Source organism: Neolamprologus brichardi, chromosome 12, assembly GCF_056152115.1.
Source record: "Neolamprologus brichardi isolate AB-2024 chromosome 12, ASM5615211v1, whole genome shotgun sequence".
Classification (NCBI taxonomy): Eukaryota; Metazoa; Chordata; class Actinopteri; order Cichliformes; family Cichlidae; genus Neolamprologus; species Neolamprologus brichardi.
Genome location: NC_142115.1, coordinates 18,499,645 through 18,570,536, shown reverse-complemented (window position 1 = coordinate 18,570,536; position 70,892 = coordinate 18,499,645). Strand labels below are relative to the sequence as shown.

Here is a 70,892-nt window from a genome sequence, read left to right as displayed (position 1 = left end):
TTGGATTTATTTATTTATTTTTGGTTTGTTTTTTGCGATGTAACACAAAACATGAAGCTGACATAACTAGACATCTTTTACTTTGAGTTAATTACTTTCAGTTTATGGGGCCCTCAAAAATCTTGACTGCAACATTTTTCTTCCTGGTATTTTTTTTTCTTTTCTTTTTTTTTTTTCTTTTTTTTTTTTTTAGGTTTTGCCAGTGTTTCCAGATTAATTTTGACTATTTAGACAGTTGACAATTTCTGGTAAGAGGTGTCATTAACACTAATTTACCTAGCACGTGTTTCTCCAGGAAAAGTTGATACCTTTCCTTTTGTATTATTTCTTAACCTACTGTGAATATTATAGCGATGTTAGTGACAATAACAAAGAAGAATTTTTTAATGTTCTTTGTGGAACTTCCCCTAAATTTAAACAATCAAAATATGTGAAAAGATGTCTCCTAAGCCTTGGTAATCCCCCCCAAAAGGCCCTTTTGTCATCTCTCTGAAAAACGGGGTCTATTGTTAAGGTTACTTCTCATCACTTCTGCTTAGGATTTCAAAGGGTTAAACATGGCATGTAATGGGCGTCAAGTGGAAGATTTACTGTAGGTGTGGTAAAATATATCATGTGATGCAGCCAGCATGTGGCAGTCACACCTACAATAAAAAAAATAAAATAAAGTAAACAAGGTGGTATTTTTTTGCTGCCCCAATATGTGGTTGTGAAGAGAGCATGCTGGTTATCCAGAGAGTGTGTGCTTTGACTGTCTCGAATCAGTCATAATGTAATCTCATGTTAAACCCCGTCGAGTTTCCATAGCTGAAAATCTTTTAGTGGCACTGCTTTGGGCGGGTGTATGATACAAGAAAAACTGGTCTCACAACATTTGCATACTTGAAAGCAGATATAACCGGCAGAGAGTGGCTGCGCTGGGCACAACTGGCCTGAGTTTTCTCTTGGTTTTTGCAACAGATTTTTGTTTTTCCCCCCCACTTTTTGTCATCCATTGAAAATGGCCATTAAAAAATTCTCAATCGAATACGATGCCATCAACGGCAAAAACACCTTCACGAATGGAGATGTCATTAATGGAAGAATTATTGTGGAGGTGTCTGGTGAAACCAAAATCCAATCGCTGATTTTTAGTGGACAAGGAAGAGCGAAGGTATGCTGGAGTGAGCATTACGGACAAGATCAAACCCACGTTTACTGGGCTACTGAGAAATATTATGACATCAAACAACATATCTTGAGAGAATCAAGACACGATGGTGATGTATTGAATTAACACAGTTGCTAACATGTGATACGTTGTTCCTTGTTTAACAGACTGTTCAAAACAACACCTACTTCTTTTCCAGGCACTGATGTCATTGGAAAAGGAAGACATGTGTATCCTTTTTCGTTCAGGATTCCTGATGGGTACCTCTTCTTTTCTTAATCAGAGGTTTAGATTTCCACTATGCTTCTTTGTGGGTCATTTGAATGTTTTTGTATTGTATTTTACAGAATACTGCCATCAACCTATAAAGGAGCCCATGGCAAAATTGTTCATAAGGTGAAAGCAGAGCTGAAACAATCAATGAAGATTACAAAGAAAACCAAGGTCCACTTCACTTTTGTGTCCAAGGCACACATGGGTATTCCTGGACTTCTGGTAAGAAATCATTAATCCTAAAAAAGCAATAATTAAATTTCATAATTGATAGTGTTCAGGCAGAAGATATCATTACCTTTAAGCACATTTATAATGTGGGCGTCTGCTTTTTAGGAACCTCAGTATACTTGTAAGGATAAATCCGTTTTGGGCTCTGGAAAGGTTTCAGTAGATGTCCATACCACTCAGATGGGATACATGCAAGGTAATTATCTTTACTTGGCTTACTGCCTTTCAGTATTTCTGCCCTCTCCCTTATTTTTATTTTTTATTTTTTGGAAAGTGACTATAAGTTTAAGTCAAGAGCTTTTTACTCCTTAGACTCCTTCCCTAAGGAAGCATCATTTAAAAATACTGCTTTATATCATCCCAGCTACTTAAAGTGCTTGTAAACAGGAAACCAGTGTGCATAATTCAGTGAGAGGTGTTTCTGTGGAACTGATCCTTTGATTATTGAAAGGAACTTAAAGCTGATTGAGTACTAAGCTAAAAGTTTTAGCTTGTTCTGTTTTGTTTTTATGAGTACGAACCGAGCTGTATGTAACTATATGATGCTGACGTGCTGTTTTTGGCAACATCTTTGGGGGGTACATTTGGCAAGCTAAATTATCAACCACTGTACACTAGACTTACAAGGAAGGTAAAGACAAAAAGTTGAAAAGTCTAATAATCATTTAAGATAGAAAAAAGGTTGCATTTGATGCCTTTTGTGCCAGGAACATTAAGTCATGTAAGAATAAAGCTCTCCAGACTCTTTTGCGCCTTATTTTGTGTCATATGTGTAAGCGCCAGACGTCTGCTTTATATTTTTATTTACGATTGAGTTCATGTTTGTTTTATAATTCATAGATTCATTACACAAGTCATCTTTTCAGGATTAATAAACGTGAGTATATGTGTTTACATAAAGTAATTTTAAGTCACTGTTTTGGGATTGGAACCTAAAAGGGGGTACCTCTCACTTTAAGTATGTAAGTGCAATAGTAGCATAAAACCCTGTGTGAGAGGGAAGGGGAGGAGCATGGACAGAGAGGTTAGGAGTCTCACGGTTTTCTGACCGTGTGCACAGGTAGTTCTGGAAAACTGCTATTTTTTGGAATTTTCATGCTTATTTAGGAAAGAGTTCATTGTTACATCTTCAGTTTGTAATAAATAAACAGTCTTCAAATAATAATGCAACTGGAAGCATTTCTTTTGGAAACCAGGAACACGCGTCAGCCATAGACTCCCCTTTTTTGAACTTGGTTTATTGGAAATTACCCTACAATATGCATTTGGAGGAAAATGGCATAATGGCTGTGTTACACTGAGATGGATTTTGTTTTATGTAGTTTCATGTTGTTGCTTTGTTGGGAGGATGGATCTTGATGGTATATGCCCAGATAAGTTGGCCTCTGGATCACCCGACTTTAGCCAACTGCATAAAAGCATCCTGAACTCCTGTAGAGAGATATAATGTAGATGTCAGGAAATGTCTTTCTGTGCTTGGCAGTGATTTATACAGGATAACTTTCTATACTTTACAGGCGAAGCTCTCGTGGTCACAGTTGAAATCAACAACAACTCGAGTCGCACAGTGAAGCCCAAATTCATACTGTATCAGAAACACAGTTTCTTCGCTCAGGGCCACAGGACAGTTTACACACACGACATCCTTAAGGATAAGGCCGAGGCTGTTGAAGCATCTTCTGGCAGAAAAACCGTGACCAAGGTGATCACCATCCCTAGAGACCTACCCACCTCCATCTTGAACAGCCACATCATCAACCTGGAGTACATGCTGAAGGTAAACAACTTGTAGAGCTGTCCTTTTGCTTGTGTACTTGAGTACTGTTTAAGTAATATAACTAATGGTAGGAAGCTTGTCTTTGTTTCTGTATATGCCATTTAAAAGGTTTTGTTTGGGCTGTTAGTTGGTTAGTGGCACCTCTTTTCTGTCACAGGTGACTGTAACAAATCATTTTTATGGAAAACTGTTAAATTGCTTTTCTCTTTCCTCATTTTAACATTCACAAAAGGAAATAAAATAAAGGATGTAAGTACTCAGAGGAACTAATGGAAAAAAACAAAGAATGAGAAGTTTGGATTAAAGCATGAGACCTCTAGTGACAAAACAGGGCAACAACAAAGCCCTGCTGAAATAAATAATTCCTAAACAAAGTCTTAAACAATTCTGTTTGTGTGTTATTTTGTTTGCACAGGTCCAACTGAATATCAAATGTTCTATTGATCCAAAGCTCAAACTTCCTATAGTTATCATGCCTGCGGTTGTGAAACAACCACATCCTTCTGCTGGCATTGGATTTGACACTTTTAGGAACCCAGAAAAACCATCCTGGGGAACTACACCCCAGCAAACACCACCCCATTGTGGAGATCTTCCACCTCCCTATGGAGCACATGCGATGTACCCCACTACCACTCTTGATGATTATAAGACTGCACTTTAAAAATCTTCCTTGAGAGAGAACATTTAAGCCTTAAACACAGACTTGACACAAATGATTGAATACATTCAAAAAAGCAGACTGGTGTGCTGTTAAAGCTACCAACCACCTATTGTTTTTTCCTTCATACCCCAAACTGTGAAGATGACATCAATTGAGGCAATAAATCAGAAAATGCTGGTTTTCATATTAGCAGTTGTTATCTTCTAACTCCTAACAGATTTTAATTTACTTTCCTATTTAAACTGTAAGATTGTATACATTTAATATCTGTGTAAATAATATATTTACAAGTGTTTGTCAGATTTGTATTGTTGATTGTCATTTATGCTTAGAAATATCTACTCATATTATTCGAGTTTTATAATCAATGTCATGTTGGTAGAGGTTTGATCCTTAGTAGTCTGTGGAGACTCTGTGTGCCTCCCAGAGCACTCTGTAGCACAAAGAACTTTGCCTACTTGTGTCTTGCTTTTGCTGTGTAGTAAATTGTCTTGAACGTTCCAGCGAATAGGTTTAAGCTGTGTTACTATATTTTTCTAATAAAACATCATATTTGAAATGCAAAACTAACATCTTGTGTTTGTGGCTGGTGATTCCAGTTTAATGTAAACCCTTATATTCTACTCATCATATGACACAGCGTCCTAATGTAATTCTTCTTCTAAAACTTTAGAGTCCATTTGGGCAATTTGGACACGACAACCATTAACTGACGTATAAAAGTATGTGCTCCAAGGTTCACGTTGGGGCCTATGGGGTTAGGAGTAAATTTGATTTAGTCACCGTCTTTGGCAAATAAATTCAATTTAACACCACTGATAACAAATTAAAACACTTCATATTGTGTGGAAAACTACAGTAAGATATGTGCAGGGATGTCATATGTGCTCACTGCAGTTAAAGTAGTGTTAGTAGATATATTAATCCTTTCATGCATGAATTATGACAATCTCAATGTGGATTTTTTTCTTAACTATTTTTATTCATCTTTAGGCATAAAAGACTTTTGAACTTCCAATGGGTTAGAAATTTAAATTTAAATAAGAATTTTTTTGTGCACTTACACTGGCGGAAAAGTGGATGGCAGGGTATGGAGTGTGTCACTCCATACCTGACACAAATACAAGAAAGCAGACCTGTATTTGAATAGCTGTCCACTGTAGGGCCCACTGCGTGAAAGGGTTGAGACACAAATTGTAATAATACTTTTTAAAAGGCCTAATCACAAAAATCAGGTAACTCAGGTACACCTGCTCAACTGCTCATTAACACAAATATCTAATCAGCAAATCACATGGCTGGAAATCAGTGCTTTTATAGTAGGCATGCAGAGATGGTCATGATGACCCTCCAAAGGATAAAAAAACATGAAAGTTTTTACCTCAGGAAGGGTAGCCATGGATGTTAATCTTGAGAAAGTGGGCTTCCGACAAAGGTGTGCAGGTGATACTGACATGCATTTGTCTAAAGCAAAGGTCAGGTTTGGCTTTTCTGCTCTGTATTGCAGAAGGAGGATTAAAAGTTGTGGCCTTCATTAAGAACAGTTCATCTCGTGAGATCAAGCCCAAGTACTGTTTGTACAGAAAGCACAGTTTCTTTGCAAGAACAAAGAGAAGGGTCCATACTAAAGACCTCTTCAAAGAGGCGGGAGACGCCATCCCTCCATCTCCAGAAGAAACTATTACAAGGGTCATCACCATTCCCCGTGACACTGAACCCTCAATCTTCAACTGCAACATCATCAAAGCTGAGTACAGACTCAGCTTGAAAAATGTTCGCTAGAAACTGCAGTGAGTCTTAAAACTGTATTAGTTGGGTATTCCACCTTACTGTCCAAAATTATTGACTAGGGCTGTGTATTGTCACTGATTTCACAAGGTCACGATTCGATTCAATCCACAATTCGATCGATTCAGTATGACTCGGGGAAATTTTGCCTCAGACAGTCAGAAATATTATAATTCTGATCATTTATCAGTACATATCCATATTTTTATATCTACAAAAAGAAAGCTGACACTTGTGAAACTTTATCACAGGTGTAAGCATCACAGCAGATGCCTTCGTGTCGAAGTAACAGAGCATAAAACAGTAAAACATGGAGATTTTCCTGGCCTGGCTTTTTATAGTAGATAACCTTAAAAATATTCTGCCGTAAAAAAAAACAAAAAACAGAAGAAAACCATGAATCAAAATATAAACATTACCTGATGCTGCTGAATTAAAGCAGAGCAAAGTTAAAGAGGTTTAATTAGAGACACAGCTAAACATTTTGCAATTTCACATAATTTTAATAAGTTTACATGTCTTCAGTATTGAACAGCAGAAATGAGGCTTCCTTGTTGAAGTCAGGTTAATAAAAAACAAAACAAAACACAGCAGCCGAGAGCGCTGTACATAAGAGTAGACTTGTGCGTAATAAGCAAACGAATAATGCAGAAAACAAGCCTTTATTGTCCGTCCATCCATCCATCCATTTATTTTCTTCCGCTTATCCAGGGCCAGGTCGCGGGGGCAGCAGCCCAAGTAGAGAAGCCCAGACCTCCCTCTCCCCAGCCACCTCCTCCAGTTTATCCGGGGGAACACCAAAGCGTTCCCAGTCCAGCCAAGAGATATAATCTCTCCAGCGTGTCCTGGGTCTGCCCCGGGGCCTCCTCCCGGTGGGACATGCCCGGAAAACCTCGCCCAGGGGGCATCCTTGTTAGATGCCTGAACCACCTCAACTGGCTCCTTTCGATGTGGAGGAGCAGCGGCTCTACTCTGAGCCCCTTCCGAATGGCCGAACTTCTCACCCCATCTCTAAGGGAGAGGCCAGCCACCCTTTGGAGGAAACTCATTTCTGCCGCTTGTATTCGCGATCTCGTTCTTTCGGTCACTACCCACAGCTCGTGACCGTAGGTGAGGGGCGTAGATCGACCAGTAAATTGAGAGCTTTGCTTTTACAATCAGCTCTCTCTTCACCACAACAGACCGGTACAGCGTCCGCATTACTGCAGCTGCAGCCCCAATCCGTCTGTCGATCTCCCACTCCCTTCTCCCATCACTCGTGAACAAGACCCCGAGATACTTAAATGCCACTTGGGGCAGGGTCTTGTCCCTGACCCGGAGTGGGCACTCCACCCTTTTCCGGCTGAGGACCATGGTCTCAGATTTGGAGGTGCTGATTCTCATTCCCACTGCTTCACACTCGGCTGCAAACAGTTCCAGGGCGAGCTGAAGGCCATCACCTGATGAAGACAACAGGATCAGGCCACTTTTGTGCAGTGCATGACTAATAGTTGTCCTATGGACAGATTCCCCCACCTGAGCTGTAGATCTCTGCAGCTCGTCCAGAGTCACCATGGGCCTCTTGGCTGCATTTCTGATCAGCGCTCTCCTTGTTTGGCCTGTGAGTTTAGGTGGACGGCCTTGTCTTGGTAGGTTTACAGTTGTGCCATACTCCTTCCATTTTTGAATGATCGCTTGAACCGTGCTCTGTGGGATGTTCAAGGGTTGGGAAATCTTTTTGTAGCCTAAGCCTGCTTTAAATTTCTCAATAACTTTATCCCTGACCTGTCTGGTGTGTTCTTTGGACTTCATGGTGTTGTTGCTCCCAATATTCTCTTAGACAACCTCTGAGGCCGTCACAGAGCAGCTGTATTTGTACTGACATTAGATTACACACAGGTGCACTCTATTTAGTCATTAGCACTCATACAGGCAATGTCTATGGGCAACTGACTGCACTCAGAGCAAAGGGGGCTGAATAATTACACACACCCCACTTTGCAGTTATTTATTTGTAAAAAATGTTTGGAATCATGTATGATTTTCGTTCCACTTCTCACGTGTGCACCACTTTGTGTTGGTCTTTCATGTGGAATTCCAATAAAATTGATTCATGTTTGTGGCTGTAATTTGACAAAATGTGGGAAAGTTCAAGGGGCCGAATACTTTTGCAAGCCACTGTATCCCCAGTCTCCCTCAGAATGCTGTTGAAGCTCTGCCGGATTAATATAATCTTGCTTCCCCGTTTAGCTGTGCCTCTCTTCCTGTTTTATTTTGGTTATTATTTCTACACTCATCACATCCTGTCTGCCAGGCAGCTATACTGTAACACTTACAGTCGTTATAGCACTTAATCCAAAGCAAGGGTCGGATACTATTCCCTTCTTATGGTCAGATGAAGGTTAAGGGATGTTTGCTGTTTTTTGTTATTTGAAAGAGTTGCTTAAAGTAGATTTTTGACTTTTTTAGTATTTAGACACAATTAAAAGCTTTCACCAGTATGTCCATTAAAAATCTTGATTTGATAAAAAAGGTGCCTAAAGTAGTTCTATGTTGCCCTCAAAAATATTCCCTTAGTAATTATACTGCATCACATTGCTTTCACACAATACAATATGACTGGATTGTATTGCCTATAGTCAAGACTGTTTCCAGTCAGTAACTTAACACCCATTGTCACACTGGAGATCAGTCTCGAGATCAGCTAACAGCCCAGATCTATGCTGTGCTAACCTAAAATGGTCCAAGAAGGAATGCTCTGTTCCTCGAAAGAAAATACATTTCATTTTACTTTTTGCAACAGATTTTTTTTTATCCCACTTTTTGCCATCTGAAAATGACCATTACAAGATTCTCAATCGAATACGATGCCATCAACAGCAAAAACACCTTCACGAATGGAGATGTCATTAATGGAAGAATTATTGTGGAGGTGTCTGGTGAAACCAAAATCCAATCGCTGATTTTTAGTGGACAAGGAAGAGCGAACGTATACTGGACTGAGAATTATGGAGAGGGTGATTACCGCGATTACCGGGCTACTGAGACATATTATGACATCCAACAAGATATCTTGAGAGAATCAAGACACGATGGTGATGTATTGAATTAACACAGTTGCTGACATGTGATACATTGTTCCTTGTTTAACAGACTGTTCAAAACAACACCTACTTCTTTTCCAGGCACTGAAGTAATTGAAAAAGGAAGACATGTGTATCCTTTTTTGTTCAGGATTCCTGATGGGTACCTCTTCTTTTCCTCATCTGATGTTTAGATTTACATTCTGCTTCTTCATGGGTCATTTGAATGTTTTTGTATTGTATTTTACAGAATACTGCCATCAACCTATAAAGGAGCCCATGGCAAAATTGTTCATAAGGTGGAAGCAGAGCTGACACAATCAATTACAAGAAAAACCAAGGCCCACTTCACTTTTGTGTCCAAGGCAGACATGGGTATTCCTGGACTTCTGGTAAGAAATCATTAATCCTAAAAAAACAACAACAACCATTTAATTTCATAATTGATAGTGTTCAGGCAGACGAGATCATTACCTTAAAGCACATTTATAATGTGGGCGTCTGCTTTTTAGGAACCTCAGTATACTTGTAAGGATAAATCTGTTTTGGGCTCTGGAAAGGTTTCAGTAGATGTCCATACCACTCGGATGGGATACATCCAAGGTAATTATCTTTACTTGGCTTACTGCCTTTCAGTATTTCTGCCCTCTCCCTTATTTTTATTTTTTGGAAAGTGACTATAAGTTTGGTTGAGTAAAGCGCTTTCACTCCTCATACAAAGCAGTATTTTTAAATGATACTTCCCATCATTTAAAAATACTGCTTTATTTCATCCCAGCTCCCAGCTACTTAAAGTGCTTGTAAACAGGAAACCAGTGTGCATGATTTAGTGAGGGGTGTTTCTGTGGAACTGATCCTTTGATTATTGAAAGGAACTTATAGCTCCTGTAGAGAGATATTATGTAGGTGTCAGGAAATGTCTTTCTGTGCTTGGCAGTGATTTATACAGGATAACTTTCTGTACTTTACAGGCGAAGCTCTCGTGGTCACAGTTGAAATCAACAACAACTCGAGTCGCACAGTGAAGCCCAAATTCATACTGTATCAGAAACACAGTTTCTTCGCCCAGGGCCAGAGGACAGTTTACACACACGACATCCTTAAGGATAAGGCCGAGGCTGTTGAAGCATCTTCTGGCAGAAAAACTGTGACCAAGGTGATCACCATCCCTAGAGACCTACCCCCCTCCATCTTGAACAGCCACATCATCAACCTGGAGTACATGCTGAAGGTAAACAACTTGTAGAGCTGTCCTTTTGTTTGTGTACTTGAGTACTGTTTAAGTAATATAACTAATGGTAGGAAGCTTGGATGGCTTGTCTTTGTTTTATTTTGGTTGTTTTATTTGGGCTGTTAGTTGGTTAGTGGCGCCTCTTTTCTGTCACAGGTAACTGTAACAAATCATTTTTTTGGAAAACTGGTTTTCTTCTTTTTATCGTCTTTTTAACGTTCACAAAAGGAAATACAACAAAGGATGTAAGTACTCAAAGGAACTAAAGTACTTCCATTTAAAGGAAGAAAAGCACTCATTAAGAGGCAAGTGCAAACACTAATGGGGAAAAAACAAAGAGTGAGAAGCTTGGATTAAAGCACGAGAGCCCTCTAGTGACAAAACAGGGCAACAACAAAGCCCTGCTGATATAAATACTTCCTAATCATGCAAATCAACATCTACATTCACTGAAACAAACAAACAAAGCTAAACAATACTGTTTGTGTGTTATTTTGTTTCCACAGGTCCAACTGAAAATCAAATGTTCCATTGATCCAAAGCTCAAACTTCCTATAGTTATCATGCCTGCGGTTGTGAAACAACCACATGCTTCTGCTGGCATTGGATTTGACACTTTTAGGAACCCAGAAAATCCAGCCTGGGGAACTACACCCCAGCAAACACCACCCCATTGTGGAGATCTTCCACCTCCCTATGGAGCACATGCGACGTACCCCACTACCACTCTCGATGATGATGGTATTGAGATGTTAACTTTTTGAACTGTGTGGATCAAAGTGTAGGGAGTACTTTCTAACAGACCCATAAAGATATATTGTATTTTCAGTGAGGAGCTTGTTTCAACAGCAGGAAAGACCCCACTATTTGAGGGAGTCCTCGGGACCCACATGGTTCAAAAAGTATTTTGACCAGAGTTACAGTCTTGGAAAATTATGTATGATTAGAAGTGAAACCATTTACCTGTCTGTGGAGAATTCTCCCACATTTCAACTGATCTAATGTAATCTACTGTCTCTGTGTTTAGTCTGTGTAGATTATCTCCCCACTAAAACGCAGTTAGTATTAAAATAAAACCCACAAAACACTTAAAGATTTAAAACTCTTTTACCTGGTCATTTGATGTCAGTTTGGCTCTTTCTCTGTATGTCACTCACTCGCTGATACACACACACACACACACATACACACTGAAAATATTCAGCTTTTTCATTTGAGATTCTTGAGTTTAGACATTTAAAATAGATATTCCAAGTCTTCCTGTGATTTAAAGAATATGAGCATTCAATATTTATTCAGATGTGTGCTAGTTTCTTTTGTCATTAGACAGTTTTTCTTATGTACATTTTCAAGATGTTGAGCTAGTTTTCAAGTTCTTCTGTGTGAATTTCAGTTCTGCACTTTGACTGTCAGGTGAATGATTTAGTGTATTTCAGCACTTTTTAACTAAACTGATTCACACAAAGTTGTGCTAAAACCTTTAATTATTAATTTTTTAAGTTTTATTGCTTAAACACTGTATATCAAATGCAGTATGACACACTGAACAAGTTGGATTGGTCTCTGTTTTCAGACTTTCACTCTTAACACTTAATTCAAAACAAAGTTTCCATCTTATGTACCTTTTATGGTTAGGATAAGGTTAAATTAATTTTATTGTGACTGAGTATTCAAACACATTCAAAATCTTTCACCTTTAACGTCATATTAGAACATTAAAAAAACAGTCATCTGATAAAAATCAACACAAAAGTGACATCATGTTGCCCTCAAAAATCTGTTGTTTGAATTTTCTACACCAATTTTTCATCACTTAGCTTGATCATTAAGTAATACAATACGATACCATTACCAGTGACACAGGTAGAGGCTAGAGTTACCTTTGTGAAAGCAACACCTGCAGGCTTGATCACATGATACTGTGTGACGCAGATACAGCTTCAGAAGAAGGTCCACTGCTCCACTGAGTACGCCTGCCTTACTGGCATCCTTATTCATCAAGGAAAGACTCCATCTCAGCGGATCAAGTCAAACCTGCTTGCAGTAAATTGTTGGGATTTAATTTCAACCAAACGAGGATTCTCTCACTTTCACTCCATAAGAAGACTGTTTGATATATCCTTCTAATGACCGTCAAGCATCTCTTTGTGGAATTCAACAAGGTGAACGAACAAGGCACCTTCTCCCCCGGGGACATCCTCTCTGGAAATGTGATAGTGGTGACCAGCAAGGAAATCAAAGTGCAGTGTTTTTCGGTCAAAGCCAAAGGGAAGGCTAAGGTAACTTGGCATGAAAAAGAAGGAGAGGATATTGTGGCCCACAGCAACAAGAAGAAATACTTTTATTTTGAGCACATTATTCTTCAAGATAAAAAGGGAGATGGTTAGTATTGTCCCAGTAAAGTTTCTGAGCTGATAGATATATAATTGCTGTTATAAATACTGACGAACATACAGGTAACATAAAGTGTTTCTTTTTATAAGGTTCAGTAACCATCAGCCCTGGGAGGAATGTGTATTCATTCAACTTTGTAATTCCAGATGTGTATGTGTTCCCCTCTAACATGATCTCTAATAATAAATCTATATTATGTAAACACTTTCTTTCCATATGTTTGAATGAAATCATTTCCCTCTGTGTTCTTTCAGAGACATGCCTTCATCTTATGAAGGGAAATGGGGCAGGATCATATACAGTTTGCGAGCACAGCTTACTCAGTCGATTTGGCTTGTACACAAAACCAAGACTGAGTTTCCTTTTCGGACCAAGTCTGAGTTCCCCTTTGCCTCCAAATCAGAAATGATTATCATTGGACTTCAGGTAAAAGACAAAAAAAAAAAACAACTTTTTTTTTTTGGACTGATCTTAACTTCAGCTCTCCTAAATGTGTGATGACTTCATTGCCTTTTTTTAAAAAATTATTATTATTGTACTAGGAGCAACAACACGCAACTAGGATTTCATTTTATGGCTCTGGAAAGGTAACTATGAATGTTACCTCAGAAAAAATGGGATTAAAGCAAGGTAAACTGATGTCTCACAGACTATATTTTCCTAAATTTTGTTAACTGAGACATAAATAATGTGTTTTTTTTAAAAACATACACAGGTGAGGCAATGGGAGTCTCTGTGGAAGTGCTCAATGATTCAGCACATGCAGTAATACCCAAATTCTACCTGTGTGAGAAGCAGACCTTTGTTGCTCAGTCAAAGAGGAAAGTGCACACAAATGACATCCTGTTTGGGACAGGAGAGCCTGTTCCGGCTGAAACCAGTCAGACCACCACCAAAGTTCTTAGTATCCCTCCGCAGCTCCCTCCTACCTTCTTCAACTGCTGCATGATGAAGCTGGAGTACCGACTCAAGGTACAGACTGTGTTTAAAGACATAGTATAATGATATGGCCTTACACCAGGTTACATTACAGAATAATACCGTATTTTAAGATGAAACAGTGTAACATTGAGACAATAAGTCAAATGAGATCTGAGGTTTTTTGGGATACATTTGCACAGCGATAACAGCACCGCACAGTGGCTGCATACTGGGGACAGGAAGTGTGAGAGGGAGGAAAGGGGAGATTTCCTCATGGCTTGTCCACACACTGATGAGACCACATAAAGCGTCACATTGCAGTCCAACCTGTTCCATGCCATCCGCTCAAACAGATTTAAGCCAGTGCTTTCAGTAAACACTGGTCCTGTGGTGGAGACACAGAGTGCATTATACAATCTAGTCTACAGAAGAAGTAGATTTTGATTAAAGGCAAAATCAGACACAACTTAAAAAGAATGTAAGTAATCAAAGTATCTTTATTTTATTTGTACAGGTTACCCTTGATGTCCCTCTGTCAAGAGAGCCTGTAATCAAACTCCCTCTGGTCATCCTGCTGGGTTCACCAAAACCACATGAGAAAAAGACGAAAAAGAGATCCATCTGGTTTAGAAAGCTTCCTAGTTAGAAGGATGTGTTAGATCACCAGGAAGTGGCTTGCATGTTCTTTGAAATGAATATCAGGACTGAAAATAAAAACATGAGCAACTCTGCTCCTCATCGCTGAGTTTAAATAAGTGGATGTTTGAACTACCTCAAGTGGGCAACTTCCCAAGTATCCACTAGGTGGAGATGTGGGCCACGTTAGAGAGTAGAAAAAGCCCCTCAGTAGTCTCAGGGGCTCAGTTGAGCAATCTGAGGCTTTTTCACCTTTTTCTCTACAAAAATCTAAATGAGAGAGTGTGTATTCTTCAGCACTGTATCCCACAACCAAAGAAAGTAATGCAGGTATCACTTTACAGCAATAAAAGCACAAGAAGCCGATCGATCTTACAGATTTCACAACTTAATGCATTTAAAACCACACTCAAATATCAAAAACTCAATACACACCCGTGCCCTTTTATATTCATTACTGATGACCATTGTAACTGAAACTTGACCAGAGGCCAACTGGCTTACAAAATAAACAAAAACATTTTTAGCGACTGAAATAAGATGGTTGTAGTTAAGATTTCCTGGATTTGGGTTTTAATATTTCCTCCTGTCCTACTGAACAGCACCTGTCAGATCAAGCATCAGCACCAGGAACTACTGCCTCTGGAGTTTATCTGATTATTTGCTTGAAGGAAAAATATGACTAGCAAAATCTAAAATAAATAAATAAAAAAATAATAATCCCAAGATAGATTTAAACATTTAGATAAAAATAAAAAAATGCTTAATTTAAAATCTATTTTATTAACAACTGCAATTATTTTGATGAAAAAAACTCATTCTTGGAAAATGAAAACTGTAGCTGATCAGTAGGAATTAGAGATTTTTATTTATTTATAGTAAGATAAATTTAGAGTTAAATGTGTCTTTCACTACACACAGCTCCACTTTTTTTTTATTCCAAATTAGGCAGTTAGGTCAAAGCCGGATGTTTATTAAATATACCTCTGTACACCATAACGGGGGATTTTCAATCAAACAATCAAGATCTGACCGAAGTGCAGACTGTAATTCAAGGGTTTTCACAAAGCCCTCGTTTTTTTAGTAACTGGACAGACTAAGATAATATTTAATAATATTAAATAATTAAAAGGATTATTTTTAATACTTGTTTTAAATCCTGTGAAGTCAGTGACAACCTTAACACCCACTGTTAGGCCTTTATTGCAGACGCCGGCAGCTGCTGCTTGTCTGTGAATCTCTCTGCTTTCAGTTTTGTCTTCAATAAATGAAAAGCTGCTTTATTGGGTTGGGATCACGTGACTGACTTGACCTTTGACGGATATCCCATTTCTTTGCCTCGATAACCTCCTGGGTTGCTTTTGCATATGCTCTGGGTCACGAGAGTATAGCCCTGCTACTTTCATCAGCAGTCATATCATCAGTAAACGCTAGCTGGCATTGGCAGCTATACATTCCCACGCCTGCACCGTGTTTGAAGCATGATGCGGTATGCTTTAAGTCATGAGCTGAGCTCCTTTCCTCTTTTCTCTTCCCATCATTCTGGTAGAAGATCATTTCTATTTAATCTGTTTTAGGTTATTTTAGATGTTTTCTGTCTAATCTAGCCTTTCTGTTATTGAGTGTAACTAGTGGTGAGTATTATGCTGTAAACCCTCTGAATTTACATTCATTGAGGTGTCTCTTGATTGTAGACTCTGGCAATGGTACGCCTAGATACTTTAGAGTCCTCTGCATCTTGATAGATGCTGTGAAGGGTTTCTTTGTGTTTTTTTTTTACAGCAGCCCTGAAAGGTCAAATGCACTCGAACTTAAGAAAACACAGCAAATAGTACAATGATGCTGTAACACACGAAACACAAGGAAAGGGCCAATGAAAAAAATCTGTGATCATCCACTCAGGTGTTTTCTGTGGATTTGTCCCCTCCTAAAGTTTTTGTTGTCACTCTGACGGGTTTATTTTCAGCCTAATAATGGCCACCTTTACTTTCATTGACATTTCTTAGACCTCATATTGAAAATTGTCAAATTTACTATGGCAGTTTAATTTAACTTAAGGCACTAACTGGCCATAAATCCAAATGTCAGGCAATTGTTCAATAACTTTTGAGCCTCTGAAAATGGAAAACGATGCAAACCCCCCAAAACAAAACAAAAAAAGCCCGTAATTCCTGGACAGTTAATGCAATACTTCTGTTATACCACTTGAATTAAATTCTGCACCTCAGTCAGATCTTGATTTTAAAAAGAGTCACAATTCAAAAAAAATTTGGTAACTGCTGCTTTAAATACTAATCATGTGTTGTATTATCAACATACAGTCTTTGTTAAATAGGCAACAGGCTTCTACACCCATCCAATCAAAAAGAACAAATTTCACATATCTCTGTGCATAATTGTGAAGTACAAAGTACCATTAAATGGACACACATTGTAAGTTAAGTACCTAACCACAGTTCTTGTACAGTAGAGTAAGATTCTTCCTGACATAGTTGTATGAAATAATCAGAATTTTGATCTGGTCTAAACTAGTTCTTTAAAACAAACTTTCTCTTATATGAGAGACTGCTTAATTACATAATTCCTTATCTCCAAATCTCCCTCAGTCTTGTGTGGAACATTTACACAGCGCAGCGGTGGCGAGACACAGTGACTCAGAAGGAGCTGAGAATCAGATGGTAGGGCTTTCTCAAGCTCGTCGTTGTCCGTGGACTCGTTTTGCAACAGAGGAAAGTATTTAACAAAGGCACATTCATGACTCTAACAGAACATGTGTTACCCAACCAGCGGTTCTTAAGTGAAACCAGGCCCATGTTCCTGACAGAGACTCAGACATCTTTCCTTGCCTAGGAAGGAACAACATCTTGAGAGCTGAGCATTTTATGGTTGAGATTCATCCTAGAAACATTTGACTATTGCGGGACCACATACAGCACACCCACCTACCCACAGGGAGAGAAAGAGAGGTAGCGGGAGAGAGAGAGCAGTGTCTGGTTCTGACTCAGCACAAACAGGGCTTCACGATTTCACAGTCAGCCCACAAAACAGAGGAAAAAAAATGACAGAAAAGATCTCAGCATTAATAATACAAAAACATGAGCGTGACCTGCACTGATTCTAATGTTCTGGCCTGCCTGCCCACCGCACTGCTATTTATGTAATTGGAAAATTAAAAATCATATTTCAACCCACATCTGTTGCAGCTGACTTGTCAGCGTGTGTGACTTGAGTGTGTTAGGAAGTCTATTAACATTTGAGTGGAAACATAAAATGATATATGTCACAAATGGCTTTTAGTATATCAATTATTGTAAGTAACTGTAATACTTTGACAGTACAATGACTATGTGGGCACAGGAAGACTGGCAGCGGTTGACGTATGTCAACGCAAGCTGGAAAGAAGGAGGAAATTACAGGATCTAAACGGTTTACGGTTGAATACAATAGAAATCTGGAGTGTGGTCAAACACAGACAAATCAAGCTAATTCTGCCTCCCCCGCCTGCATGGAGATATCTGCAAAAAGCAGCGACAGTGTAGGCCATGTTCTTCAGTATACCAGCATACAAGCTGTCAGTATGGTTGGGAATGATGAAGTGCAGTGTGTGACAGATTCCTCTAATTCCGGGAACACCTGCATGAAGGCGTCTCTACAGGGCAGCAGTTTGGTTCAGTTTTTTGGCTGCACTCATGGTCTTGGCTGCTCTGTAGCAGAGCCTGCCTGGTAACCAGTCTGGCTCCATGTACAGTGCAGGCTTGTCAGCCAGCCAGCTCTCTACACACACACACACACACACACACACACACACACACACACAGGCAGACACTCAACACGCGCCGCAGCCTTTCCTGGGTTTTGGAGACAGGGTAGAGGGAGGTGTGGCCTGTGGCACCTCCCACCTCCGTAGCCAGAGCGAGTACCATGACAACCATGTGAGCCTGCCGGCGACTCCCTGTCTTCATCGGCCACGGTTGCCATGGCAACTCCCCATGGGGCTCCCGCAGATCAGCGGGATGGGCGTCCAGTTGACTAACCCTCTCCCAGCTGGGGAACGGCTGAGGGAGTGCGAGAGAGAGAGAGGAGTGAAGAGGAAGGGAGGGTGCATGAATGTGTAGGATGGCACAGCAGCGCCTGGAGAGAGAGAGAGCGAGAGAGAGAGAGAGAGGGAGAGGAAGGAGAGAGACTTCAGAAGGAAAGACACGGGAGACGGGGAGTCTGACCTGCTCAAGCGGCCTATTTCTGCCTACGTACAGGCTTTTAGCTTGCCAGCAGACAGCAAAGTGTGCAGAAAATCTTACGTAAATACATATTAAATCTGAATATTTCTCAATCTAACCGGTCCCGCTTCTTCGGGAGCAGATTTGATTCTGCGCACACTCATTTCACTAATTGTGCACAAGCTGCTTTACACGATTCAAACTCTAATCGATCCATCAACAAAGCTTCTGTAGAAATGTGCGTCTCTGCTGCCTTTCTTCCATTTTCCATTCGTGTCAGTGACAAGTACCACTCTTTGGGTTTGGACTGAGTGTAATAGGGCCACAGATGGCTCTGTGTCTCTAGTGTGGTTGGAGAAAGAAATGGCATCACTGGGTCCATTGGCTGGAGACTACTGAGGGGCTTTTTCTACTCTCTAATTGCTCCAAGCTGCGTCCCCTTGAACGGCCAGAGACACACACAGATTTTCATGAGTGAAGGAAGAGGGGGCAACCAAAGCTGAACCTGTTTTTAAAGGAGTGCATGTTCATTAAAGCTCACATTTCATTGTTTCTCCTGAGAATATGAATAATGCTTTCAGGGCCACAGGAACAAAGAACTGCGTTTGTTAAGTGCATTAAAATGAAGTTTTTATTTTGGAAAAGGAGAAAGATAAACTTCCCACTGTAAACATTTTCTGATCTTTTTTTCTGTAAGTGCAGAAAAGTTTGATTTCTTCTTCTTCTTTTTTTTTATATAAAATCCTTAACATATTTTAAATGTATAAAAAAGTGACACAAGGCAATTCTGTCAGTGTTACAGAAGGCAAGTTGCCAAAACATTCTATACTAATTCAAATAATCTACAGTTTCTCTTATTATTTTTCTCTATTATACGTGCAATAATACTCCTAAAACTAAAACTAGCTCTACATAAAGTGTGACTATATTGTGCACTTGTAGTGGTAACCTTTGGAATTACAAATTGTTTTTACTGTTCTAAAAAAATCCCTTGACACAAGTTGTTTGATTACACAAAGGATATAAAAACAAAACAAAAACAGTTCATTTCTATTTATGAAACTCAGAGAAGCACCCTCCCCTGCATAGGTGGACATTGCATATCTTGCAGCCGAACACGCTTTCATGTCGCAGTCCCTTGTTGGTGCAGTTCCTGCAGCGGCGCGAGCGCTCCGACATGCGCTCTAGGCGATGTCCATACTCTATGGGTGAATCTGCGTGTCTCTTGCGTGCTGCCCGCTCCATGCCCCTCGCCCCTTGGTAGTCTCCAATCAGCTGCTGTGCCAGGCGAACGCGGAAGTGACGTTGGGTGAACTGCTTGCCGTTGAAGCCCGCTGGTGGCGCGCCCCCCCGGCTCTCCCTCAGGATGATGTATGCATTGACGATGCACAGGTTGACATAGAACCACAGGAAGTAGCGCCACCACTTCTTGCACGGCCTGCCAACCTGGTAGCACTCCCTCAGCTGGTCACACAGGTCCACGCCCCTCATGTTCTCCTGGTACAAGAGCAAGGGCAGAGGTCGGGGCACGCCAAAAGACAAACCTGAGCTGTCTATGCTGTCATTCTCACCATCTCTGTCTGCCTCGTGCTGCTGCCGGCCTGGACTGATGCCCACAATTCCTGGAGCGGAGTTGGTGGACAGGCAGCTGACCACCTTGGCGTCTCTTGTCACAGTAGCAACCAGGTTGCCACGCTGGCATTGGTAGAACTCTCCCTGGGACAGCTTTCCGACGTTTCGTGGGCGGAGGACCTCTGGGTAACCTTTGCGCCCGGGCTGAGTGGGCCCACAGGCATACTGTCCATCTCTCAGCAGCCTCTGGAGGAGGGGCACAGAGGTGAAGAAGCTGTCCATGAAGAGATGGTGGTACTGACCCTCCAGGCCGCGCACTAAAGCGGTTACCACTCTGTAACTGAGGCAGGCTGCTGCCTCGTCTTCACTGGGCCGGCCTACGTAGATCTTGGCTCGATGACAGTAGCCTGAGCGAGAGTCACACAGCATCCACACTGTCAGCCCCTTCCTGAGGGGCTTGGAGGACATGTACTGGGTGGGGGAGAAACGTCCCTTGGTGACAATGGCACACTTGTCTATGGTCAAACAACGATTGGGCACGTACGCGTCCCACATGGTGTTCTCCACCACATCAAGGAGAGGCCTGATTTTGAAGAGGCCATCATATCCACGCTCCCCACGCACGGGCTCTGACTCACGGTCGCACAGCTGGAGATACTGGGTGAGTTTCTCAAAGCGCCTCGCCGTCATTGTCTTTTTAAAGCCCGCATTGCCGATGAAAATATCACTGGCCCAGTACATGCCGGTGTCTGGAAGCTGATTGATGCCCATAAGAATATTCAGCCCCACATAAGCTTTCATCTCCCTAACATCAGTTGGGTGCCAGTGGGGGTCTGATTTTCCGCTCCTCCTTTGCCGATAGAGGGCGTAATTGTTTGTTTGTTCTACCATGTGTTCAAAAAGAGAATCTGGGAAGAGTATCCGGAAATAGTCACGGGTGTCAGCATCGTCCCCCAGCGAGTGCTGAGGGCCACTGACAGCGGAGAAGGGCTCGATTGAAATTACCTGGTCAGGCTCGCCCCAGAAGTCGGGAGAAGTACAGTCTTCATCCAAGTCATCTTCAAAGCTGAAAAAACTCCTGCGCTCCTCCTCCTCCTCCAAATCGGAGAAATCAATATCCGAATCGTTCGAGGTGGTGTCAGAGCAGTTAGTGGAGGTAGAATAATAGCAGTCCTCTGCATACTCCTCCTCGTCGTGCTTGAGCCCATTGCTGCCTGTGACTAAAATTATGTTGCAGCCTCCTCCTGCGATGAAGCTGGCCGCGTCTGCAGTCTCCGCCGCCGCGGCTGCTGCTGTGCTCGTGAATCCATTCTCCCCCTCGCCGTCCTCCTCTTCCTCTTCCTCCCGCAGTTCGTCTTCCTCGTCCGAGTCTGGCTTTCTGTACGGAATCTCAAACCACTTCACATCGGCCGAAAGGTTAAGCGGAGAGTCTTGGCTGTCGCACGCCGCTGTACTTTCTGTGTCCGCGCTAGTTTCCAAAATAGTAAAAAGCTCTCTCCCTTTTCTTGCCGTCGCCATGTCGGGGTATTAAAGTGCCCCTGCATGAGTCTTTTTATGTAGATTTTTTCACCGTGGAAAAATATTCGCGCAAACCGGCCATCCGAAATGAACTGATGTGCACTTAACAGCAGCCTCTTCCCTCAAAAAAACTTGCCAGTGGTGGACCTATGCGGCGTCTATAAGCTTGATTCTCATTGTTTCCGCTCCTGGTTTTTCTGGGCTTTGTAGCGCAGTGTGGCCGCAGACGTCAGAAGCTGCATGCATGTCCTGCTTTGTAGGGCGTTTTGCGACTGCAGCTGGTGGGGTTGCTAGTTCGCTAGGCTGGCAGATGGCCGCTTGCTGTTCTAATGCCCGCTGGCATTCCCCACCATCAATAAGCCGGATACCCATTTCTGAGGCCGCGGAGATAACAGAAACTACTGCTTTAAAAAACAACAACAACAACAACATCAAAATCACATGCTGTCAATCAGCTGTCACACCAAACAGCTGTAAAAAAATGTGGATCCTGCAAACAGATTACAAACTCTGAATTTCCCCCCAAACATCTCTGCCTTTGTTTTTTCACAAGTTTATTAAGTTTAGTTTTTTTCCTTAATGTTTGCAACTGTGACAACTAAATGCATAAAAAAACCCACACACAGCAGTTTTAAAGTGCAGGACTTCTTGTCCATCCCCATGCCAAACAGACACCACAATGAACTCGGGCAGAGAAGCAGTTTGTTCATTCATAAACATGCTTCTTCCCTCTGACAGGTTCTTACATGAATCTGAAGCCCTATAGGCTATTGTGGAATTAGGGACCTCCCTCTATTTTATGAATGTGGGCAGATACTCTTGTGTTTTACTCTCAGACTGAGGTTGGAGATCTTTGCTTGATGAGATTGATTCCCCCTGCAGGTAGTGGCTGCAAACCCATGAGATGCTGGCCCTTTTATTTTCCTTTAACTGTGCCATTTCAATTAGGATTTCCCGTGTTTACACATTATACACTCATGACTCTGCCAAGCACTTTCTAAGTGCCTGTGACATTTGCCAGTATAAGTTAACTCTTCAGTCCCATTATGAACAGATCAGTGCAACAGCTGAGCTCTAGTCGTGAACTGCAGCTATACTTGCAGTTATTATTATCAGAATAAACATCCCTTTTATGATTACTGTTGTTGTTTATGTTTTACGGGGTTTTCCTTCATCAGTGTAACACTTGGAAGCTCAAAATGGCCATTGTAATATGTGATCTAGGGTTAAACAAGGATGCTTTTGACATTTCTGTATGCTACTCTGCATTAAATAAAGTATTCGCTACATTGTACTAGTTATATAGTTATATTAATTACACATAGACAGCATATTACTGAGGGTCACTTTCCCACAACAGACAGCAGAAAATGTAAAATAAGACCTTTGGCTTTGACTTGAAATAATAAAACTTGTTTCTTTTTCGTTTGACTGAGGACTGGTTAAATCCTTTCTTTTTGTTAGGGTGGGGGAGGGTGTGGGCTGCAGGAAGGGTCCTTCCCAAATTCTTTTAGCTGTGGCCTGAGTCTACATGGCTGGCTGAGCACTGGGTTGCTGCCCCTGGGCCCTGCAGCAGAGGCACGATTTATGCGTCCTTCCTCACTAGCTTATTGCACAGATTCTTGTTGTCTCAGTCGTATCATATTGCCTCTCTGAGCTAGAGGCCTGCTGTTTTTATCTGCAGAGAAGGAACTGAATGCCATACGAACAGTGCACACTGGGAACCAGTATTCTGGAAAACAGTGGAAAATGAGGGAGGCTGTGGACCTTCGATATCCAGCCCAAAAATAGAAGTAGAGAGGGGGAAAAAAATGGCTCACTCCAGCGTTTCCAGGCCCCTGGAGCAGAGTACTGCAGCAGACCCCTCAGAGACTCCTGCGGTGGGGTGGAGAGACGTCAACCAATGGGGGTGCAGGCGTTCTGTGTGTGTGTGTATGCGCGTGTGTGCCTGTGCGGCAAACTCAGCTCCTCCACTGCTCAGATCCATTTCCTGTGGATGAGTTCAGAGATGGTTTTTGAGTGTGTGTGTGTGCATGCATTTGGTTGCATGTGAGCAAATGGTGCAACCACTGCAGCTCCCGCTTTAGACTGGCGGACTTTTTTCTCTGTCATTTTGGTATAGTGTCTGCTTTGCTTATGTGTATGTAATGCTTGTCACTGAGGGGCTTGTTAATCACACATCTCCTTGCACTGCCAGAAGCACCCTCAGTCTCAGCTGATGTGATTAGAATTACGAAAGCAAATCATAAACAGTGGATTTTTTAATAAGCAGACCATCAGATGATTTGATGAGCTGATGTTTGACATAAGTGGGGAAACTGATGAGCTGTAGTGCTATTAATGTAAGCTAAGCTGTCTTTTTAGGACAGCTGTGCTATATTATGGTTTCTTTATTAAAGTGTTGATACATCATGAATTGGTTTTTAGCGTTTTGCTGAACCTTTAGATAACCCAGTTACCTGCCCAAATGCTCCATGATGTGTAATTTTGACCTTGAGAAATATTCACCTGATTGTCCCCTCCCTTTAGGCAAAGGGAAAACACTGCCCTCTTGTGTTGGATGGAGAACAGTGATCACATGAGCAGTCTGACAAAGTTAAAGTCTTTAAAACAATAGTAATAATAATAATTTCACCATCAAATGTTAATTTTATTATATTTATCTTATTATGGCCGAGCAAATCTTTGCGGTGAAGCACACAGAGGCTTTATTATGGTCTAGTCAGAGTGCAGTAATGTGAAAAATCCAGTGTGCTTTGAGCCCAACAGTCTTCACGTGACTTTCCTCTTAGATATACTTGCATTGATACTGGATTTCAGAATGAATATAGCAATTATAATGAGGAGTAATTAAATTATGACAGTGAAAAAACTGGCACACTGCTCTATAACAGATAAGTTTTTGTGCATATACAAAAATATCAATGCAAAAAAACAAAAAAACAAACAAACAATAACATGTTATCTTGCTCTTCAAAACAGATGAAAAAATCTCCAAGTTGGGCAACAGGTTATTTTACAAAGTAGTTAAAGCTACTGGAGAACTTTATATGCTTTGGCCACTAGATGGAGGAAACAGACAGAATACTGAGGGAAATGAAACAAAGGTAATTATACTCAGCATCATGTTTTATGCTCTCTTTGTGTGCAAAGCTCTCTTAACAGACCAGTGGAATAAGAAGTCTCTGTGTATTCCTCACCTAAGTTCTCACTTGGCTCTTAGTGCATACACCATGTGTTCCTCATTATGCCTTTTGTACTTGAGTAGGACTCACAGACCTCATCATTGAGGCCTTGGCTCTGCCTTTTGCACAGTTAGCGCTTCTGCAAGTTTAGGTCTTAGGAAAAAAAAAATCTGTGTCTTACTTATTCCTTAAATTCATTCATTTACTCCCATAATTCATTCTTTGTGTGTTATGGTCACCATTTTACTGACTTTCATTTTAAAAGGGGAACCACAGTCTGTTCTGTAGGAAGGTGAGGCAATTTAGCTAAGCTTAATTTCCTGATGACTGCAAATGTAAAATGTTTTAAATACCACACCCTACTTCTATATGAGTCAATCTTCTCTGTATCATGGATGGACGCACAGTTAAATATCAGACACCACTGTTAAGCACATCTTTATTGGGTTTATACCAACTTTTTAGTTTAGGCAGCTGCTCATAAGTATAGGCCAACCCACAAAAATCAGGGCTGCACACAGCCGGTCAGAAGAAAGAACAGGCAGGATAAAACAGACGTGGGCAATTAATGTTCCCAAGGGGCCACACAAGAAACTGGGACTGTTGTGGATGGCCATACTAACTAGCTTTTGAAGAAATTAAAAGAATATTGAGCAGAACTGAGTTCAGCTTATTAGTGCAGAACCTCGACAGCAGCCTCAGTTTCTCATTTAGGCCTTTGGAAAAATTAATCGCCCATACCTGGTATAAAGGATAGACTTCCAGCTTTCATGTTTCACAAATGAAAGTGCCATGAACCTGCATTCTTTTTTATGGCCAGCAGTACTCTGGCTGCACAAAGACTTCCAGTTGTATAGTAATCTGGTTCTTGATTTTCTTGCTCTGTGACCTCATTAAATGTCTCCCCTGATGACTTAATCAGTTTAGACACTAGTTTCAGGTCATAACTGTCATATTGAGTACTTGAAGTTTTAATTTTAATAAGTTTTGGTCATTCACAAATCTATTATTTGTACCTAATATTCAGGAGGAATAATGAGGTGTGAGGTTTTCATCCTGGTCATGGAACACTGGACCAGCTCTTTATCTTGTTCGTGTGTATGGATGTTTGCCCAAAGTGTGAGAGTTTGGGGTGACTCTAGTTCAGGAAGTAGATCAGGTCATTTACTAATCAGTAGGCTGGTGGTTCGATCTCTGACTGCTCCACTTTGCATGCCAGTGTATCCTTAAGCAAGATACCAAACCCCAAGTTGCTCTCTGATGCGTCCATCAGAGTGTTAATATGTGTGAATGTTAGATAGAAAGCAGAGTTTGAAGGTACTAACTCTCATTATCACACACATTCATACAAGCACTGTTCTCAATGTTTGCACTCAAGAATGCATGAATGTGTACGAATGGGTTAATGAGGCGTGTTGTATAAATCGCTTTGAATGCTCAAGAAGAGTAGAAAAGCACTACATAAAAACCAGTTCATTTACCATTTATCAACCAGTCTACATGTGCTTTATGGACTTGAAGAAGGTATTTGACTGTGTTCTTTAGGGGACCCTGTTTGAGGTGCTTTGGGAGTATGGGGTGTCTGACCTGTGTTTACGAGCTATTTAGCTGCCACAGGTTTGTCACTGATTTCAAGGCGGAGACAAGTGGTGGAAGCCTTCCACCTTGATGGACTCAGGATCTTGTCTCTGCTTTTTGTGGATGACGTAGTTTTCTTGGCTTCATCAGTTAGTGAACTCCAGCTTGCACCTGAGCAGTCTGCAGCAAAAATGAGCACCAGGGTTTGTCCAAAGCTAGTGTTCTCAGCAGGAAAAGGGTGGAGTGACATTGCTCATCTGACATTTGATTAGGATGCCTCCTGGGTGGGGTGTTCTGGGAACGCCCACTTAGAGGACATGCTGGAGAGATTATGCCTCAGTATTCCCCCAGACGAGTTGGTAGAAAGAGAGAGGGCCTCTCTGCTTATACTGCTGCCCCAGTGACCCAGCCTGGAAAAAGGGTAGAAAATGGATGGATATCAATGGACTGATAAATCACAGTCGACTGTTGTTGTGATTTGGCGCTATATAAATAAAACTGAGTTGAACTGAATTGAATTGAACTGAATTGAATTGAATTGAATTGAATTGAATAAATGGACAGATGGATGATCATTCTAAGAGTTTATCCAGAATATGCTCATTGTCCAACAATTTGTCAATCACAAGTCAATAGGCAATGTGAGTATGTGGTGTCCTTGTTTTCTCAGTCAGATCCACCCCTCACCAGTTTCAAAACACCAAGATGGCTATGGCAAAAACTCAACTCAAGGCTTCATAACGGAGCTTTGTTAACCAGTGGGTGAAGTCACAGAGGTTACGCCCATCTTTTATACTGCCTATGGGACAAATGAGCGTTGTCAACAGATGTCATATGCACTGCACTTTAGCAAAATAAGGAATTCCTAATAATTTCTTCAACAGACTGCAGAATATGTGATGTCTAGTGAGGAAAACTTGAATTTTAACCTTTATTCTCATGATTATTACTTTAATAGCCATCAGTTGTCCTCTTTTGGTAATTACCGAACTGTGTAGAATAATTGTATCCTTTTTAAGTGTTTCAAAGTTTCAAAGCATGCTCTAGTACTAAGGGAATCCCCTTTGCCGTCCACCATTGACCTTGCATATGGGTGTCGTTGTGTAAATGTCATGTGACAAAACACGTAGAGACAGATTGCCACAGTGACGCACCAGAGACCACAAAATATGGCACATTTGGGGATTGTGGAAGTGTTTTGTCTGCTACATGCAGAGAATGACCGGAAAACGTTTCACACTGTAATAAACAAACAATGCTTTTGAAGAATGTGTTGTTAATCCTCTAACATATGTCAATAACTCACAGCGTCCTTTGTCCGCATTCATGGGAAAGTGAACATCACTATTGATCTGATTTGTAATTAATGTTCTGTATGAATGATCATTGGCTTATCCCTTTCATTGGGATACTCTCCTCTGATTTTATTATTAGCAGTAAATCATTCTCTTGCATCCGAGTCTCCCAGATGAAAAGAACTGTTTTCATGTTGTCTTTAATTAGATCCAAATGGTCTCGATGGGAAAAAATACAAACAAAATACACGATGTGTGTTGTACACCATTATTTTTCAGTCCTGTAAGTAACAAATAATGGATTGATATCACTGCCAGATTGCTGCTCATGTCATTCACAATGCAAAGCAACACAAAGTCAAGGCTCTTGGATAAGTTGGTCTCAGCTGGCTGTTTTTTTCTTGCCTCCTTTTCCATTGGGTTTATATTTCTCTCCCGTCTGGCCTGTATTGCAAAATCATATGAGGTCTCATGCAGTAAGTAATAAACAGATGGTGAGCAATTCAAAAAAGCTGTTAAAATCTGGCGAATGCTTTCGAAGGAAAGCGTTCACCTTTAATTTAGTAGCAGCACATTCATCCCTATGACAAATTCATTTCTCACCGCTGGATCCATATGACACAATCAATGTGCATTGGGGGCCTTTGTGTCACATCTTTTGCAAAGAGCATTTATGCATAGCAAAAAAAAAAAGAAAAAAAAAGACTTCACTAGAAGCTTGAGTGCAGCCCTATATGATTTTGAAAGCCGGCAAGGTTAACAACTGCCATGAGTATATTGATCTACAGTTATGCAAAGTCCTATGATTTCAGGTTGAGATCTGTCATTTGAGACACTAATATTTCACAGAAACTAAAGAGGTTCAAGACTTCACTTGGTGCAGTCTCAAACTGTTATTGCTTTTAAAAGCCATTAAAATTTCAATTGTTACAGAGATGTGGATAACTTGTTTCTTTCTTTGGTTGTGTTCAGCCTCAACAGACGCCAGTGATTGCTCGCACAGTCTCCGACAGGGAGCAAAAAAGTTCCAGATCTGCTGCTTTGTGTGCATCTCAGCGTCAGAGAAAGTTATTGGACACCTTAACTTCTCTGCTTGTGCTTTTCTTCTTCCTTTTAGGAGTTACTCAACGGAGCCTGGTCCCTCGTTAATACAGACTTCTCACATTAGGGCAGCAGAGGGAGGAAGTGACCACATATGGACCTTGTTACCAGCCCTTGATGAAGACTTCGGGTCACAAAACAAGGGGCCGCATGGGGTGATGAGTGTGCAAGAAAAGGACACTCCAAAGTCTACAAAAGTCTGTAATCCTGCGGTACAACCACAACGTCTTCCCTCAAGTCATATCTTTAGGTACTCATCAGTGTTGCCAAATCCTTAGTTTGACCACAGCTGCTGTACTTGATGATAAAGAGCCATGTGTATCATTCTTAATACATAATAATTGTACTAGCAGTGGTCCTAAGTGGCTGAGAATGATGAGTTGAGTCTGATAAAGTGAGGTAACACTGTGAAAAAAGGTTGGCAGGGTATACAGCCAGACTTTTGAAGACCGGTGCCTTAAGATGAAGAGGACCTGGTTCTCTGAAAGGAAATGACCTATAAACAGACTCGTGAATGTCAGTCCAAACATTCTCATGACTTCTCCAAACAAAAAAAGGAAAAAGAAAATATTTCACAGTGAGCGAGCTATCACCCCTCTGCATGTGTTTGGGTTAAACACCTGTGCTATCTGTAAAGCATAAGTGACATTTTTCACCATGTACTTTGAGAATTAAATGTAAAAACAGTCAATGGATAAATATCAGTGGCACTGTTGAGCACTGCCTCTATAACACAGAGATAACACCATGATATATGTTGCTTTTCAAGTCATTCTTAGAAACTGAGTTGGTGAATCAAGCGGGCCCAGTTCAAACATCTGTTATCAGTTTGTTTTGATCACCTTTCTTCAGCTAAGATGACTAAGAGGAGAACATACACTAGAAAAAAATTGATTGTTAACCACAGATGAACCCAGAAAAGACGTTTCTGGTCTTTAAACATGTATGACTAAAATAAAGACTCATATTTATCCGCTTGTTGTTGCTGTTGTGGAGTCAAAGCTAAGTGCAGGGAGGCCTGTTACTATGAGACAACCCTCTCTCAGCCTGACTCATGTCTGAGAGCAGGAGGGGACAGAGGAGCCTTTGTAGCTCTCCCAGTCTCCATTCCCACATGAGAAAGCTTGTCTTTTTGTCCTGTCTATTTCTATTTGAGAGAACACGCAAGTTTAAAAAGAAAAATATTCCTGGATATGAACTGATCTCTCAATGATCACAAAAATGAGAGAATCTTTGTTATCTGACTGGAAATGACAAAACACTGAGCATATGTTCGACATGTGCAGTCTTGCAAAATATTATATATCTTAAAGGCCACTGCGGCTTGCTGTGATCAACCATCTTACTGCAAATTTTGCTCTTCGCACAGCACTCTCGTCATTGCATCACATACCAGTCACACCCATGGACAGAAAAAAATAATGATGATGAGGAGACTCAGCAGCAACTGGAATAAAAGAGAAAAACATTTCCAAACAGTATGGAACAAAATAATCTCATGGACAAAGGACATTTTGGAATACAAGATCTCCATAGTTTTGTTTTTGTTAGTGAATCAGAATAAATTGTATCCTGTTTTAGAGAACAGTGGATATGTCTTCTACGCACATTTAGCTGGGCTCCGTACTTTAAGAAAATCTTTGCACATTAAAAAACCTGCACATGACAACTAACTATTTAACTTAACTATTCTGTTATTTCGTGAATATTTTAATGATTTGCGTGTTATTCTGACCTCCAGGGGCTTGATCTGCTGCTCATCCTGTAAGATAAAGAGATATTGTTAGTCACATGAATGTAACTGACCACCACGTGGTTAAAAAGAAAGTGTAAATGTACACTGGGAAACACTCTTAATCTATGAATTGACCTATTATGGAATCAACATCTGCACAAAAACTGTGTGCCAGGAGCTTCAGGCCACGGGTTTCCATGTTTAGGTACTTTGGTCCATATTTTGTGCAATCAATTGCATTTATGAGTGTTAATTTCAGTACAAAGTTGATTTAAGGGTGTAAAAGTCTCTCACCTGTTTTGACCGTTATCTTCTCTACTTTGTTTTGGCTTATTTGCCATGGTTGGCATAGAAGGCTGCCTGTTGTCCAGTTGTAGGTTGTTACTGGTGGGGGTCAGGATAGCCCTTCCATGGTTGAACTCTGTAAGTATAAATAGTAGGGTTATTAGGTAGTATTAAGTAGTATTCTCTACTTTTCTACAGCTTCAATCTAAGAATGATTGTAGACGTCAGCAGGGTTAACTTGTCAAGTCAGACTTCCCGATTTAATAAAAAGTTTTTTAAGTGTCAGTCTGAACAGTAATAATGTATAAAACATGTTTCTGAAACTGATAGGGTTCAGTTATCTTCATTCATTCAGTTATCCTTGTTGCATCTGCGGCTAAAGGTATTTTTAGCTCTATTAAGTGCTTCTTAAGAAGCGGATGAATCGAGGATCCCATTGTTTTCTTTGTGAATCACTTTGTGTATCAGATGCTCCATTTTCTTCGTCATCTACCTCAGCACGGGCACGTTTCAGAAGTGGTGGCCTTTCCTGCTTGGTTTCAACTCAAAGTAATATTTAAAAATCAGTGCCATGACCCCAGTATGCGTGACTGATTTGATGCTTAAGCTATCCAGGCACTGAGTTTGTTTGGGGAATAAGGCGAGGTCATCCTGCAATGTATGTGCTAAATGATCCTGTTATGAAAATAGATAAATAAAAAGGGAACACAGTTTACACTTTGGATTATTACTCACCCTTTTACTTCTGTGATCTGACAAGCATGTGTTAAAAAGTCCCAGAGAAAAAGATTTGTTTCATGGATACGTTTTCTTAACAAACAGTTTGAGGAAATAAAGCTATCAGAGTGCAAGTGATATTTGGAAACTCTTCGTATGCATGGTTTTGAGCTTCCCACAACAAGATTTCTCTTTTGTGTATTGAAGGTTCATTTAAACATGACGTGCTGATTCTTCCAACTTGCACCAGGGAAAGAGGTCAGACAGATTACAGCTTTATGAGAATTAAATTTACTTTATTTATTCAGTATTTCAGAAATTATTTTGTTACATCAACTGAAATTATTATGGAATACTGCTGCTACTACTACTGTTATACTAATAAAAGCTTTTTTTTTTATCCACAAGGGGTCTGCAAAATCAAACATGCAAAGCTATCAGCATGTTTGATTTATCTGATTTTTATGCCGGATACTCTTCCTGACACAACCCCAGAGGGATTTGTGTTTCCTTTCGACATCAAAACAGGGATCTTATGTTTGTTAGGCAACTATTACCACTAATAATAACAATAATAATGTGTTTGGAGGCGTGGTCCCGCTCCTGATATTCAGATAATTTCTCTCCAAACCTTTGACTGACGTGATGACAGCCTTAGCCATTTGCTGCCTGCTTGGCCTCCCCTCTGCTAATTGGATCTGTTTGAGATGTTCTACTGTGTGGTGCAGACTGTTATTTTGTTAGCTTGATTTTTTTAAGGATCAAATAGCACAAATGTGTGTCTGTGCATTGCAAGTGTACATTTTGTGGTTACAACTTGCTAACTAAACTTGCTAGTCTTGCTAACTAAAAACTCCCAAACTTCAAAAGACTCCAAAGAAAACCCCAAAACAAAACTAACACGACTGCCCTTGAAATGCTTTTCAATACAGTCTACGGTAGAAAACCCAACCTGGCAATGAGCATGCATATACTGTCCCTCTAGCTTTTTACTCTTTCTCAGTTCTTTAGAAGAAAACAATACTCTGAGCATAGCATAACTGCTGTTTTCATTGCGCAACACCAAATCCTTTGGTTAACTGAGTGTGAAAATTGTGTGATTGCAGCCCTGTACTACACCAGTGTTTTGTTGATTTTACTGTAAATTCAGCTAGAGTGCCAAAGGGTTGCAGGCCAGTAAATAAATCAAATCATAGGCTTGTATACTAATTAGAAACAGTTCTTTTCTGTTAGACTTTTCATCAGTCTTATGAAGATGCTTGTATTCTAAATTCCCACAGCCGTACTCCATGGGGTACAATTTCTGATACAGCTGGAGATTATTCATGTTATTATTTCTCAATTTGTGGCTATACCCATGAGTGTCACTCTAAGATGGGCATCTGACAGTTTTTGGTTTTTTTCGAATGTTTTTTTTTTCAATGTTTACTTTGACCAGCTGTGTCTCACCACAGTTCTATGAGTTACACTTCTGTCATACATGTTACTTTGCCGGGAAGGGCCTTGTGGTTTCAATGAGTGTGGATACACTACGCATAATGCCAACATTAGTACAGGAATACAGTCCAACAACAAATATAATATTGTACAGCCTCCTTTTTAAAGAAAACCAATAAAACAGATGAAACACTAAGAGTCACTTAAAGTCAGACCAGTTGAAGGCTGAGGGAAATGTCCCTGCAAAGAGGATTATAGACCAATAAAGTGAGTTATGGTTATGTGGGAGAGTTGTGATAAATCAAAGATGTTTACAGAGTCTTCTTGTGGATCTAGGAGAATCTTAATTGTACCATGCACAAGATATTCAGCTGCTTTCCACATAGCACTGTGCAACCCCTAATATTTAAAACTCAGTAAATATACAAGAATCAATTTATTTCTGAGTTCTGCACACCAGGATTTATTATGTGTCTTGTGTGTCTTGAAAATCTTGTTTACTACAGGCAGCACTAGTATTATTTTCACCTTGTGAAACTGTGTGTTTGTGACAGATGGCCAGATGTGGTCCTTATGACATCTACTCTAATGGGAATTTAACCAATGGTAGTTTTATGCAGTTTGGTAGGTGTTCATAAGTCCATCTGTCAGAGAACCAATTTTTCAACACTAACCCTGCAAAATACAGTCACAAAGCATTACAGCTGTATAAACCTGATTCTCTGCACTGCCAGAGAAATATGAATAATCAGGTGAACTCAGGCATGACTTGCTGTGTAATCATAAGTAATTAAAATTGCCTCAATTTGTGATTTGTTTCCTACAAACAATGCTGGAATAAATATTGGTTGGAGCGAGGCGTCATCAAGTGCTCATGAAACAGCTACATGTGGATGTATGTGCTGACCCCACACCTGTATATCATAAGAGCTCTAACATTTGTTCAGATCTGCTGTACTTATGTCTGATATTCTTCTTTATCACCAGGGTTCACTCAGCTGTACAAGTGCAAGCTGTTACAGTATCTGTGTTGTTCCATCCTCCACACGGTTCCTATGGCAGCTTTGAGGGTTGAAGTGGAAGAGCTCACGTCCCCACTCATTACTGGAAACATGCCTGCTGGACTTCTGTGACCGTCTCAACTGCCAAAGTGGAAAAACTGTTTGGTTTTGCTAGAAGTGATAGAGGAACTCAAACTCTTCAACCACTTTGCACTACAAATTCACGTGTTTCTGAAGCATAGCATATTTTGTTTTCAGACAATTTGGTCATTATCCCGGGGGAAATGGTGGTACTATAAACTGGATTTATATACTCAATATTCAATTAAAAATGTAGATTCAAGAATGTTGAAAAAAAAAAAAAACAGTCACGGTGGGAATGAACAGGACATTTTTCAGATGCTTTCATGGTTTTGTGATTTTGAATACACCTTCACTGCAAAATAAAATGCATCATACTTCATAAAAATACAGTGACTAAAGCCTTGAGATTGCCACATTTGCACATAGATTTATGGGCAAAACATTAATTGAACAGTTAGCATAAAACGTTTACTGTGCTTATAGCAAAGTACAAAAAAGGGTGACTTTGATGAAGTGAACTGAATTATTGTTGATAACCAGAATATGAATATGAGCAAAACCATTTTTTTCTGAACAAGAAAATTTGAGCCTTGGTCACTACCAAGTTGTGTTAGGTACTTACACATACAGTGTAAAAGTAATGTATAGGTATGTATATATAACTGTGTAAATAACTGGTCTAAATGGCTACATATCATTTCCAGTGTTTCCACTTTATATTAATATGCAAAGATTCACTCAAGTGAGCCAGTATCACTGCAAATGGGAACACTTTAATCAAAATGTGGACACAAGTGGTCAAAACCACACTGTAAACCTCCAAACTCCTGTTGTTTCATTTGGCTGGTTATGAAGTTACTTTTCAGTGAATGTTTACTTCATGTCATTATTAACTCAGCCAAAGATGTTGGGCTTTCCAGATCTGTGGAACTGCCTTGGTGTGCAGAGACTCCTCCTGCTGCAGGTTAACAAGCCAGGCTGAGATGTCCCAATGAAGAAACGGTGCCACCTTCAAAGAAGATACATACTGGACACAGTGGCCACAGGAGTGAGTTAAAAATGTTCCTTATAGCATTTCTGGTAAAAATGACTGCATGTGGAAGATGTTAGAGTGATTAAAAATATTGACTCTACATAAAATAAAGTTTCAAGTCAAGTCTGATTAAAACATCCAGCGTCCACAATGGGATCATTCACACAAATTGTCATCAGGCAGGTGACTGACCCAGACTTGCCCTACTTAGAGGATATTGGTGTCCTTTAGCTACCAAAGTCGTTTACTTGTCATTTGTGCTCTCGTGGGCAGAAAACAGTTTGGATCTTTCTAATGAAGAAGTGAGGACAGAACAAAGGGTTTATAAAAAGAATGTGATGTCAAGCATTTTTAATCATAATAATGAAGCCTTTGTAATCCTTTATGTCTAAAAGTTTGGTTGTGTGTCTCAAGCTAGAAGCAGCCACAAGAGAGAAATTACCCCCGTAGGTATCAGTAAACCAAGAAGCCTCAGGTTTTTAGATATATAATCAAGAAAGAAAATATAGGGCCAAAGGGAGACTGATCACAGAGATACACCAATAAGGAATAATCCACTACTCGTGAATGTTTCCCTCCTTTACTCCCTGTCATTATCTTGCTGACATTCTCACCCTCCGGCCATCTTCTGTGCAGCTTTCTTTCTCTCCATTCATCTTTACCTTCCTTTACAGAACTGATTCAAACAGGCTCCACTGAAGATTTTAAGGGTCAAGGTCTGTTTGGACACTTCTGGTTTGCTCAGCAGGAGATGGCAAAGACTTTAACGGCCTGATTGCCTTTGAAGTCCACAAAATGACAGCAAGAACCTCTCCAATATGATCAAAGGAGGACAGAGGCAACAAAATTAGAGTAATATGCTTTGAATATTCTCCTTGTTGACTAATGATGTCAAAAAAGTACTTATGATGTGAACTATTACAAAATTCTCTTGAGGGAAAATTCTAGAAAACACAATGGTATATTAATATGAATTTTACATTGCCCAGAAACATTATAATAAAAAAAATACCTCACCAAACAAACAAACGAGCAAAACCAGAAATCAGTGAGTTCTATTTCATTTTAACTTCATTTCCATTGAAAGGTAGAAGGGGGTATGAAACATTAGGACTGTATTGGTATTTTGGAATAGATATCTAAATTTAATGGCCTTTCAATACATGTCTCTGGCTACTCCTCTAACTCTGCTAGTTTACAAATGTTAAATATCTTTTAAAAAGTTAATATGCTGTGTAGTTAAGATACGATAATAATAGGTATGAATGTTATGGTAAATTTAGGCTTGCAGTGATTTCTTTGAACTGTTCTTTTTTTTTTTGGAGTGGACTGATTGTACCGGATACATCTTAGATGACTTTAAAAAGCAAGAATTGGGTCCAAAAAGCTTGAATGAGGTTTTTCTGTAATCCACACAGGCTCAAATATATACATACACCCAGACTAATATTTGGATAAACGTCACTTAGTAAATTGCACAGTAACCAGATGCTTTTGGTAGACATCAACAAGCTTCTGGCATAAGTCTGGTTGGATATTTGACCACTGTTTATGAAAGCATTGATACAGTTTATTTAAATTGGTTGGTTTTCTGGCACAGACCCCACTTTTAAGCATAGTCCACAAATTCTCAATAGTGCTGAGCTCGGGGCTTTAGGAAGGCCATTCCAGAAGGTTAATGTTAGCCTGCTTTATCCATTCTATGACCAGTTTTGATGTGTGTCTTGGGTCACTGTCTTACTGGAACATCCAACTGTGTCCAAGTTTCAACTGTCTAGCTGTTAATTTGAGATGAAGTTGAAGAATTTGGTAGTAGACTTCGTTCTTCACTATTCTATCCACTTTTTGCAATGTACCAGCATCAGTGGCAGCAAAACAGCCACAGAGCATGATGCTACCACCACTGTGCTTTAAAGCTGGTGTTCTGAAAGCCTTCCTGTTACTCCTCTGAGCATACTTTTTGTTATTGTGGCCAAATAGCTCAATCTCATCTGACCAGTAAAAAGTTCTTTGTTGGTCAGCGCCCTCTCAGTCCATAGTGATGTAAAACTCGCTTCACTGTAGACAGTGACGCTGTCTACAGTGAAGTAGTTTACAGCATGTTTGAGCCTTGGTGGTTCCTGGGTTGTTTCTGGACATCCTAACGAATTTCTTGTCATGGGAGGGTGACAGTTTAGGTCTGAATAACTTATACTTACACATCATTGTTTAAACTGATGATCTTGAAATACCCTGTCATTAACAAATGGCACCAAGATATCCTCCCAACTTGTAAAATACACGTTTCTTCTTCTTATATCAACTTCCTTGGACTTTCCCATTGTTCTTAGTACCGTCAAAACAAATCACTTTTGTGCTGGCAAACAGAAAGCACCAGTTGTAATAAATCATGATCACCAATGTGAAGTTAATATGCCTTGCCTTTGTCAAAATAACACTCTTAATAGAACCTTCAGCATCATTTATTAAAAGATTTAAGTGAGTGAGTCTGTATCTAAACTTTTGACCCTGTGTAAATTAGAGAAAATCTAATGTAAATCCAAACTTGTATACCAAAGTCATGAAAGATGTGTGATTACAATCATTCCACCCTATAAAAAAAGCAGTTCAAAGAAATCATTACAACCCCGAAATTACCACGACATTCATGCCCATGAAGAGTGAATGTAAACTTCTGACCACAACTGTAACTTTGTATAGGATATACATAAATAGCAGGTCTGTAACTAGGATTGTTTAAATACTGAGGGCACGAGTTAAAAGTTTATCCGTTCAGTTCTGACACTGTAAATAGATACAAGGTGCCTTTTGAAAAGTAGAATCAGCTCCCAAAAATTGTTATTGTTTAAATGCTAAAAAAAGATGTCTGACATTTGCAGTCTCACTTTGAATTCACTATCCTGGCCTTTTATAGTAAAAGCTTTATTTTTTTGTAATTAGAACAGTGATATATCAAATCATGAGGGAATCAATACTTGGATCTTTTTTTTCTTCTTCTGTTCACATGGCAGACAGAGATGCTTTATGATGTCACCATAACATCACATTTTATTTAGCAGTCAGTTAAAGGAGTTTGCTTCACATTGTTAAGCACAGTTAGTTTAGACTGTTTGGTTGCCATGCCGTGGCTGGTGGAGCCGAGAAATAAACATAACTTTTAAGGATAGAGGTAATGATGCTCAGCATATGACATTTAAAACAGAATTCTGACATAAAAACATGACTATTTTTGTGCCCTTTGCCATTTGGCATCCCCTTTAATCAATCCTGATCAGCCAATTCAAACAGAAAAATTAGAGCATGCATTAAGTGAGCGAAGTCCTAAAGTTTTTTTAGGCATCAATTCACTGCACTTCTGCCAGATGTTCATTGCTCATTGCTTGGCAAATGTCTCCATAGCTTATGGGAGATTAGGAATAATGATCTTGACCCAAAAAGAAAAGAACAATTATATGTTTAGTTTGATTTTTGTCCCCAAATTACCCTACCAGAGCAGTATGCAGCTGCCTACCGCCAGTTTATGAGTTATTTCTTACATGTAATTGAACCAGTGATAACAGCTCCTATCGTCAGCTGAAGCAAGGAGCATCAGTTCTTCCATAGTGTCTTCCTTTCATCATCACCCAAGACATTAGCTCAGTTCATTGACCCAGTGATATCCTTCCAGCGTACCAGTATCTCTGTTCCCCCAAATAGAAACGGAGGACTGCTCAGCTGTGTCTGCTCTATCTGCGTCATGGCCTGATAATCACAAATTTACCAGAAGGCTTGATGCTTTATCTCAACCGAGGAGAGCTAAAATGGTTGCACACCAATATAGGATCTATGTTCTCTAACGGGGAGTCTGGATCTGGATGGATCATCAAGGGGGTGTGTGACTACAAGTGTTCTTCTTTAGTCTCATCCTCTGTACCCATAAACAGGGAGGAAATGTGTAACTTTAACCCCCCCTTCATTTTTTCACGAGAAACCCACAATGCAGTTGTACTATTTCCTGAAACAATACCAGGCCAGCATTTCTTAGGATTTCACCAATTGGTCAAATTCTGTGGCTGACAAAACTTGTCAAGGCTTTTTCATAAGGACTGTATAATTTAAGCCTGTTGCAGGCAGTTTTATGATGTGGTCACATGTGGAATTTTGGTTTCATGCAATTTATCTTGTACACAGTTCAAAGATGAAATTACCAGAATTTGTCTAAATAAGCAATCACACATAGTTGTAACTTTTCTAACATATTCTGGATCTGTTTCAGAGGCTACTAAATTTTCTCCAGATTTTTAAAGCAGAACTTTTTAAGGTTTTCTTAGTATGAATGAAACCAAAGCTTTCCAGCTTTTTTGCACAAAACCTTGCCAAGACGCGTGTTCACTGCAAAGTTTAAGAGGTTATCACAAACTCTTGACCATCTAAACAGCTCTAAGAAGATTCCTGCATGTTTATAGATAAGTACTTAAATAGTAAAGAATGACACAAATCTATCATCAACGTGTATTTACCATGTTTGAAGTCATAATAATTACTGACACTTTGTACAATGTGGCAGAAAACATGAATCATAAGCTTTGTTAAAAAATAAAAACTTAAAACCACACTTCCAAAAAAGGGACTTTAATAAATAGCTGCAAACCAACTGACATTAAAAACATCAGTAGCTCTTTGAGGCAAAAATGTAGGACAACTAGACACCTGAAGAGCTTTAATACCATTTTGTTTGCTGTACCCACCATTTTCAACACAACAAACAGGAAGGTAACAAATATAAGTCAGCATGTAAATCCCTTAACAGATTAAACATTTATTGGGGTCCTCTTTGTGAAGAATTTCAAACAGATTAATCAGCTCCTTATAGTGACAAAAAATGATGGAAAAAAAATCTGTTTGAAATGTTTAGACAAACTGTATCATTTGATCCCACAAATAGCAGATAACAGAAAAGCGGTACACTTGTTCCTCCCAGACACACACACTTAAACGTACAGACCTGGAAGTCTGTGGAGGGATTCACACAAATGCTATCAGCTAACCCCCTCCTCCATACACGGTCTCTCCGTGACTCAGTACGTGATGTCAGGTCTCTCTTTTTACATTATCTAACTGATAAGCAAAGGAGGTCTTATTGTGCTTCTAGGATCATCCTGTCCATGTCTTCTTGTTTCTCCATTTCTCCAATGTTTCCATTAGTGGGTTTCTTTAGATTGCTACTGTAGGAACAGTATACTAAAAGCCATGATGACACAGCAGCAGGCCACCCACGGACTCTTCCGCTCACCTGGAGAAATGAATGCAGTGTTTAGGCTTTGTCATTAAACATTTCTGTATGCATGTATGAAAAACAATATGACAAAGTAAAAAAAAAAAAAACTATATGGGGCAGTCATAGGCTTACCTATTCTGGCACACTTCCAAAAAATTCCTAGAAGCCTAAAAAGTAAAGGAATTACAAAAATTACAAACTGGAACTCTGATATTAAAAGCTCAAAGAGACCTGTGATGACATGTGCACATACAGCAACAGAGGTACTCCACAAAACCCAAGCAGCCATCGGATGTCAAGTTCCATGTGAGGAATTTACAACGTAGAGGGAAAAGACGAACAACAGGACATCTCATATGGATTGAGCACTGAGGCAAATGAGACATTTTCACTTCTTTTGAGAGCTCTGAGTGTGTCTCTGCATTTAAAGCAAACTTTTTAAACTTTCATTCTCACCAGATGGTGTCAGCATCCCATTGTAAAAATTTTTCCTCAAAGTTGTCTCTGTATAACAGTTACTTTTTGTACACCTGAAGCTAAGATTTGTTTTTGAGCGTACTGCTATTTTTCTTTATAAAACACATATTTTCTTGGAGATGGTTTTCCCCTTAGATTTTTTGCCTTTCCCTACCACACAAGAATTATGTGCGAAATGTGTGGCATCAAATCAACACAAATAATGTCTCATGCCTCAGTCAACAAATCAATCAAGGGGGAAAACTATTAAATCATCCCATATGACATTCTCAGTCTCAAGTGCTTGTCTGAACAGGATGTCCCTCCCTTTTCCAAGCTGTGTGTATATGTGTGTGAAACTGTTTCTGGGATTTGCCAGATTTATTAGAAATGAATTACAGAACTTATACAGCCAAGAATAATGTTGATCCTGAAATTATAAAAATCTGCTTTACTTCTGCTACTTTACTGGCTTTAATAAGCAGCTTCTTATTAACCAAGTGTTTTTGACAGACAAGCCTTACTTGATAAAAGAACGATTTTAATATGAGCAAAAATACAGGCGTAAATTACTTGAAGTGCACAATTTCTATTACGAAAACTGACGACGTCAAAACCTTAAAGGATGTTCACTTATCATTGGTGGTGTGTGTCTATCAACAACTGCCATTACTCAGTCTGGACAGAGTAAGACGAGGACTGCAATCCCCTTGCGACTAGGAAAAATCTGGAACTGATTGCGAGTAGTTGTGGTATCCAAGTGGTCACCCCACCGACCTTTTGATTCCAAGTCTATTGCAAAGCTCACCTGGTAGGAGGCAACTTGTTTCCAAACAATCACAGTCTGTAGCAATGAGCAAACTCATCTGTGAAACGTCTTTTTGCAATGGGCTGCTTGACTCAATTGGTCGTCTTAGGGTGTTTTAACACCTGCGCTGTTTAGTCTGTTTAAATTGAGCTCAGGTTCATTTTCCCCCTTGGTAAGATTTGTTTGTGCAGTTGTGAAGACAGTAACCGCACTTGGGTGCCATTCAAAACAACCACACCGAGACCCTTTGGAGGAGGTGGTCTCGGTGCATTTCCAAACAAGCACCAGAGCGGTTTGTTTATGGTGCGAGCGTGATCTGACCCCAAACTGGACCAACCACCAGCTGTATGCTGCAAGTTTGAACTAAAAAACATTAGTTTGCAATGCATTCTTTGTATTCTTAATGTGGGGAGGTTTTATATATGTGCAGATCTGTACGGTCTAGCAACTAGCCAAGAAATCAATGTAAATTCTCAGTTTTCTCACACTGCATCTTCCTCCTATATTTAATTTGTTGCTCCTGCCCCAGACACATCTGGCCAATGAATGGACTGAATATTTTCACAGTTTGCAGTTCGCCTGGAGTTCACTTGGACTTTTCACTGTAAACCAAAACCACGGGGAAAAGCTACAAGTTTACAAACTCATCAACTGATTGGATCAGAGTAAATGAACGATAGTTGTGAAAACGCCCTCAGTTATATTCCTATATAATAGCAAGGTTGCTGATCACCTATGGCAATCTGCAGTTTAATCGCAGACCTGCTGCAACTACATCAGTATTTGTGGAGGAATTTCTGAATTTTTGTTAATGGGTTTCAGGCTAGAATCTGAATCCAAGAAGAAAATATGAATTTATAAGTGTGTAGATCACAGATTTGCAATTTACAACTATGTATCACTATTCATTGCTGTATTATCACAGACACAGCATGTAAATAGGCAACTTGATCTCATTTAATTGCAAGCTGACAGCAGACTGACTCTGATTTCAAAGATAATGAGTTTGCAAATTCATGGCATTTGGTCGCAATAACTTTTGTCTCCAGCCACAGTTTTCCTGTTTTTACCAGCAGAAACATTGTAAGTGACTGCTGTGTAGATATACTTCAGCAAGCACTGATTAAACTTGCAGAATCATTAGATTTGAATTTTCATTGTTCTACACTGCTCCAAGGCTCCATTTTAACTGTTGTCATATGCATGTGAATTTCTCCATCTATTCTGAAAGCATTAGACTGAAATTTACTGTTTTAACCTTACCTTTAATTTATTGTAAGATGATCTATAATGTTATAGAATCACAATAATATACTTTACATACAGATTACCATCCTGAATTATTACATAGTGAAATGAAGAGTGATCAAGCAATTTGCCATTATTGCTGATAATAAACTTAGAAACGATGAATGATTTAGTCATTTTGATCATTTATACTGCTCAAAAAGACAAAGTTGGGAAGCCAATTAATCATGTCAGTGGCAATTTTTAAGTAGCCCATCTTACCCGGTCTTATTCTTGTCCAGCAGGCTGGGGGCCATTGCTCTGATGTAGGCACAGGTACAGATCAGGAGGAGAATCACAGTTAGCAGTGACTGGAAGTTGAAAATGGCTGACTACAAGATGAAAGAGAATGATACATTTAGTACAGACATAATACAATATGTCATAACAATTTAAAAAAAGTGAACTCGTGACAGTTTTCTGTAATACTGATCTTCAGCTACGTGCAGAGAAGATAGCTGTTGTGCCAGCTGTTCACTTTGGTGCTGACTGACTGTGCAGAACGCTTCAGAGTTATTATATTGTCAAAAACTCAACTTAAAATCTGTTTTTTCATAATCTCCTATTCAGAATTACACAGTGAAAGTGCATATGGAGACTTACTTACAAAATCAACTACGTGCCATAAAGGTATTATGACCTCCCTCACAATCAATATCTTATACAGTACTCTGATTTGCCAAAATGAAGACCAAAGTCCAAATGGACTCAGTTGGTCCTTATCATCAAAAGGTGTAACACTTAAGATTTTCACTTGGAAACTGCTTTAGACATTACAAAGATGAATAACAAAACTAGAAACAGACATGCCACTTATGAGAATAATTAACTGTTGCATTAAAGCAATAGCTACTACAGTGTTCTACCACACATATAGATCGAACAGTCAGTGAATATACCGAGCCCACAGTCCAACATAAATGGGGAGAAAACAAAATTAGCTTCCCAGAGACTGTATTTTTCTCATACACAACCTGTGAGCCAACCCACTTCTTCTTGCTGATCACACTTTTTGTCAAAAATGTTGAAGAATTGGCAGTCAATACATGAAACCTTGTAGACCACACAGACAGTGCTATGGACAGCTGTGGACACCAGGGACACATGAGTGCTCTTATCCTACCATTTTTTTGTCTGCTTGGAGGGAACATTTACAGTTGGTGCACTTGTAGACATAGTTGAAAAATCCACACTGTCACAACGTTTTGAAAGGCACTCAGATATCTGCACAGATCGTTGCACCGATGTAAGAATTGAAAGACGGTCGAGTTATGAATCAAATTTAGTTTCAGATACTAAGTGATTTTATTTGCTACTGCAAAAGAGCCTTTAGCCTTCTACAGAACACTGTACCATTAAAGCAACAATTTAAGCAATTAAATAAAAAACATTAATTTACTACTCCGGAGTACAGGTTAATTTGTAGTACATTCAGTGGATGTTGGAATAACTGTAAAGACTAGAACACAACTGGGAAAATGATAAGAGCAACACTTCAAAAAGTCAACAAAAATTCTAATGCATGGCTTGGTGAGTTGGGTTGAGTTGAGAAGAAACATGGTGGACAAATGTTTAATGTTACTATTTTTGTAGTAGCTTGTAAACATTAGTTATTGTACTTGGAGATTGGCCTAGATAGATTAGAAAGGTTAACTAGTGGAAGCAAGCCTGATTATTTTTCCCTGGAAAAAAAAAGCAAGGTCGATCAATATTTATGTATTTGTTCATAACTCACCAGTAAACTGCAACTCATTTATTTTGTAGCACCTGTGCTGTTTCCACGTTCTGACAGAAAAGCAAATGTCCACATCCTAATCTAAGAAACACAGTGTTTTGGAATTGAATCTGGTTTATTAAACACCCACACAGTAATTATCCAGTAATCTTCACCTTATATATCGCCAGTAATTTTGATCTTTGTATTCAACCATTTGAAATAACTTTATCTACCACTGAGTTACAAGAGAACAACGGCTCACTCTTTTGTTCAGTTGGTGCTAACCAGCTAGTCCAAGCCTTTCATATTAGCTAGCTCACAGACCAGATTGGTAGTGCAGCTGCAAGAATCAAGACCGGAATTTGCGTTCATCTGCAGGATGAGAAACTAAATGGAAAAACTGCTGATCATATTGGCCAGTCTTTCGCAATGTGAATGGCAATATTTACCATGTGCACCTCATTTTACAATGCATGTGCACTTATGATCAAATCAAATGTAAATCTAAAGGAAGGACTTTGTTATTAATTTATAACTGTCTTAATCTTATGGCACTCCAAAGCAACCAAGGGACTCTGCAAGCGACAAGGGACTCTGAGCATGATGAGTTTACAAGTACATTTAAGAACTAACATAGGATTTAAACAGGGGTATTTAAAGTCTATACCTTAAAGTAATTTCCAGATTATGAACTGCTTCTATTGCTGAATTTATAATATCCCTCAATAGCTCAAACTGTAATGTTGTTACAGAAAATAAGCATAATTTTACGACTTTTAAAAATGAAATGTTATATAATTAACCACGTTCCCTGTTTCTGTTGGTTCATCATTTCATCATTATTCATCATTTATTTGGTGTAAACAGGCCTTCTTAATAAACGCTCGTCTTTAAAATTCTACTTTATGGAAACCTTGTGGAAATAATTAATTTCATTGGTTACATATTCATTTACGAGTATTAATTCGAAATACCCACGCACGCAGGCAGTAGTCCCTGCTCCTTGTCTAGCTACGTGGCATACGCCTCAAAACACTACGATGCTGGCACTCGTCGTATTTAAAAAATCAGAGATAACTTGACTTTTCTAGCAAACGACTCCCAATGACACATCAGTGCGCGCACTCGATGAAATAAAAGTATAATAGCATGAACGGAAACGTGACATTGTGGCTAGATTTGCTAAACTTTTAGCCTAACTCAGCTAACCACTAGTAGCTCGGTAGTTTAACATTTACTGTATGTTCTACAAGCACAAGCTGCCGTCACAGTTTATCGCTGATACAGGTCATATCTCCAATACTTGCGATAAATAACGCTTAAACGACGCTGCAAAAGATCAAAAAGATCTGCTTTATCAAAACAAACTTACCATTTTTGTTAATGGGAATCAAAGCCACATCACACTTCCGCCTCCCTGGAACTTACGTAACGAAAGCGAAGCACGGTTTGCGTGACGTAAGGACGCACTGCGCTGTCGCTGATTGGCTCAAAGCACAAGAGTTGAAGGTTGAAACTACTGTCGAAGCTGTCAAGAGTGAGTGCTCCAATGATATCAGTTTCATAAAATAATTGCTTCATTTTTACATCGCAGTTGTTGGTCCACATAGTGCTAAGTTCTCGGAGAAGAATTTGTACTTAATTTGTAAAAACTAGAGGAAAATTCGAGTCGTCTATAACACGCTAATGACTCGGCGCCTTGCCATAGCGCCTATGTCACTGTGCTTTGTGCTATAATAATGCACACATAAAGTTATTTGAAGTCTAAGACGTCTGCACCTGCAGAGCCAGCTGCAGCTAATGATAAAATCTATTCTGAATATATAAAGAAAAAATAGAAATGAACATTTGCATTAGAGAGTAATTGGTACTCCCGAGACTATCATGACATCAAAATTGTGTCGTTATTTATACATATTTAGATATTATACCCTCAAACTTGAGTACTAGCTTGAAAATACTTGAGAGTTGTTCAAGTCTGACAGTAGTGTAGACTGTCTACAGACAAATGTGTTAAAACTATACTTTGCTAATTGGTATCATTAGTGGTGTGCTTGTCTTTGTTTTTAAAGTTTAATGTGCAAAAATGACATTATATAGCTCATATTTCTCTCTTGGTGATGTAAGAGAGAAATTTTTGTGGTCCACTTTTCTCTCAAGGTTTTCACAATGATGTTCCCTCCCTCTCTAACCAGCCATGGCAGCATCTTAATTGCATTCAAACAGTGTTTCATAAATTCCCCCCCAGACATTTCCCTCCTCAGCACTCCTAGAAATGAGAAGAATAAATTTGTTTGCTCATTGTGTTAGACTGCTAATTATTTAGCTGTCTAAGACAATGTCTGCCTTCAGATGTGTTCCTAAGACAAAGAGATGGGCCGGGCTTACATGTAGGCTTACATTCCTCTTAATGTGGTCAAATTTATTTTCCTTTTATATAGTTTACAGTGATCCATTTTGGCTACAGTACAATACATGCACATTTGATTACTGAAGTTAAATCAAGACTTGGTGTGGCCTTCTGTTTGTGAGATCTAAAATCAGGCCATATTTACATTTGCAAGAGTGAAACAGTCCTCAAGCTTTATTTTTTTAAAGATGTTTTTGACTTTTGGTTATTTTGAAAAGGGATACTGGAAGTGTTACAGCAAGCTGACATCAGCGTGCTTGATGTCTTCTCTGACCTGATTTGGCTAATTTCACCAGAATACAAAATACCTTTCTTTTGCAAACCACTTTTGTTGAGGTTTCTGTTATAAAACAAGTGGTTTACTGTAATAGTACTTATTTTTTCTGTAACCATATTATTAAGTTAGCAGAAAATGAACAAAAGAAAATTTGAAAAACTCCACTGCACGCGTTTTCTGTGATAATGGAGGCTGGCTTGCTCGAACATATAATGTCTGCCTGCAGTAGTGGTTTCTGTTATGAAGGATCTGACATGCCTTCATTATTCTTCCCATAGTTTTAGTGTCATCAAAACCAGCAGTAGGAGCACAGTTCTTAGTCCAGGTTCTTTCAAGTGAGTATGTTCACTTGAAAGAGAAGTAAATGCATTAACATCCATTATGGCCCTAGTCACTATTCTTTAGTGGATCTGTGATTTTTTTAGTTTCTTTTGTCTCTTCATTTTATCTTGAAGTGGCTGATTGATGTAGAGATCAGGGCTCCATTGGGACCATACCTTTTGTTGCAGGACTTTTTTAAAATTCTTGTTAGTGAAGAAATAGTTGTTCTTTATGATTCTTTGGGGTTTAGGGTTATTTTCACAGTGCAAAATAAATTAGAGATCAGTAGAGTTTGGGCTATTGGTATAGGCAAACTATTGTACAGTACGGAATATAAGTGGTACTTACCGGACACACTGCCATACACTATTTTCCCAATACTTCACTCACGATATACTATTGCGATTTTTTACATTTTGTGATATGCAGTATTATAATAACATATATTGCAATCCCCTTTTTAAAACTGCTAATTATGTACTCATCTGTTTTATCTAATAAGATAAAGTTATTAGTTCAGTTATTTTTCAGCTGCAAAATGAGACACTGTCACTGCCATAAGACAGAGGCAGTCTGCTATCAGTCTGCGGTTGAATGGAGTCAAGTTGGCAATTGCATGCAATGTGTTTCTGATAATACAGCAACTAGCTGCGATAAGTTGTCAAAAATCACAAATCTGTTGCTGTCTATATAGACAGAAATTTGCATTTAGCTATTACATTTGCACTCAGTAACCTTCCTGTGTTACAGGAATATAACCAGAATACAACCAGCTGGCAGCCAGTTGAGTTGAGTCCCCTTGAGTTGTGCTTCGTGACAAAAATTCATTCAAACTTATGGCAATCTGTCTGCATTTATAAATTAGACAGCAATAATTTGCAAACCTTCAACAATCTCTCTGAGAGTGATTGCAGTCGGTCCAAGTCAGACTGCGACTGCAGGTTTGCCTCGTATCAGGCAATAGGAGTACTGTAGGTACTCATTATTTTGTGACCAATCTCAGCTTATTTTCCTACCCAGTGGTGAAAAGAAAGCTTTGCATCTATAATCTATAATAAAGTTCGGAATACATTTCTGCATGTAAGTGAAGGCGTGTCATGTTGTGCAACATGTCCTACTTTTTTGTTGTTTCCCATTACCACTGCATCACATTTTCCCCTTCAGACAGCAATAATATATGTTCGAAGCATCTTGGTACATTACAGTACTTTTTAAAACCCTGGTTCTAATGCAGAGGCATCTATCAGCTAGCTTATGGGGACATTTCACAAAGTCTGCCTCTGACATGATCAGGGTGTAGCCCAGTTCAGACAGATGTTTTAGTTTTAAAGCCGTGATTTACTATAGTAAATATTATATTTTCTGTAACTGTGCCCAGTGGCTGAAGCCAATACCTGGAAAGAATAACGAACAAAAGGCCCCAGCCCCACTTACTGTTGTTTAGGGCAGCATTGTTTTAATCCCTAACTGGTCATAATAGCAGTGGATTTGCCAAAGAGTTGTCCTTTTCGTCTTGAGCCTATTGTGTTGGAGAAAACAGGAGAATAAGTCCAGTGAAAGTACAGTGAGAGGATGGGTCTAATTGTCAAGGCTCACAAAGGAGAGAGTCAGCTCTCTTGGCTTTTTCTTTACTCCTTATGAACTCCTTGTTTAAGGCACAAGATGCATAATTACAGGCCCTCTTTGTGACTCATTGGCCTGGTACTTCCTCTAAACAGAATTAAGTCTTGCTGTATGCGAATGAGACAATCCAGAAGAAATGACAATGAAAAGGTTGAGCAAAAAATTACAGAAGGAGTAGAAAAAGAACGTAAAAGCTACGTGTCGAATCTCTAGGGTAGTTTTAGTTGATGATTTAAGCAATTCAGATGATTGCCTCTGCTGGCTGTGTTACTAAACAGATGCTAACAGTGAGAAATCAGTATTGGCTTTGATGATTCTGAGTAGCTCTCCATTCCTCACAGACAGTGCTGTTTATTTAATTGAAGTCCTTCTGTCATTACCACAGGGTCACCGTCCCTGAACAACAGATGTTACAGTAACTAATGAGTAGCCGGGCTCACTTTATGAGGTTAAAGTTGATGCCTTCAGCTCCCTAGTCTTGGTTGGCCCCTTTGCCTAACCGCACCCCTTCGTAAGGCACAAAGGGTCAACTTTAATCTTTTTGCACAGTTCTTTGTGCATGCATGTGTGTTTGTGTGTGTGAATAGGGTGTGTGCGTACCCCTGCGCAGAGCATGTCTCATTTTGAATAACCTTGACCACCTGCTCTGTCAGCATATGTGGTGGGGGATACATGTCACATCATAACTAAAAGCACAATGTCCAAAGGCACTCATTTTCATTTTTTCAGACATGTTCAGCTTGGCTAACTGCCAATTAAGCTGTCTTGCTTTTTTCTCCGTCTCCACTCACTTTGCCCTGTATTTAAGCAGGGAAACTGTCCAACTCACCTCTCACTCGATGTGGAAGCAGTAATCACATGTTCTGACCTAGATATGCATAATCAAGTAAAAGTTTACTAGCAATCAAAGACACCCCCACCCCCCTTTTTTAGAGTTAATTACATTAAAGTTATTGTAATCGTTAGACCAACTTTTTCACAACTAATAACAGGCTGTTTCTGGCATTAGTAGGATAGTTTAAGCTCCCATTAAGAAATACAGAACTGTGCAAAAGTGTCCCTTATTTCATATTGTGCTTAGAAAATGGGAAATGGATGTAGTGATTCATTGAAACATTAGCAAACATGCATAAATTACAGCGTAAAAAGCAAAAACAACTATAGCAAGCTTAAAAGTAACTCTGGTACGACCAAAATCGGACTTTTCTGCATCCATAATTACATCCATTTTGTCAAGATCTCCAACACTATTGGCTGAAATGACCCAAACCGTGAAAGAGTCTAGACTGTGTTTTACTGTGTTTTAAGGGGGCGATCGTGGCTCAAGAGTTGGGAGTTCGCCTTGTAATCGGAAGGTTGCCGGTTCGAGCCCCGGCTTGGACAGTCTCAGTCGTTGTGTCCTTGGGCAAGATACTAATCCCATGTTTGCCTACTGGTGGTGGTCAGAGGGCCCGGTGGCGCCAGTGTCCGGCAGCCTCGCCTCTGTCAGTGCGCCCCAGGGTTGCTGTGGCTACAATGTAGCTTGCCATCACCAGTGTGTGAATGTGTGTGTGAATGGGTGGATGACTGGATATATAAAGTGCTTTGGGGTCCTTAGGGACTAGTAAAGCGCTATATAAATACAGGCCATTTACCATTTACTGATGGATATAGACACTGCTGTACCTCTTTCCTGACCTCTTTTGTACAAACTGATGATGATTTGACCAAAATTTTTAAATTTTTGCATCATTGTTTATAAGACCTTTTGCCACTGATTTTCAGTCCAGTTCTTGTGTAATTTGGCATATCTCAGCATTTTCTCACTGTTTCCCTTCCTTAAGTATAACTTCTTGAAAGCTGTCCTTGAGACTTGAGGCCATTTCAATAGTAGATGGATCAAGTGAAGGGCCAGATGCATCTCTTTGCTGATTTTTTCCCCCTATTTTTTATGGACATGACTTTCAGATACAGCTTTTTTCCCCATATAGCTCTTTGGGAATCACTTTTTTTTCTGGTATAAAAATATTATTTTATGCCTGTCGTCTGACATTTTCTGTAAATTCATCTAAATAAGTGCGGATGTATTATGAGTTTTGCAACAGATTACGAGTACCAAAATGCCCAAACATGCAATTTAAAATCACTTCTTTCCTAACTTGCATATTATGTGTAGAGTTGGCATATAAAGACTGGACTGAAAATGAGTGAAAAAGCAGCCAATGTCAAAAAAAAAACAAAAAAAAAAACTTCCTTGTGAGAACTACTGCTCAAGATCACTTTGAAAATGTGGGTCTGGGTCCTTGGAAGCAAAATGTAAAAAAATGAGGGCTGGCTGGATGCATTTGCACGCTACTGTATACATTTGATAATGTACTAATTGTATAAAACCAATGAAACAACTGGTTTGTTTCAGTAATATTCCTCTATTTATCTTTAACAGCATGTAATTACTTTTCTGGTGGTTTCAAGGCAGACACAAAAACCTGCCAAAACATGTTAATCTCCGTGTGGTCCCACTGACTCAGAGAGACCCCCACTGAAGACATACACAGGAACGTTTTTTTATTACCAAATCCAAGCAGTGAAACAATGAACCACATTGATACAAAGGGAAGATTAACACAATCTAACCACGAAAACAGATTGATTAGAGCACTGTCTTCAAAGGAGGTCTCAAAACTAACAAACCTGCAAAATGTTCTAAACACTCATGGGAATTGTTGCCGGAAAATTGCATTTTAATGTCTTCTTGTTTAGAGTGTCTGAATTTCTGTGAATTTCTGCAGGTCTCGGATATGTGAGAAACATGAGCGGTACAGTTCGTCAGATTAGACTAAGTGATGATCCAGATACTCCGTACTTCCTGCGAGTGGACTGGGCCATAGACCTGGGTGCTGGTTTCACATTAGCTCTTACTAATGGCAGCTCAGCATGGATTGGAGAAGGTAAATATTTGAGATGTAAGAAGAATAGTTTAGAATAGATGGAAATTACCTTAAATTTAGGCTTATGTTTAATAGAAAGACTTCCATTTTTTTCTAATTACCTAGTCTGAGTGGTTAGCAGGGCTGCTATTCATCAGGCAACCATTCATCCAAGCTGTCTAGGCACCTGGCCGACCCCCTTATCATATTATCATAGTGTTATAACTGTTGGTCTTTTAACAAGAGGGACAGACGTGACCTCGTTTCATCATCCTTCTTCACTCCTACACTGCAGCTTACAGGTGTATAAAGCAGATTAAAATCTACAAGGCTTGTCTTTGTATATAGTAAGCCACTAGTGAGTGTCTGTGTGTGCCTGTGTGTGTGTCTGTACATGAATGCCCATACTCTGGAAGGACATCTGGAACATAACTGCCCTCTAGTTTTCCATTGCTGTCCATCTGGAGAGTTGACAGGTGGAGATGAGTTTGTGACAGCTACGTGCAGGCTTCTAGCTCGTCAGTATTTCTCTGTTTCATGTGCTAATTGGGACTTTCAAGCCAACGTTAGCAGCTGTGCAGCAGCTGATGACAGTCCCCTTGGTTTCTCTGCATTCTTCCTTTCAAATCCGCTTTCACGTGCATTCATGGGTTACTACATAATAAATGTTTACACTTCTTGTTCTGTAATCTGCTCCTTCCCCTCTGTCCACTTTCTGTCAGGTGTACAGCTTTGAAAATAATTTTTAAAAATGAGAAAAATGCCTTTTAAAAGACAATAAGATGTTTGAGCAATGCTTTTTTTTTTTGTCAGTTTCAGAGGATGATATGACAAGGGAAGCCAATGACATAGGAGTCCCAAGAGAGAGATATGTTGAGGATCTTCTTCAAGCCCTAACAAAAAGTGGAGGAGGAAGAAGCGAAGACAAGGAGATGTATACCTTTGGCCTCTCTCCTGATCGCCGTTGTCTCTTGTATGAGAAGACTTGTAATGATATTTCGGTAAGCAAAGGTTTTGTGTGGATTTGTACAGTGTTTGCTACAATAATCATTCATTATGTTTAGCATTTTATGGTGCAAAGTGCTAAACATAGAAAATAAGTACGTAACCAGGTTAGAGATAAATCAGGATAAGGTTTTTGTAAAAAGTATGTATTAAAGACACAAAAGCTATATCCATCTTTTACACTGACTATGGTCTGGAAATCTTGGAATCAATATATCTTTCATAGTGAGGCAGGAAGTAAATGCTTAACTTGAGCAAGTGCCCCACTAAACTACCCTTCGTTCTGTGAAAGCAAGTAAAAAGAGAGCTTGTTTTGAATGACAGCTGATGAGATGTCAGTCTTTTATGTAGTCGTCCTAACACGGGGATAAATATTTTAATGCAGGGTTGTTTTCAGCCTAAATGTCCTTAACAAATGAAGAGAAAATGCTGCTGTTTCATACATTGAATGGATGTGGCACAAGTGTAAAAAGTGCAGCAGTTGTAATTTTCCTTGCCTGTAGCTTTGAAGCAGAGGCCTCAGTGATGGGGCTCAACGATAGACCCCAATCTTATGGATGAGTGGCACAATGTGTACTGAGTAAAACATGATGTATTATCAGTACTCCATCTTCCACAGCATCATGGACTCCCCTCTTGTCACTGTTCCCTGAGAACATCTAACAACACACAACAAAATCGAAAGGAAGTCTTCTTGATTTTCCTTTTTTTCTTTCTTTTTGGTTTTTACAAGGGACCGTTGAAAAGATAAGGTTTATAGTTTCCCCACATTAAAGGAGAATTAGAAAGGCTTGGTGGCCTTCAGGCTACAGACAGGAAGTATTCAGTGCAGTTTGTTACCAGTCATCCAAAGGTAGTGTTATTAGTTAGTGGTCTAATGGCTGTAGCTGGAAAACAAGAAAAAGGCTTCTCACTAAAGGTTTGTTACAAGGAAAGATAATTATGGGTCACACTGTTGCAATGTTAAATTTATGCAACAGTCACTGACGAATACTGAAAAAGTTTAGAAACACATGTTGTATGCTCTGCTCAGGCAGGCAGGAATGACACGCTTGATGAAGCACAGGCCATGGCGGTTGATTTTGATGTTATTTTTTTCAAACTGTGAGATTCTGCCTCTGAGGAGGAGGTTACTTTGGGATCTTGTAATGCTGTGCTGGCAAAGGAAGAACCCCAGGAGGTTAGGAACACTGTAGTAACCATAAAACTCAGATTTATGGAGAGGGCCATCCTCATCCAGCCATTTTAAAAGACAGTTGATTAGACCCTCTTTCTTTCTTCAGATCCTCTTGGCTTTCTTTATCTCTACTATTGTGGGCAACAGGGCCTTTGCATGCATGTGTCCATGTCCAAACATGTGCAGACATACTGTTGGTTTAAAAAAAAGGCTCTGAGGCCATCAGCCTTTGCATACCACACTTGACAAAGCTGTTGAGCAAGTGGTCGCTCATTCAGACACAGAAATACACATGTAGCTCAGTTTTGAAATCAAAAAGCAAAACATAATTAACAATGTCTTGCTTATTATTATTGTTGATGTAGTAAGGATACTAGGTCCTACAATAACCTTTCACCTCTTCAAGAAACTTAAAGAAGTCAAGTCGCTTTTCTTTACCATGACCTGGATGACTGAGAACATACACATCCTACAGTACATTACTGATGTTAACAGTAATTTACACATACTTTAAGATGCCTTGATTATTGTAACACCTTATGCTCTCCATTAAAAATGCCTCATTACACTTCATTAAGTCACCAGCTGTTTTCAAACAGTTTCGCAACAGTTTTGGGTAAATCAGGTCGGGACGTTGTTTAGAGATGGAGGTGAGGGAGCTGCTGTGTGTGATCTACATCAGACATTTGCGTTCCTACATGTACCTGCGTCTGTAGAGAAAAATTCAGTGCTGGATTGCAGGTGTGAAAATGTCTACTGGAATTAATTCATGCAGGATTCTTGCAGGACCACAGAAAATGATTGGCAGTTGCCTAAAATTGCGCAGTCCTCTGTATACTTTAAAAAAATTATTATCAATTCTCCATGACTGCAGTTATCTTCACAATGTGCAGAATGTGTGTGGTAGAAGAAAACCCATCATGACCAAATTTTATATAACGTGCAAATTCCCATTATTCTTACGCCTTCTATTCATGGTATTTTTTCCTAATCTGCCTTCGTACTGCCCCCATTATTTATATGTCAGAGGTTAGAAAGTTTAACATATTTCTCGCGGCTAATTTGAGGGTGCAAGAAGGTGGAGACTCAACAGGTGGTAGACTTGACATGACGTTAATATTTTATGATTATGACCTCAGACGATGTAATGATGAATACAGTCGGCTGTTTCATGTTAAACTACAGCTAAGCAGGTGTTTTACACACATAAGTTAGACATAATCTCCTCCTTAATGTCTGTTTAAGTACACATCTGTCAAAAATCCAGCACTGAACTCTAACTTAAGTCTTCTGCAAATGTGTTAAATCCACAAACCTAAGATTTTGGATAGGTCACTTGTTAATTTACTGCCATACTGTCATCTAAGAGTGTGGTTTTTTACTATTTTAGTGTATTTTTTACCTGCCTCAGTCAGCTGCATTTCTGTGCTACAGTAAGTTGTTTCCATTTTTATTAGATTGATCTCTTGTGGGGGGACACTCCCACTAGGTTTATATCTGGGACTCTCCACCATTTGACCTTAGAACTGAAGAAGCCTCTCGGATGAGAGGTAAAACGTCTTCAAGTAACTTAAAGAAGTCCAGACGCTTTTCTTTGCAAGCTCCTTTGATCTCTTCATAGCTTCTATTTTATATCATAAGAAAATAAATTTTTTAACAACTTCATTTAAAAGTTAATGATTCTCCATGCAAAGACATTTTCTCACGCTAAGCTTGTACATGCAGTGAAAGTTTACAAATAGGAGTGTGTGTTACATGTACTAGTAGTGGTAGTGTAGTAGTTTTTAATTCAATTCCATTTCAAGAGACAGGATAGAATATACACTGTGGAAGAGAGCCGGAGATTAATAATAACTAATGGTTAAATGCAAAATGGTGCATAAATACGTAGTGAACGAAAAGAGGTGTGTGAAGAAGAAGCGCTCAGTGTATCATGGGAAGCCCCCAGCAAGCTGCAACACGACTAAGGGAGAATTCAGGGTCACTTGATCCAGCCCTAACCACATGCTTTATCAAAAAGGAAAGTTTGCAACCTAATCTTGAAGTAGAGAGGCTTCTTGAAGGAAATGCAAAGCTTTTCTTTGGATGTTGGCTGCTTTTTGTTCTGTTCTCTGCCGACATGATGTCACACTGATTCAATAATTTTGAGGTCCAGGCTCTGGGGAGGCCAATCAATTACCGATGGTCCTCCACTGTGGCAGTGTGTTTGGGATCATTCTCATGCTGGAAAAATGAAGCTGTTGCTAATCAGGTGGTTTACAGATGTTATTGCGCAGTGAATCAAAATCTCACAGTATTTTTCAGTGTTCCTCAACACCACTGCACTGGCTGAAATGTTGCCCCAAACCATGACAGAGCCTCCAACATGTTTTGCAGATGGCTGTGGGCACTCACTGTTGTACCTCTCTCATGATCTACTCTTTATATATTGGCGTTTTGGCAATTGGCAAATGCATCTTTCAGGCCCTGTGTCAGATCTCCACTGGACTGAAGCTTCTCAATGACAAAAGATACATAATAATAAAAAAAAAATACTAAAAATCTTTGAACATAAAGCCAAGGACAACTTAAGGCAAGCACACAAAAAGCTGTGTAAAAATTGCTAATGAATGGCTGATTAACTATGGAAGAATTACTATGGTTAACTTATTATCTTTTTTTTTATCTATGAAGCTTTCACTTTTGGTCATTTACAGGATCTTCTTTCTAATTTGGAATTCAGATTTTCATTCCAAGTACCCATCTCTTAGAAAATGATCATGCACATGATTTGCTGACAATTTTAATCTGTCATGTTCAAGTACATAATGGATAAATTTATACTCAAGAATAAGAGAACTTAGGCTCCTCCAGTGAAATTTGTGGTTGGTGTTAAACTGCACAGCTGGAGTCCCCAGTGAACTACTCGATAACTTTTATTTGACAAACAGAAAACATGGACACATCTGTGTCCCATTCGTTCGCTTGTGGCTTCAATCATCTTCTGTCAGCTGTCAAAAATTACAGTCCAAATCCCGGTGCTTCGAGGCTGGCGCTGAAATACGACCTAAAGTGAAAGTGACAGGTTTTAGAAAATCACAGGAAGCCCCTGGATAACTGATAATTTTTTGTATGTGTGTGTGTATGTGTGTGTACATAATGGGTTTGTCATAGCGCTGCATTATTGTATACAACGTTAACAATAGAATTGTTTGGCTAGAGCAGAGAATTCCCTAAACTCATTTTTGTAATTGCAAATCTTTCATTGCCACGAAGTTGGCCAAATGCTTTTATTGTGGTTTGAGTTTAAAAACAAACACACAAAAAAACAAACAAAAAGTGCACTGACTCAAACACCAATAGCAAAAATGAGGACAAATTGGTTGCATCTTTAGCTTTTGCAGTCCCATTGAAGTCTGGGAAATTGTGGCACAGCTGGAAGCCAGATTTGAACACTGACCACACAGAAGAGTCTGATCCACCAACACGTTTCTCCTGCCGGTGCCACCTGCAGCTTTCTGCAATCGTAGTCAGGTTTGTAGTTGTACCCTCTACAATTTGAATGACAATCAGTGCTTAGAACGACTGTTGTTCCTGTTCTGCTGCAAACCGAAGTGACCATTAAGTATTTTCCTACGGTATCTACACTCCAGTTAGTTCCGCGCCACATCGTCCTTGCAGCATATGTGAAAGTGTGTCTTATCGGGATGGACTCATTGCTTTCGCCCTCCACTTCCTGGCCTCACGCCTCTGCAGAGCGGATAAGGGACAAACTGATCTCTGCTTCAATGCCCAGACGTCAGTGTCCGTGCCCACTCTTGCACACTGTCTCTTTGTATCGTGTGCTCAGTGATCACCCACTCACTTCCCTGGTCCCTAAGACACAATAGTTATTTCCAGATAAAGAATTAAAAAAAAAAACTTTATCAGGGACATGTTCACTGTGTTTTTATTAGGATTTAGATAAACATGAGCGCATTTGCCCTGCATTGCATTTCTTCGTATCATTGGTCACCAGTTGTTAAACCAAGGTACTTTTTTTATCCTTAGGGCCATATTACCTTTTAGATCTCCAGCGGTGTGCCAGATGGAGTGACATGGAAAGCTTTCAGTCCTCTGTGGCCACAGTGTGTTATGGTATCATTTCCAGTGGGACTGTGTTCTTCTGGCTTTGTCCTCCACACCTATGTCAACATTTGACCTTATGGTCTGGTTTGCAAGCTGGAGACATACACACACTCACACAGACTAACATAAACAAACACCTAGACCACACACACTGGACCACATTGAAATGTTGGACAAATTTGCATACATAGAAGAAGATTGTACATCCACAGTATATAGATTATTCATCGCTTGCAATGTCAGAAGAAACTAGCTGTATGAAGCATCTCATTTAATTTGAGTGAATTTATCCGTGTCTCTCTGTCCAAAAAGTTAAGTGTTATAAGACATATATTGAATAATCGTTAGAGGCTGAAACAACTGCTGTGAGCAGTTTGCTTATTTTAGTGTTGTTTCAGTTCAGCAACAAAAATGTGGTAGTGGGTTGTGCATCAGAGACAAACAGTCTGACCTCCCACATCTTTGCAGTGGCTGGCAGCAGTGTGCAGACTGACCTTTAACTTTATCTCTGTTTCCCAGGAGAGGAGCCCAAGCTCAAGAAAATAAGAAAAAAAAGCACTTCTAGTCCATTGCTGTGTTTTAACGTTGATCACTTACAGAAATATTTATTTCTGTCTGTCACTGATATGTAGATATTTGTATCTTGCTTTGCTGCATTTTCATATTTATACCTCTGTTTAGTGTACAATACGTCTTATGACTTCCATAGAGTAATGTTAAATATTTGGTGATGTGTTTACTGCAGTGGGTCTTCTCAGATAACCTTTGACTAAAGACAGTGAAAAAACACTACCTTTGGTATTTAAAAAAAGGAGGAGAATAAATAAACAGCAGCTCCAGCTCCAGAGTTCCATTTCTAAAGTTAATCCTGTAAATAAAGGTTGTTCTTCCAGCACTTTAGATGTCTCTGTCTAGTGTCTTATTAGGGTAATACAATGTTGACATGTTGGTTAGGAAGATTTGTGAGCCCGTGTCTAAATCATCGAAGATAAAGTTCAGCATTATTATAGATTGAGAGAAAATCTAGGGAACAACATTCTTCAGCATAACATAACACACATAGGTATATTAGAGTACTCAACAGAGCCTTTATATTATCTGTTATCATGGAGCTGATGTATTGCAGGAGCCTTTCCTCTAGAGTGTAAGTCAAGGAGGAGTTTGATCTTTTCTCAAACTTCCCTTCTGTCTTTACTTGCTGTCAGAAGTTATCCGGGCTTCTTGTTTCCACATCACATGCAATAATATGCACGTACAATTGTTTGAACTGATGATCTTGGAATCTGCAATTGTTAAAAATCAACTCTTGTAAGCTTCTGGAATCGCCTACCAAAGCCACAACTGTATGTCTATTGAAAATGTGTGTACTAGGCTTAAAGACTGGGCCAATGCCAGGAATCAAACCAATTTAACTGAAGTTTACTAATTCTGCCAAGAATAGTGATCAAACATCCAGCCAGAATTATGCCAGAAACTTGTTGATGGCTACCAAAAGCATCTGGTCTGTGTGCAACTTGCTAAAGCAGCGGTCCCCAACCCCCGGGCCTCGGACCGGTACCGGTCCGTGGGTCGTTTGGTACCGGGCCGCAAGAGTTGAGGCTCAGGTGTGAAATGTATGGTTTTCAAGGTTTTTGTCGGTTTTCAGCGTTATTTTGTTATTGTTTTTATCGTTAACTCGGTTTTCCTAGGTCTTTTCACGTGTGTTATGAATAAATCTTCTTTTTTTCGGTACCGGTTCTAGTTTTATTTTGTTGTATTTATCCGCGACACCTTAAAGGCCGGTCCGTGAAAATATTGTCGGGCATAAACCGGTCCGTGGCGCAAAAATGGTTGGGGACCGCTGTGCTAAGGGACATTGTGTAGATTAGAGAAAATCCAAAATAAATTCAAACTTGTGCGCTCAATTCTTGTTTTTTTGAAGTCATTGAAAATGTATCCTGTACATTCATTCTACCCTGAAAAAGGAACCAATAAATCATGAAAAGCCCCAAATTACCATGACATTTATGCCCATGATGCCCATTAGTGTAAAATTTTGCATGTACCCTGTCATACTATACAAGTTGGTACATCGTCACAGTACCTTTATCACTTCCCTCTGTTAACATTCACATTTTGCAGAAAAATTCCCATTCTTACTCTATCTACACACATCTCATTGTTTAATCTTAACAGTGGACTTTAACTTGCACAATAACTGAATCACAGCTATGTCAACTTGTTGATAAATTCTAATGCTCACACAAGTTCCACCTGCTAGAAGAGGCTGCACTGGATCACCGGTGTTGCTCCACTTTTTTACGAGTTCTTGGGAATAGTATCCGGGTGGTCTTCTCTAAGTCCTGATTCCATTTATTGTGATCAGTCTGAGCACTGTCGACATAGACGCTGGCGAAGCTGAACTTTTGCATTACAGTTTTACTCCCCAAAACTTGTGCAAGTTAAATAATTATCACTGTATAATAAATGTATTGGCAAATGATATTGAAAGAGGTCCTTGTGTTTGGACAGTCACCAGTAATACAGAATACAAGTTTAAAGTTGAACAAGATTTTGAAATCTAATAGTTTAATAATGCTTTAATCTAATAGTGCAGTCACAGAACCAGATGGTTTGACAGTGCTTGAGTTTATGCCAGCCATCGCAGCACAAGAGGGAGGGTCCACCCTGGAGAACTGTCGTCAGGCCATCGCAGGCAGAAAACAGCTGTGCGTTAACATAGTCTGGAAATCAGCATCTACCAGACCACGCAGACACCAGAGGAGAGCAGTGTGCCAAGTGTAAACTGGCACAGTTTATAACAATCCAAACAAATTACCAAATAAGACGCAGGCGGGGTAAATGGAGCTCCATGCCTACACTCAGCTGGCTTACATGGCTACATGGCTTGATTACTGCTGCCACTGATTTTTTGGTAGTCATCAATCTCCCTGTAGTCTTTTCCATATTTGTGAAGTTTTGCACACTGATGGAGTCTTGATATGGATGTACAGAGACAAACACCCTTCCAAGTCCAAGGCCCAAAACTGAGAAAAATGTAGTGTTTTGGGGCCATTTTATGTCAGTGTTATGTTAGACTATATGAAGCATAATTTTGCTTCAGTGGTCACAGGTTTTTTATATTTTCTCTCCTGTGAGAGAAAATGCAGATTTAATTATGTTGTAGATTGAAAGAAGTGCATTCAATTATGTTCTGTTTGTCTTTGAATAAGGAAATATTCTACTGTTGTTGTTATTGATAGGCGATACACGCTGGAGCCGATTTATATTTAAGTGATATTTCACTGGGGTGTACTCACTGATGTTCCTGTCATGTTTAATGTATAACGTCTGTGTCTTGGTCATTTTGTGAAAGGGCCTCTGCTTTGATGTTGTACTTCCTGCTTTAAAAAGTAGTCCAGAGGGTTTGACTACAAAGTGAGATGGGTCAGCGAGAAAAGTTGAGTACACTCTTGTTTGCATGCATTTATGTTCAGATGGTCAAGCAGAAAATGTAAGATAGTGTTTAGTCATAAACAGCTGCAGTTTTTTTTTTTTTTACACTGCTGGAATTACAGCTTCTAGGTCACGGATCAGAAAACTGATCAGTTTCATTTGTAAGCAATTTACCACCCAGAATTAAATCAAGCAACAGAATTCATTTCACTTTGGTTTGGCAACAAACTAAAGCAATTCCTACGTGTTCTTGGAACATGTAACAATGGGACAGAGTCAGAGCTGATCACACTGCGTGCTATTAAGCGTTTATTATTATTATTATTATTATTATTATTATTATTATTATTATTATTATTATTATTATTATAAATGAATGTTTTTCTGCCGCTTTAGGCCTGGTTGCTCGCCTTATTTGCAGCACCAGTCAAACAATGCGTTATAATTAATGTGAGTGCACATGGAGCTCCAAACTCCAGGTTAGCAAAGAAAGCTGATAACTACCATCTTGATGGCACTTTTTTCTGACTGGGATCTTAGTTTTTCTCAAGCTAGCCGAACATGCTTTGTGGAACACGCCTAGTTTGCCCTGTTCCTATAAAATGTCTTTGTTATTGTCAGAGTTTTGTAACAGCCATTAACAGTTAGTGTTCAAGGCCCTAAAAGACCACATTCAACCACTACTGAACACAGAGTACAGCTGGTGCTGATGGGAGTGTGAAATACCTTCATAGAAGAAGAGAAAAGAGAAGACGGAAAATTTTGAAACTGAACGAAAGGCACCAGGGCACAGTAGTGCTTAGGATATAAAACTGGGGGCAATATGAAGCCACTGTCTGCTCAGTAACACATGTTCAGGTTCAACAGAAAAGGAGAAAACAGGTGTGTGGCCTGCCAGGACAGAATCAGCCCAGGACAAAAATGACAAGTATTTTATGAGAGCTTTTGAAGATGGTGGCTTTATTGCAGTGGGTCTGCGACCTCACGCAGCTAAGTGAAGATTTAACACCTCATTACCTTCTGGTTTTTCACTTCTTTATGAGGAGTACTTATGTGTAGGTGTGTAAATGGAAACATCTCCAAGGTAACAAGCAAAGATAATACAGCTATATGATATGAATCGTATTAAACATTGTTTCTATTGTTAATTAGGATAACATTTTCCTCTTTAAAAAAAACGACACATCACCTAAAAGTTAGAATTTCTCCATTTCTTTGCTCACTGCTTTTTGCCTCAGCCCTGGCGTGTGACTAAGAGCCAAGATGCAATCCAAATGAGGAATGTTTTATCACATATGAAGCCTGCCTGCGATTCCAAAGACTCGCCGACAAAAACCAACAGAGAGGAAACTTTGCTCTCCCCTCGCATACTTTGCAGGTGACCAGTGAATTCATCTTCTGTTTCTCCCAGACAGAAGGACACTCCTCATCATCTGAAAAAAAACTCTCCTGCTTCAGAGAAAATCTTATGTAATATTTGTGGTACGTTGTACTGTAGACTCATTGTAATGATAGAAGTGTGAAGCTTACTCATTTTTCACAGTGAACTGATTCTGGAAGCTAGTGATGGATCATTTTCGTAGTCATGATTTTGATGCCAGATGCGACTTTCCCAGGTCACTCCTAACTTCTAGCAGAGGATCCCCAGGTACTTCAGAGGTAGTTGTAAACCTGTCCTGTTTGTTGGTTGCCCTCAAAGGGAGGCAAGTGGAAGTTACTTCTCAGTGCAGAAGAAGAAAGACTGAGTCTATCTTCTCCAATGACTTGCAAACCAAACTTTGTCTTGCTGTCTCATTTCACTTTCTGTCGCTGAGCTTCTTTTCCTCCTTGTTTCAGGTGCACTTGGGCTCTGTGGAGCTCCAGCCATCTCCAGACCCTCTGGAGCTGACCTGTGAGATGATTGGACAGTCCCTAAAGCGCAGCACAGATCTGGAGACAGAAAACTCACGATTGTTGGAGCAAAGCTGTAAATTGAAGCAGGATCACCAGCGAATACTCGGACAGTAAGGATAATGAGAGAAATAATTCAACAGAATCTCATAATTTTCTTAAGATGTTCTGGGCTGGTATTTATTGTTGATGCATGCACACTCCTTTTTCTCTTTAAGTTGCCAGCTTGTTTATATCCACAAAAATCACCCAGTATGACATCATCACTGGTCGCCCATTTGAGAATATTCTGGGATCCACCCATTATTGCGAGCTGGGTTTGTAATTTCTCGGAAATTACTTCAAGTGATTCACATGTCTTCAATTTTATTAATGCCTGGCATATAAAATTAAAATAAAATGTGCTGTTGTTTATTCGCTTGTTGATTTCTCTCCAGAGTACAGCATGAGGTTCACACGGGACTTTTCGGATTAGCGTCATTCACCTTTGCAAATTACTATCAGATAGCCGACAAGAGCATGAAACCTCCACGCAGAATATTGTTGTCATATGCACGTGTTTTTCTCACCAGGCTCAAGCATCAGGTTCAGAAAAAAGAAGCGTTAGAGAGGGAACTGTACTCACGTTTTGTCATGGTGCTGAACGAGAAGAAGGCCAAGATCAGAGGTCTGCAGGAGGCTGTCAAAAGGCTTCGAAACTCGGACAACCATCCGAGCGACGAGGAGGGTGTACAAAGGTCTGCATCGAGTGCTGTTATACTGTTATCTGCCTTAAAAGTCCAATTTAAGGACAGAAACAACTGAATGTTGTATGTTATGTCCATAGAAGGGTTTTACCTGTGTATCAACTAATGTCCCAAAATGCACATTTGAACAGAGGCAACTAAAAAATATAAGCTTTTCTTAGAATTTTGATGATTGGTTTTGAATAAGCTACAGTTCATTTAACTTTTAATCTAAGATGGACAAAAACAGACAGTTCTTTTTTAAATTTCAGAAACCAGTATCATCAGGTGATTGTTTAAAATAATAATCATTCATTCTAAAACAAAATGCTAATTTTAAATTGATTGACAGGTTTTTGTAAATTCAGTCAATTTCTGTAGTTACACGTTAACAAGTAACAAGTAGGTCCTAGTCTGGTAATGTCCAGTAAAGTTTTCAGTCAGTTTAAAATGATTTCACCCTTTGATTTTCAGTGGAGCAGCCTTCACCTGAAAGGGGTACTCTCCCTATGCACTGTGTTGTAAATACGTGGAATTATGTATTTAGATTTTGGCCAAACATAGAATCAATCAAAACGTTCCTGTCTTTGTTTTACATCCACATTGCAAGTTTTGTTTTCTAAGAAACTCAACCAAGTGCTGTCAGAATCACATGTGTGCTTGCCACACCTCTGGCTTTGGCTGACTTGTTTTTAGTCAGGCTTGTTAAATAGCTTTCATCATTACAGGCCACTACAGGGTGCAGAGTATGGAAGATTTTACTCATAGTTTCTGCTCACATGTCTGGCTGCGCCACTGTCCTTTGTGGTCAGTAATATTTAACAGTGAAAGATGAGTACTCAAACGCAGAGTAAAATGAGATACTCTGCTGTAGTTTCTAAAGCATATCCACTTGTCTGACTGAGGATTCAGTTTGTGGGCGTTACAGGAAACACTTCTTCTTCTGTAAATTCTTTCAGTGACAATCTCACAACTCAAGGTGAAGGCACTCCGGACAGAGGAGAGGAGACCAGTCAGAGCATCCAACCCTCTCTGGAGCCAACTATCCTCATTACAGGTGTGTGTGTCTGTGTTTATGGGTGTGTTTGCTTGTGTCAGAAGGAACAACAGCCCCAATCAAATGTGGTTTCCCCGAGGATGAGACTGCTGTACGCTCAACCTCTGAGTGACCAGTTATTCGCCACAACTACTGACACAGAATGCATACAAATTTAAAACAGTCACCAGACAACCACCAACCTTTCCTACTCACAGGGAGGTTAATGGGGTATGTAACAACATGGGGGAATGATCCACAGCCCAAATCCATCTTGCCCAATGCAATGGTTTTTCAGTATTCCACCAAGTATAAACAAGCCGTTTCAGCTTTTCTCAAAACAACCTTGTGTTCCAGTAGCTGCTCAAAAACACATGCAGCATGTCATTGAGCAGGTTGTGCAAGTATTGAACATGACAAATTTACACCCTTTCCCAGTATTCTGACGTAATAGGTCACAATCTGATTTTCTAATGATGCGGACCAAAGTGAAGCCCTTGAGTTTTCGCTTTCCTCTCACTGATTTTACTGTCCAATAAAGTTGACAGTTGAATGTAAGTGAGTACGTAAGCAAGGGGGTGAGGGGTTGAACATAAACTTAAAAGCACACATAAGCAGAGCGCATACCCTCTGGTCGAAGGGTTCTGGGAAACACTTGAGTCATAAACCCACACAAGTCTGTTGAGATTGCTTCAGCACTGTTGGCCATTAGGTGGTCTTCACCTTCCTGCGTCTCGCAGTGCTGGAGTAACGTCACATCTGAGTCATACCCCCCTGTACTGTAGTGCTGCAATCTACTGAGAAAACCTAGATCACTGTATCAATGGTTTTGTTTGTGGTTGCAGCCAAACTCAAACCACCCCGAGAGAATACAGTTGAAAAACACATTGATGTCGTTCAGCCGTTTTTGTGTTGCTTGGCTCTTATTTTCTGTGCTCTCAATCGCAAACACATGCACACGCACCCTCTGCTCTGTGCTCTGTGTCCCGTCTTGGCTTCAGTGAAGATGGATGGAGGAGGTAGATTAGCCCGTGTGGGGCTTGGCTCAGACAGTCGGTTGTTTGCAGACCAAAAGAGTCTTATAATGCTTTCTTGTATTTTCAGCTTGTCAGTGACATCTCCAGGCTTTTACCTACATGTGCCTTTATGAATCTGTCTCTATTCTCAGCATTTTAACATTATGGGTGTGTTTCCAAAGTCTTTGGGCGTTTTTTCTCTTGGCCGAAAGCACAGTGGTGGAAAAAAGCCATATGCTCGTGTCACTCTCTGCTAGCATTAGATTCGTAACCACAACAACCGATTAATTCATAGACACCTTTACGCCGATCCATGAACATGAAACATACACATAATGAAACACCTCACTGATATTACTCCAGGTAGCGCTGTGGACTACACATTTCCCCTTTGACGTATTTGCCCCCTGTTGACCTCTGTGCCTCAGGCTGTGTTTCCATGTTGAGCAGAGCCAAAGGCTCTCTTTGACCTCGAGTTTTAGCATCTGACACCATAGGAAGAATCGCTCACAATGAGATAACTTGAAGATAAGAGCGATAGAGACAGAAAGAGATAGAGACAGTGGGAGAATAAAGGGACGTTAAAGAAAAGCATGTCACCTGAGGGACACACATGTGACTCCTCTGAGGGAAAGGAATAATGGGTCTCTAATACCAGCCTCCACACCTCCTTCATTAAGCTAACTGTAAATACTGAATCTGCAGTAACATTACCATTACAGTACTGAGTTTTAGCTCTTAATCAGTTCAGCCCAAGTATGTCTTTGTTCTTACGTGGCGCCTCAATCTGTCGATCTTTGCGTTTGAATGGGCTAGCAGCAGTGTTGAAGGGCAAACAGGTGTGTTTTTCCTTCTGTATATAAACTATTGTAGCGTGACCAAGATGGTTAGGAATGCCAGATCTTAATTACCGATAACGATCACACCTCTGAAGGTTCTGTTAACCCTCTGGGGTTAACAGTGGTAATCTGGGGTAATTTGCCCTGGAACTGCCAAAATTGCACCAAAAGTGACACTGACAGAGTATGAGTGTAAGCCATAAAGCTGAAGAATTTAGGCTTTTGTAATGTAATTCTAAAAAGAAATGAAATTAGACTCTAATAGCCTGTATGTTTCTCTGTACGTGAAGTATCAACTGTTTGTGCTCTTTGCAGGACGTAATCTGGTCTGGGAAGGGATCCCCGTTGACCGGACTTTTTCTGATGACGATGAAGATGAGCAACCGAAACGGAAGCGTAGGTTGCTTCACACCTTGAGCCCACGATCTTCTGAACAACTTTAAATTGCAGGTTTGTCAGAGAAATGATGCAGTTAATGGACCAGTATATTTTATATCATAGTTGCTTAAAGTTAATTTTGTGTGGAACCTCTCTTTACATATAGTTGTAATAAAAGAAAACAAAAAAAAGTGTAATTGTAAGAATTTGGATCTTAAATTTTAAGAAAATGTGCAGTTATATGTTGCAGATTTTCAAGTAGTCCATGTAAAGATGGTGCCAACATGACACACAATGTCTCCGGTCCTGTGTCGGTTAATAAATAAGTTGTTCCATGTGACCCAAATCAAAGTTTAACATCGATGCATGGAAATCATTTCAGGATTAAAGTTTTATGGCACTTTGAAACCTCTTAGCCTCAAGTTTTATTCAGCAGTTTTTTTCCCCCCATTTGTAGGTTCTGTAAAACCACTACAGTGACAGATGTGGGTCGATCTACTGATTTTTTTTATTCCCCATTCTTTCCATTTCACCAAATTAAGGAAGATTAAATCATCGTTTTGTCGTCATCATCTGTTTTAAAAAGAAAAAAAAAACACTTATGTGTAATTCCCAGCATCCAACTGTCTGTCTACTGAGGCCTGAACATTTTTTAGATGAAATATGTATTCTTATATTGCTGGTTATATTAATCCACAGAGGTATAAAGTAGTCCAGCCTCTAACAGCAGCGGTCTTAGAAGTGGCCCTGGGCCACACATGCTAGAGAGTAGCTGCTGTCTCCACCTAATAAATAGGATTAATTAAGAGGCATAATTTTATTTGCACTCATCAGTTGTGGAAAATGATTTTTAATGGTTTTTAACATTGTCTCTAAACATTTGAAAAAGTGAAATCTAGTATATCTTTTGTGGTTTCTCTGGCTGATGCGCTGCAGTAGAAAGAGCTGAGGTTGTTGGACTGCTGCCTATAAAGAGGCTCAGATTTATATTACATCCTGTATGCTACTAATGTAAAACAGCAGTGAGAAAAGCAACCTTCTCCACACTTTGTCCACAGTGAGAAGAGGCGCAGATAAGTGAAATATAATGTCCCCTGATTACTGTTGGTGTTTTGGATTGCGTTGTCATAATAACATCAACTTCTCTGTGTTTTTATAAATCATAAAATATAGTTAATTTAATATATGATGCCCCTGTTGTAGCAGCACTTCTTTAACTCTACAAACATTAATAGTATCTGACAACTGCTTATATTTGTGTGTTGGCTAGGATTTGAGCTTCATGCTTCACTCCTCCTTCTCTCACTTGTTGGGTTGAATATAAAGTTAATGTATTTCATTCTGCGTCATCGCACTATATTGAACTGTATTTCTCTAGTCCAGCTAAATATTACACGGAAAGCTATAAAATATAAATGTGATGCATGTTTTACTGGTTCAAACAATATTTGCTTCTTTTTCTCCATCTCTTGTTCCCAGCCTCCTTTTCAAGAAATAGATGGCGCCCGGGACTATTCACGAACATTTTAATGAGCAGGTTTTCTCTGCTTGCTATCTTGCTATGTAAGCTAGTTCCAGCCTCACAGCGATACACACGACCAAAACAGCGACAGCCGGGCAGCAGTGTCCTGGAAGTGTCTCCAGATTATGATGCAAGGGTCTCTCCTAGATTGTGAAAGTGAATTCAGAAAGCCAGAGCACGTCACAGCATCTGGATTGCTTTAACTGTGACAATTACCTACCACATCTCCTAAGAGACTAGTTGCTTTACAGTAAAGGGGTGAAAAGCAGTTACTGATACAATCATTTCCCAAATTCTCTCCATTCTGTGTTGCTGTATAGATTTTTCCCAGATGTGTCAGTGGCCATGCGATAACAGCCACTTAACACTGTCTGGGACTATGTCAGGAACTAAAAGTGTTTCTGCTAATAAGCTGAAGAACTCGGTAGAGAATCTGGAGCACGACTACGGAAGCAATTTACAAAGAGTCTCACTTTTCCCTGAGCTTGAATTTGACTCTGCTGTAGTCAGATCTCAGCTCAGTGTGAGAGTGAAGAAAAAGGGGGTCAACATGCTACACCCAGAAAAAAAGGGTGTCACAACCAGGGAACGATAACTGCTTTCTTAATGCTTATTCATCATGTCCTGCTGATGTTTTCCTCCCTCTTTCTATTATGAAAACAAACTCGAAACCGTCTCTTTCATTTTAACTTTCAAAACTAGCATTTTGCAAAAGATAATTTGGCCCTCAAAGTTTTTTTCCCTCTTTTTCACGCAGCCTTTTATTGTGTAGATATTATGTGGCCCAAACTACCTGAGGGTTGATTTTCAGGTTAATGAGGTTATGTTGTCTTTAAGCTTCTTCACTTGCTCACATTGTCCTTAACATCTGCTATCAGCTTTAGGTTCTTAGGTCATCGCCGTGTGTTTTCAATGAGACAGTAATGAAGCTTTGGATTATTTGACCCTTTACATCTGAATTCTGGACCTTCTTGCTGCTGCTTTTGATGATACCTTTATGTCTGTTGAAAACCACAGGTGGCCACCGGGATTATCCCGCTATATGTTCTTGGTGGTTTTAGTAATCCCCACTGGAATGTCACACTGTCTGTTTACATCTCATCAATAAAGTATTCTGAAAGCAAAACAAAGAAGAGTATCAAAGGTTAATTTACAGATGAATGCATGACAACGTGCGATGGACAATGAGCTTACGCTGAAAAGGAGACAGTGCTGAATATTTAAGGGATTTCCTTTATTATAATGCGTAGTTGTTTGATTTAAAATGCTCCAAAGCAAGATCTCATTCTGTTTTTGGAATAAAAGCTGATAATTAGTTTTTAATTTGGTAAAACCTGCTGTAAATGTGCACATTTAATGTCTAAAATTGTGGGGGTTTTTTTTATTTGATTTTAAATATTTACTGTAATTTAAACACATAAAGGAGATTTATTTTTCAAATGTTAAAAATGTATGTAAAATACCTCTGAAGACAATGTATGTTAACATCATTATTAAAAAATTTGCATTTCAACGTGGTTGTCTTTTTGTATTTTCTGACTTATATATCATTGAATAGGACACAAATAAGCATGTTTTATTTTATTGTGTGGTTAATACTTTATAACAGGGTTAGACAGTTTATTTTCCCAGTGAGCCACATGAATAACTGGGACTGTTGTTGTGAATTGAGCCCTCCACAACAGTCCCAGTGTCACGGTCAAACAGGCAGGACCCAAGTGCAGAACTGAATCGTACGATGAAAGAGAAGTTTATTTACATGTCGACACCAGGTCAGATATATACATACATACAGTGAAGAGAGGTAGAGGGGCT

General features: G+C 39.6%; 5 protein-coding genes across 6 annotated transcripts; 4 read left to right on the top strand and 1 right to left on the bottom strand.

Moving 5' to 3' along the window:
- The first annotated feature begins 1,000 nt into the window (after window positions 1–1,000).
- Window positions 1,001–4,095, top strand: LOC102795826 (arrestin domain-containing protein 3-like). Its single transcript, XM_006784130.3, has 6 exons — window positions 1,001–1,259; window positions 1,350–1,410; window positions 1,498–1,645; window positions 1,760–1,850; window positions 3,172–3,431; window positions 3,847–4,095. Exons 1-6 carry the CDS (start codon window positions 1,001–1,003, stop codon window positions 4,093–4,095), a joined length of 1,068 nt encoding a protein of 355 aa, XP_006784193.3.
- A 4,603-nt stretch (window positions 4,096–8,698) lies between these two features.
- LOC102793423 (arrestin domain-containing protein 3-like) lies at window positions 8,699–10,940 on the top strand. Its single transcript, XM_035904929.2, has 6 exons — window positions 8,699–8,957; window positions 9,048–9,108; window positions 9,196–9,337; window positions 9,458–9,548; window positions 9,917–10,176; window positions 10,683–10,940. Exons 1-6 carry the CDS (start codon window positions 8,699–8,701, stop codon window positions 10,938–10,940), a joined length of 1,071 nt encoding a protein of 356 aa, XP_035760822.2.
- A 1,362-nt stretch (window positions 10,941–12,302) lies between these two features.
- LOC118453735 (arrestin domain-containing protein 3-like) lies at window positions 12,303–14,137 on the top strand. Its single transcript, XM_035904927.1, has 6 exons — window positions 12,303–12,558; window positions 12,660–12,720; window positions 12,825–12,996; window positions 13,113–13,200; window positions 13,286–13,542; window positions 14,006–14,137. Exons 1-6 carry the CDS (start codon window positions 12,303–12,305, stop codon window positions 14,135–14,137), a joined length of 966 nt encoding a protein of 321 aa, XP_035760820.1.
- Window positions 14,138–39,480: 25,343 nt separating this feature from the next.
- Window positions 39,481–45,857, bottom strand: tmem167a (transmembrane protein 167A). The gene is made up of 4 exons (XM_006784128.3): window positions 45,783–45,857; window positions 42,916–43,025; window positions 40,275–40,309; window positions 39,481–40,157 (listed from the first exon to the last, which is right to left on the bottom strand). Exons 1-4 carry the CDS (start codon window positions 45,783–45,785, stop codon window positions 40,087–40,089), a joined length of 219 nt encoding a protein of 72 aa, XP_006784191.1. The 5' UTR covers window positions 45,786–45,857; the 3' UTR covers window positions 39,481–40,086.
- Window positions 45,794–70,497, top strand: LOC102795525 (DNA repair protein XRCC4-like). Of its 2 annotated transcripts, XM_006784129.3 has the most exons (8): window positions 45,794–45,947; window positions 51,810–51,968; window positions 52,761–52,948; window positions 63,508–63,674; window positions 64,134–64,298; window positions 65,246–65,343; window positions 67,493–67,627; window positions 69,035–70,497. In XM_006784129.3, the coding sequence occupies exons 1-7, from the start codon at window positions 45,794–45,796 to the stop codon at window positions 67,618–67,620; spliced, it is 1,059 nt and encodes a 352-aa protein (XP_006784192.3). In that variant the 3' UTR covers window positions 67,621–67,627; window positions 69,035–70,497. The 2 variants fall into 2 exon arrangements, with proteins under 2 accessions (XP_006784192.3, XP_087705198.1); XM_087849072.1 differs by lacking the exon at window positions 51,810–51,968.
- The last annotated feature ends 395 nt before the right edge of the window (window positions 70,498–70,892 follow it).

What these genes read in the sequence shown, in the direction of transcription:
- LOC102795826 (XM_006784130.3), top strand. Translation starts at nt 1,001, where the DNA reads ATGGCCATTAAAAAATTCTCAATCGAATACGATGCCATCAACGGCAAA. An exon ending in TCAGATGGGATACATGCAAG is followed by an intron (nt 1,851 to 3,171) that starts GTAATTATCTTT and finishes TATACTTTACAG; the next exon opens with GCGAAGCTCTCGTGGTCACA. An exon ending in ACCTGGAGTACATGCTGAAG is followed by an intron (nt 3,432 to 3,846) that starts GTAAACAACTTG and finishes TTGTTTGCACAG; the next exon opens with GTCCAACTGAATATCAAATG.
- LOC102793423 (XM_035904929.2), top strand. Translation starts at nt 8,699, where the DNA reads ATGACCATTACAAGATTCTCAATCGAATACGATGCCATCAACAGCAAA. An exon ending in GAGAGAATCAAGACACGATG is followed by an intron (nt 8,958 to 9,047) that starts GTGATGTATTGA and finishes CTTCTTTTCCAG; the next exon opens with GCACTGAAGTAATTGAAAAA. An exon ending in TTGTTCAGGATTCCTGATGG is followed by an intron (nt 9,109 to 9,195) that starts GTACCTCTTCTT and finishes TGTATTTTACAG; the next exon opens with AATACTGCCATCAACCTATA.
- LOC118453735 (XM_035904927.1), top strand. Translation starts at nt 12,303, where the DNA reads ATGACCGTCAAGCATCTCTTTGTGGAATTCAACAAGGTGAACGAACAA. An exon ending in TCAAGATAAAAAGGGAGATG is followed by an intron (nt 12,559 to 12,659) that starts GTTAGTATTGTC and finishes TCTTTTTATAAG; the next exon opens with GTTCAGTAACCATCAGCCCT. An exon ending in AGCTGGAGTACCGACTCAAG is followed by an intron (nt 13,543 to 14,005) that starts GTACAGACTGTG and finishes TTATTTGTACAG; the next exon opens with GTTACCCTTGATGTCCCTCT.
- tmem167a (XM_006784128.3), bottom strand. An exon ending in CTGGACAAGAATAAGACCGG is followed by an intron (nt 40,310 to 42,915) that starts GTAAGATGGGCT and finishes TTTACTTTTTAG; the next exon opens with GCTTCTAGGAATTTTTTGGA. An exon ending in TTGGAAGTGTGCCAGAATAG is followed by an intron (nt 40,158 to 40,274) that starts GTAAGCCTATGA and finishes TCATTTCTCCAG; the next exon opens with GTGAGCGGAAGAGTCCGTGG.
- LOC102795525 (XM_006784129.3), top strand. Translation starts at nt 45,794, where the DNA reads ATGGGAATCAAAGCCACATCACACTTCCGCCTCCCTGGAACTTACGTA. An exon ending in CTCAGCATGGATTGGAGAAG is followed by an intron (nt 51,969 to 52,760) that starts GTAAATATTTGA and finishes TTTTTTTGTCAG; the next exon opens with TTTCAGAGGATGATATGACA. An exon ending in GACGAGGAGGGTGTACAAAG is followed by an intron (nt 64,299 to 65,245) that starts GTCTGCATCGAG and finishes AAATTCTTTCAG; the next exon opens with TGACAATCTCACAACTCAAG.